Genomic DNA, 71,146 nt, shown 5'->3' on the forward strand with positions numbered 1-71,146 from the left:
TGTACATCACACCCTATCAACAGATGTGTATTAAAGTACTGTTTGATTTTTCAGATCTCCAGTACTGTTTTGGATCTTTGTTATTCCATATTTAACAGCATGCATACAAATGAGGTAAGGTGTAATTCTTTCTCTTACTTAACAGCATCCCCTCCTTAAACTTAGAAAACAGACCCTCAGAACCAACTTCCTAACATTTTTCTCAAAATGATAGAGTATAATTTAATACCACCATGGTTTAGAAAGCCTAGGAGGATAACCAGGAAGTATATGAAAGATTTATTCTCATTGGTAGTTTGCATGTTTGCATTAACACTATTACATTATATATCAAATTGCTGTTCTTGTATCATTTTTATTTCACCAATTCAGAGCTCAAGAAGCAGCGTATCCACTTACAGCTGGGGTCAGTATTTTAACCTAACCCTCACTTTTGAATAATGCCGGATTAAATATGCTAACAGTATACACAATATTGGTTCAACAGAGTACCTAAGATCATGCTGAACATAAAAGTATGCAAGTTGCTTTACTGGTTTTAGTACTCCATTCGTGCTTAGGTTCAGAACTAAAAGCTTAAGTCTGCAAGATATTGGAGACTCTTCCCCCTTCATCAGTCACATTAGGACCTGGGCTGATTTCAGTTTTGCTGTTCAGCACTTTCCTATCATCATCAGATAATCAAGAACCTTTCCAGTAAAAGGCACATTGATTTTCTTAGGTATGATTCTCCTTAGCTGAAAAGGCCAGTACAGTTGTAGAGCTTTTGAATCCTCTGTTTTCTCAAATCACAAGGAAAGCCTTCAAGACAATAATAGAAGCTATTTTGAAATGTATTTCATTATCTCTTCTTGCCAGTGTCTTTAGCTTGTTATAATTTCAAGCATATTTTGCTAAAATAGCTAGAAAACTCTACAGTACTGAAGTTCATTATACAAAAAATCCTAGCAGTTTAATCTCAAATATCTAGTAAGTGTGTTCAGTTCAATTTTGACCCCTCTGCTTCTACAGCTTAGCTAATTAGGGAACATCCAAAATCATCCAGTAACTTTGAGTGGAGCCTTATTCCTAGTCAGTAGTGTAGTTACTGATTTTGCCAAAAATTCACCCTGTGCTATGAGTCCTCCAGGTTGGGAGCTGGCTCTCATGAAGTATCCCTTCAAGAGACAAGACTAATATTTGCTGGATAGTCACTTATGGTAGGATTTCCAGGCGTGTTCTGATTAAATGGTAGATCAAATCTAAATGTGGGGTGTGGAAAAAGAGATATGCAAAAATGCTGATTTTTGCCCAGCTGTTCCAATCTGTTAGAACACAAAGTTACACTTCCTAAGCCCACAAGGAATCTTGGGAACACACTGCAAACATGAGTCTATATACATAGTGCTACCAACGAAACAGATATGATATACTACTGATTTCAGCTGGACTTGAGCTTTCTACATGATTCTGTATATGTGAATTCTTTTTTAAAAATTTTGATTGAATCAGAGTTACAAATTAGAGAAGGTAGATTGTGTTTCAATGAGGAGAATGATGCCTTAGCACCATGAAAGTCAAAGTCAACCAGAACTTTGGCATTAATAGGACTTGAACACCATCTGGAGAACGCCTTAATCTTTTGAGAGAACTAAATAGAATATTTATTTTCGATTTCTAATCTTTTGGTAAATCTTCTGGATGATGCTTTTAGAGGCATCAAAAGGAACTAAGTATCTAAATTCAGCTACATTACAATCACCTCTGTCTCATAACCTGAATCCTTACTCGCTCCTTCTTTCTTTTTGTATTCCTTCTCTCCAGCTTCCCATCCACATCCTTTGCCCATGTTCTGCCCCTCTGTCTTCACATCCTTGCTCATTACACGTACCAGTTTTCAAGCCCGTCCCAGATAAGGAAACCCATTTGCTGGTGTGCCTGCTGCGGCAGCTCCCGGGGCTCTCCTGCCAGGGCCAGGCCAGGTGCAGGCAGCACAGGGTAGCTGTGCCATGAGCCGAGGGGCTCCCGAGCCTTGCAGGAGCTGCTCGGGTGTATCGCACCGCAGGCTCAGGGCTTTCCTAGACACTGAGCTCGGCCTGCTCCCCGCGAATCATGGCGAAAGTTTCTGTTCCTGAGTAGGCAAATGAGCAATTCCCTGGAGAATGCACATGGCATGGGCAGAGCTTAGGAGCAGTGGTCATGACCGGTTTAAAATGCAAGGGCAATCTGAAAGGTGGGGAGCAGCCACGTTTTACCAAGAGAAGTGCCATCAGTATGACTCAGACCTGATGGATGATGCTTCTGTGCTCTCCTCAGCCTGAGCTCTGCTTCGTCCAGAGCACGACTGCGCATTGCTTTACGGCAATGAAAGCATGAGGAACGAGGAGCTAAGCTGGTTAAAGCAGGATTTAAAATAAGCCTTTAAACAGGTCCATTTGCTGCTGCTGTTCTCATAGTTGTCTGTGATATATATACTACTCTCTTTTCTTGCATGGATTAACCAGTGGTAGAGGAATATTGTAACAAACCAAAAAAAAATGACAGCATCTTGATTAATATACTCTGCCACCTTGCAGGAATCACAAATTGTTGCAGCAGAGTTTACAAAGAAGGTATGTGAATGTAATGCCAGGCAAGTGGCAGTGGGCAGAGGAGCATGGTCCTTCCCCTATTTTAGTCAGCTCCCTTTTTTGAAATGGTGGAGAAGAGAGCTGTACGGATCTTGCTTCTGCAAAGCAATCCGCCATGTGTAAAGCTTCCTTTTATACATTTTCTAAAGCCCATGAATCTTGAATTATGGAAATTTAGTATATTTACACTACATAGAAAGGATAGTTCTTGACAATCTTGACAATTGATACCTTTTGGGTATTGATTTTTAATCAGCATTCCAGATGAATGGGCATTGAGGACTAGCAACATCTAGTTGTTTGCATGCTGCCAAAAAGGCAATTACTAATATTCTTATGGAATGACACTGGAACTTGTCAACAGATCTATGCAATTGAGTTTAAAATATTTCATTAATGGTTTGTGTTTTGTTTTACAGGACAGTCATGGGATTCTGGGACGGCCCTTTTTCCTTTTCAGGGTATCTGAATCTTTTCCTTTCAAAATTCTGAATAACAGACAATATTATGTATCTGCATATGAACAACTGTTTACCTTTACAAGTAAGGCTGTGTCTTGCTGCCCCTGTTTTAAATAGATGCTAAACATCCCTCACTTGAAAGCATTGGGAGCCATTGCTTAGAAACCTCTGGTTCAAATAAAAGACCATGAGATAATGAGATGTGGAGTACTAATGGATTAAACATTTTTCTTTTGGAGAGATAACTCTGCAAATGTGGTATCTTGAGCCAGACCATTGAAAGATAGGAAGTAGCATGTGGCTTGTATCTCTGAGACTGTCAACATGCACAGGTATTAAATTCACCAGATAAAAAATATACATGAACTGAGTGTTAACATGGTCTGATAGGTCTGGTTAGTCAGAAACGATGCACTGTATAACAGGATAAATTTTGCCAAAGCAAAATTACGGACATCATCTTGGTTGAATTTTCACCCATTGGCTTGCTGAACTGTGGCAGGTTCTAATGCAGGATATGCCTGCATTGATGCAGTATATGATTAAGACCAAACTAATTTTTATTAACATCTTCAGCACATCAAAAAAAAATTTTTTTAAATGAGGTCCTGACAGATAACCAGAGTCCTAGCTCATCTGTCATTTAAATTTTAGTCCAATTTCAAACATGTCTGGGCAAGTACTTTCAGTCATGGCATTTATATGCTCTTTTTTAAGCTTCTGCTTAGGACTTTGATGAATTGGGATCAAGATCTTTAATAAGGATAATTAAAGTCAGATTGTTTAGCTATTAGGTCAGAGGTTGTGCAAAGATTTCCTAGATTCAAAAGCAAAACCCATCCTGCATGGATCCCCCTGGTGTTTAACATATTGTACCCTTGTTGGAAATCTTGCTGCATCCTTGTTATATCCGCTGTCTCCATGACAGGCGATATATTTTGGTGTGTTTATGAATCTAATGTCCAGTACCTCTGTATGACCATCTAATTATATTTTCCAGCCTCGAAATGGAAGAACTATCGAAGGCAGTGGTGAGTAGGGCATCCAAAAGAGGCAAGAATTTGTTTTGTTTTGACAGTAATAGTGATCCTTGGGACAGAAAGGGTGACAGAGCAGTATTATGTTACAAAGCTAGATTCCCTTATGGATATTTTATATGGTCACTGAGAGCAGTTTGGGCAAAGGTGCTGTCTTTCATGCTAGGAGGCTTACAGGGTACGTTTTCGGCAAAAGGCATGTCTATTATTTGTTCCTCCAAAGAGGTGCACTAAGGAAGAGCTTTCATCCTCTACAGAATGATGAAGATGGGCTAGAAATGGTAAAGTTTTAAAATAATCCTTTTTGCCAAAGTGTCTAAATTGTCCTTGGAGTACAAAAACTTACCAGACCCTTAACGGTGATAAGTATGTTATCTCATCTCTGTTCCTAGAGATGTACAGTCCCCTAATGCTGCATGAGAAGCCACTAACATAGATCTCTGCATGCAGATGGGAGTCATGGTCACATCAGGATTAAGACCTTGTTTTGCATAAATACTGACTATAAAGAGCAAGGGTGGAGGTGCAAGGAAGGAGGACAGTGAGTGCTGATAATAAGGATCTGTTTAAGGTCTTGGTGAACTTTAATGGGAAAACAGAGAAGACAGTCCATGCATGTGTCCCCTCTTTCAGTCTCTCTTCTTTCAGTTATTCAGAACTCTCAAAATAATAATAAAAAATATATCCTTTCCTATCTGCGGCATCAGAATTGCTTTGATGGCCAACTAGAAGGGTTGCTTTTTGGGAGAGGACAGAAGGATAGCAAAGAAGCTTTGTATGGAAAACTGACAAGTAAAGAACATATTTGCTGTATGTTCAAGATTAAACCATTTTAGAAGGAAAGCAACCAGAAACTGGGAGAGTAGTGTGGAGCAGCATCACAACGTGTTCGCCATGGTCTTAGGCTGTGCCTTGGGCATCCATCATTTCCCACTGCCAAAAGGAAGATGTGCAAGTATATGGATCTTTGGTCTGAGCCAGGATGTTATTTAGGCCCACATGTGTGTATGAAATGTTTCATAACTAGTATGAAAAGTGGTTGGGTGCTGCATGGGATGGTATACACAGAACAGATGAACCCACTGGTCCCTAATGTTACCAAATCTGTTACTCTGAGGAACCAGAAGCATGAGCTGACAGCCCCCAAAAGAAGCCAAACAGACAGAGTGTGCCTATAGCTTTTCAGCAAAACACTTCAGCAACAATTAGAGCAAACTCACACCCAAATGCTCTGTCTGAAGTACCCTGGTGACATCAGAATTACTATGTTAAATCTTGTTTAAGTGCTATCATGGAAACTATTAGCGTATAATGATGCTCGTCGTACATATAGCCATAAATTTTATCCACAGCTCAGTGCCCTAAGGTAACTGGGCTGCAAGGTGAAAACTGGGCCTTCAGCCCCCTAAAAAGAAGCACAGTGAGGCAGGGCATGGTGGAGAGAGGAGAGCTGTGTGAGGAGTAAGGATTCACGTGCGAGTACAAATAACAGATCTGGGCACTTACTCAAACTTTCAAAATTTCACCTATTTTAACCTGATGGAGCTAGAATTTCAAACTTCTGTTTCTACCTTTGGGAATGACCACACTGAATACAGCATCACATTCAGATCCAGACCTTTAACATAAAGTATGTCATTGCATCTGTTTGTTTCAGAATATCACAGAGTATGAAGTGCGTGGGTCCGCTTACCAGGCTGACGACTTGCTTCATACAAAGAAAAGAAATTTCCTGTTGGACAGTTTGTCTATTATGTGACTCGGTTGTCTGGAATTTACTGTTCCACGTAATAAATTTGCAATCATTAATTCTTTTTGTTGTCCTTTTTTGTTGTAGCAAGTACTAGATTTCATTGGGCTGTAATATACCAATGTCTGGTTCCAAATGTGTTCAAATGAAATCATTCAAATGAATATAGGTAACATTTTAGTACTTCCAATGGTGCATTTTCCATTTATGATTTCCTCTTTAATAGGGTCATGATAACAAGCCTGCCCATTTCACAAGATAATATCTTTTCCCGGGCTTTCAGAATATACATCTCAAATAGTGTGATAAGGTATTGAAATTATCATGGATATTTTAATGAATTCTTATTTTGAATAATTAATTTGAATAAAAAAGGCATTGAGTATGGTGAATCCAAAGAACTCTGAAGGGAGTGGATCAAGTACCTCTGTTACATACTGGCACTATTTGATGAGATGAAGTATTCTTTCAGCCTTGCCTTCCTGGATGTCATAAAGCAGAAATGAATCATGAGAGATGATCTGAGCATCTACACCTTCCACTGAAATGAATTTAAACCTGTGGTGCAGCCATTGGTATTTGCACCATAGGGAGTAGAGTGGTTTGTTTTCAGTAAGTGGAGACATTTATGGGGAGAAAACACAAGGCATTAAGCAGCTACTTTCTTAGGAAGAGGAAGGGCTATTATTACAGTAAAAACTCAGGTCTGGCATAGGAAGCCTGTCTGGTGGAGTCATGCCAGGTTGCAGTTCCCCAGTACTTGCTCAAGCCCTTCTTCGTATCCCACTTTCCTCCTTGGTTGCTCAGTCCTATACCGTGACTTGGCACATCTCAGTTACGCTGGCACTGATTTGCATGAAACAGAAGCAGGAACTCATCTGTCTTAAAAAAAAACAAAAAAAAATGACTGTCATTTTTGCATCATGCCATCATTCACCACCCTCTCAGCAGTGCCAGCACCATGCTGGTCATGCTGCAGGCACAGTTTCCTGATAAAACTAAGCAAAACCTGGGCTTAGAGCCTGGTGCAGGAAGCAAGCCTGCTTTTCCTTGTCCAGGGCCAGGCATTCCCCCCGCTCCCTTGGTGCTCAAGTCTGTCAGACTCCTGACATGACATTTACAAGGCTAAACTACCAAAAATGGTCCTCTTGGTGCGTGTGTGTGTGAAGTGGGGTTTAGGTTGGTGTCTGGGGTTTGTTCTCCTGCAGTGGCTGACTGGAACAAGAGGAGCACCTGTGCCAGCAGTGTCACTGCTGTTTGTCAGGGAGCAGCGCGAGTAGGGCTGCTCCACCAAGGGGGATGAGCTGTGAGTAACCCCAAGAGAAGCAGTGCCCATGCCAACCACAGCATAGTCCCACAGCATCTGAGCAGGGTCAGGCCATGGCTGATGGCCCAGGCTGGGGCTTGGTTGGAGCTCCTGGGCCATGGGCAGAGGGTGCATGGGTAGGGATCCCAGGGAGGCTGCTCAGGGCAGTTAAGACCTGTAAGTTAGCAGAGCCACATTGTTGCCATTGATCACTGCTGTAAAAGGTCAGTGGAAGTGATTAGTCAGTGGAAAAGCTACCAAAGAGAGGGCTGACTTCTCCATCACTTACTCAGTATTTGAAGCCAGCTGGGATGCCCTTCTGGAAGAAACAGCTACGCCAAACACAAGTAGTGGGGGTGCACTGTGGTAGTGCAAATAAATACAAGATAATGATACAAAAGCACAGCAATGTTGTCACATCAGAGGACACAGCAGGAAGTTTTGCTCGGGTCCACATGAGTACTGCACTGTGGGCAACTCCTGCTGTGCTCCCACAGTGGACAGTGGCTCTCTCCATCCACAACAGGTTTCAAGAACAATATTTATAGATTCCTTTTGGCCTCAAAATCTGTTAAATAAAACTGATGAACATGTGGTAATTATCAAGTGAGGAAATAACTCAGATTCTTCAGCTATGTTTCTGCAGTAATTGCAGCTTCTCTGGAAAATGCACAGGGCAGTTTTGTTCACTGCTCAGTGGAAACCTTTCCTCACTGGAGTAACAATCAAAACCAGAAATGTCACCTGAAGAACAGGAGAGAGTAATAATATTGAAATGTAAAGGTCATGCTTGACCTGAATCTTCTTCTGAACATCCCACTTCAAAATCCATAGCAAAAATCTGACAGGCGCCCACATACACGTGACAACAACAATTAGAAGTACAGAAAAACTTTCTACGAGAAAATGGATTGACAGCTCTGCTCCCAGTGCCAGCAAGAGGAGAGACAAATAAAAATGGACGTGACAGGGTATACAAAGTAATCAGTGTGCTTAGAAGAGTAAATCCAATGCTTACCCATTCGCTTGTAATGAAAAGGAGCAACGAGAGAGATTCAATTACACCGAGAGGCAATATATTTAAACCACAAAGGGGAATTTGTTTTTATAAGACTTATTCAACTCAAGGGACTAGTTGCCAGAGCTTAGAGTATCCATTCAGAGACAGTTCTGCCGGCTCTAGGGAAGGAAGGCATGCTGAAGAGCACACAACTTCATGCTGTGTAATTTACCTTGAAAATCACTTCCAACTGGCCCAGGACCTCCTGCGTTAAAAGCCTGGACTGTCAGAACCAGCCCCTTCTACAAAGCATTACTCAGCAGAGCATGAGGTGAAGAGCCTGGAGATGCATCCACTGGTGGGAGACACTGCCCACAAAGGAGCAGTGCATGGAGCAGAGAAGAAACCTGAGTGCCCTTTTCATGTGCAGGTGAATTACACCATACAGACCTACCTTGAGTCAGGTAGGACTTGCAGGCTAGGTGCACATTTTTTTTGCTGAAAGGATGCAGGATTGGCCCTTTAGCAGCAAAGAAGGACTTCGCTGAACTGAAGCTGTGAACTGGTTGGAGGAGAACTAAAGCAATCGATAGCATTAATTTTTTACTGGAATTTCCTTGGCAAAATTTACCGCGTGAGGTCCTGTCGGCTCTGCTAGCATTGGCTCCCACAGCAGGAACACCCGTACTAAACCTACAGGCAGCAGCAAGCTGAGTGGGACTGCAAGCACTGGAAGGCAAGGTCAGCATATAGAAGGGTCTGGGCAAAGATACATCTGGAAAAAATATGTACTTGTCACTAAGCACGGGGGTAAGATACTGAAGAGTAATCAACTGCAGCTTTGCAGAAGAGGGGCTGGGTAGCTGCAGATAGTCAAACAACATGGCATTGGGGAAAACAGAGAGATAATGGGAATGAATAAAAAGCTGTAAAGACTATGACATGGGAGGCACCACACTCTATTCATTACAGGGAAGACTTCACATACAGAGTAGCACTGAAGAAGAAAGAGAGGGACCTACAGGAGAGAGCCCAGCAGAAAGGAAAAGCAAAAGTTAAGGAAAGGTGGTAGACTGAATGAAGTGAGGTTGGTTAGCAAGGCAAGGAAGAGTTTGAAGAGAGGAATGATAAAATCCTTCATTTGTGTTTTAAAGGTTGGGGTGAAAAGGAGAGGAACAATGCCCATGGAAGTTGCTGCCCAGAAGCGATAAGCTTAAAATGAGGAAAGATTCACAGTATATCTGACACTAAGGAGAAAGAAGATTTATAGGCACAATTATCTTTTCTTGGTGATATAATTCTCAAGAAAGACAGAAACCGGGCTTGGACTCTAAGTTACAAAAGTCTGAAATAAGTACAAGCAGCATTTTTCTCTTCAGTGTCACATTATGGTGAAAGATTTATTCCTAATTATGTTTCATTTACAGAAAGAGTAATAGCATTATTTTCTTGAATAGCTAGTGTGTTTTGCTCTGGCTGCTTCTGGAGAAGTAGCTTTGATCTTAAAGAGCTCAGCACTTATACTTTACTTATTTTTATCTCATGTTACAAACAACTCTGACAAATGGTATCTCGCTAATGTTGTATTTCTCCAGAGCTACAGGGAAGCTCTGGGAAGGTCAGTGTCTTCTGGAACGCTTATGTATGATGAGAGAAAATACTCCAACACAGAAAAGGAAACATATGGGTTACAGAAAAAAAAAGGAAAAGCTGGTTTGTGATGTGTGGACTCGAACTATACACAAACCAGAGTCCTTTGACAACCCCAGAAAGGCACTCAGGTGAAGGGCAATGTGGACTAACCAATGGCCAGTGACATAATAGTCATGTATGCATGACACGAAATACCATCTGGGAACTAAAAACGCAGCAGCTGACTGCTTGTCTCATCTCCATGATCCTCAGCAGGTGATGTGACAGAAGTAGCTGCAGCAATTTAAATCTGCCTTCTGTAGATTTAAAGCCATTTGCTTAACACAGTCAATTCAGAAGAAGTTATGCAACTTCTTGACAGGCAGGCCAAAAGCTGCTGGTTTCCTCTTCCAGCTTTACCACTGCATGTGAGACTGCAGAGTGAACTCCTGCTACGAGATGGATATGCTCATTTTTCTAAATACTACAAGAAAATGTTGACTCCTTTGCTGGGGTGTTAGACTAAAACCATGACTGCAGAGTCTCTACTGGCAGCTGAGATAGATGCTCATATGTAGACTGCTCTAAAGACTTATCTTGCTTGCCCGTTTCAGGTAACTCATGCATTGCAATTGCAGCCTCTCATCTTATTAAATACGGCAAAAGCAAATGCTTGACGTGGCTGGACCACTGAGCATGTATAAACTGATCTTAATCCATACGTCTATCACTTTGATATCCATCAGTGACGGATATAAGTGGCACAATAGACATTCTACTGAACAGCTGAAAGCAGCCATCAACTCTGCTTCTGTAGCTGTTTCTGGATCTACTTTTTCCATAGTAAAGTGGTAAAAATATGACTGACTTCATAACTGTGACCAGTTATTAGTCATCACCTAAAAATTTAAAATTTTTCTAGGGGAAAGAACTTCATACACCAAATGCCATCTATCTACCACCCTTAAACCTGCTGAGAAATCAACAGTGAAAGTCTGAAGGAGAACAGACTGCAAACTTGAAAGAAAAACTTTTGAACATCTTTACCACAAAGCTTCTGTGCTCAGGTTTTTCTATACAGCAATTCAGATATTGCCTGTTAAATTACTACATGACAGGGAGGCACACACATAACTAAATGTCACTGGAGTACAGCTGCCTAATCTTACAACAGAAGAATATAACAAATCTAAATATAAACCATGATTTATTTTAAAAAAAATACAGAACATGCATGAGCTGGCATCACAGCACCAAGGATGTGTGAGCCATCACAAGAGTAACAAAATATATGAGTCTAATTCAGTGCAGGAGCCCAGTTCATGTTTGCTCTCATGACTCTGGAGTAAAAGGACTTTCTATAGCCAAACATCCTGATGGATAGTATGAAATGCCCATGGACTAGACCTCAGACTATGGTGTGTTGTGTAAACAAACACCAGAAAAAGAAGTTTAGCCTTTCTTTACAACTTTGTAGCCTTATATCACGTTTTCTCCTTAAGTTCCACAGCGACTTGACTATGTGTATTTAGCGAGCACAAAGATAACGAAAAGTCGTTACTTTTAGTAACTGCTGGAGCACCAAAACAGGGCACGCGTTTTGTCTTTCAGGAAAACGGGTTGGCTCTGCAGTACTGGGACTGCTCAGCAGAGGGCAATGCTGCTACCGGATTTGTGGTTACAAACCGGAGGCGCTCGGGAACCCGCCCGGCTCGCGGCGGGCGCCAGTGACACATCACCGCCGTGCGGTGGCCGCCGCCGCCGCCGCGCTGTGCTTGTTTTGCTCCTAACTCGAGTAACGAATGAGCTAAGACGTTATGCATCTTTTGTACTTGCCTGGATAGAGCTATGTGAGGCCAAAATACGGGACGTTTCTTTTCCTTAAAAAGAACGGGGGGATGCAGAAGGGCAAACTTAGAAACACACAAATCTCAGCGCAGACCGAGCTGCAGGCACTCTGCGAAACTGATACATCCATCACCAAGATCAGTCCTCTAGAGAGGTAAAAGGAAAAGAGCTTTTCCAGGCATCATTTCATTTCCATGCTTTCCAGCTGCCCACACCTTCACTGAATTGTGGAGTACTGTGTACACACATTTTCTAATGGGTGTTATTGAAAACATCTATTTTCCTTGACAGACAATTGTGCCATACCACAATTGAGTTAAGAAAGTAACGCTACATCAAGATAAACGTGTTCTGCAGCACCGGTGACAGGAGCGCTGCCAGAGGTGCTGTGTTTTGAAATTTTTCATTGCTCTGCTTTACAGCTAAGCCACGTACCAGCCTCAGCTACAGGTGCCTATACATGAGCTGAAATCTGTAACCTGGGATAGGAAAGAGCTAGTCACTTGCAAGACTACTGCCCAATTGATGTCTTATTTGAAAAAAAGGTAAATGAGCATGTATATTCATGTTCAGCAAGACCAGTGAAGTTCTTTCTTACAGATTTGTGCTTCAAGGAGGATCTCCTATATTGTGTTTAACAAAAGACAGTTTTTATTATCATTCCGTTAGCATATTTTCATGCTGTAGCTTTTCATACTGTGCTTCAGTCAGGGCACTCATAGGGTCCCTTTCTTTTACCCAGTTGCCTATTTCCCTGAAACTATACCACGAAATCATGGTTTCGACACTCCATCGTGTTTGCATAGAACTGGTCAGCAGATTCAGAAGTTAATAGATGAGGACATAAAAACAAGCAAGCAAGCAGCATGATGCCAGAAACTGTATTTTCTTAAGAGAACATCCAAAAAATGAAAGGAGTAAGGCACCTGAATAGTTAGTGAACAAAACTGGAAACTGGATGTTTGAGTGCTAGTTCTGGCCTTCGTGATTTATACCCATAACCTTGTTTCAGTGAACTGGTTAAGTGTATGACTTCCTTACTTACAAATGCTTTATTGGTCGGGGGTTTATGCACATGTGTAAAGCTAAGCATGACCACTGCAGATCAGCACCTACGGCCTGACTTATCTTCCCCATTTGTGAAAGAAGGGTATGGTTACTTACTAGTCTCAAAGGTCTGCTATAATACCCAGTTAATTTCTATTCAGAAATAACTTTGAAATCTTAAAGATTGACTATTAATCAATCTGATAAAAAAATAGTCCTCCTTCCTTCTTGGGGAAGCCAAAAGTTGGCGATCTGGGTATTTGTCTGAATGCATTCCCAATCACTATGTCTAGAATAAACAGCAATATTAATTATTTTAATGAAGTAGTGAGATTTTTCCATGAAGTTCTCCATAAGTGAGAGAATTAATCCTTAAATTTAAATTAACACTTAACTAAGAGAGTCTTTCCACCTTTTAAAACATATCCTTATTTATCAGTACAATTAGCCCTGCTCCAGTAAATCTTTAAGCATTCTTCAAGGCATACTTAAATGCTTTGTAAAACCAGGCTCTGCATTCCTTCTGTTCAGAGTAGTATCACTAGTCTAAACTGTTCAGACTAGTATCACTTGTAATGGAAAGACTTTTGTTACTGTTTTATCCCCATGTTTCTGAAAAGCTGTCATTTCTCTTCTGGTGTATTAGTGGTGGTGTAAAGACAGCAATAAAGGATCATAACTGTATTATTTGCTCTTCAGTTGCAGACATTATATCTGTTGGTGGCCCCTACTAGGGCTCGTACTAAACTTGATGAGCTACATTAACTTTTAGCAAGTACACTAGAAAGAAGAGTAAGTCTAGAAAAATACCAGTGGTCCTGTAGAGTAGATAATGGCACATGCAGGCGTAAATGCACAGCCCAAATGGCCAGAGACTGCCCTGATATTCATCTTGCTTGATAACCTTTCTGAGAGAAGCCAGAGAACATGAATCAGTAATTTCTGCCACAAGGGATATTATTCTTCATTTTATTTTATTTTATCATCAAATGCTGCTTCACACAATAAATTTTACTTTCATTCCCCTACTAACATTTATGCCACTCTTTCCTCCACCTTCTACTGCTCTCTTTCTATTTTTACACCACTATTGCCAGCCCCTTTCTCCTGTTTCACAGTTCTCCACCACCATTTCTCAAAACATCTGCTTTAGCCCTTCCTCCTCTATTTGCCCTGGCACTGGGGGCCTGATATAAGCAAGGGAAAGAACAGATCTGCCCTGGTGGATTACAAGGGATGGGAGGGAGAGCACTTACAGATCCCTCAATTTTTCTGAATAACTTATGCGTTCATTTCTGCCATGGTCCACTACAGAATTTGTAATCTCAATTAAAGTAGAAGGCAAGGTTTCAACATTTTCTGGATCTTTTGCCATGATTTCAGTGGAAGAAAGACTAAGCCTTTCTGAAGAGAGTACTCTTCACAGAGAAACAATTGGAAGATGGGAGTAGACCCAATGCATACATTTGATTTCTCAGAAGAATACTTTAATTTGCAGGATTAAATGCCAGTGAAGGACTCAGTTGTTTAAAAATATATTATTTTACAATAATATATGATTGTACCATTTGTTCCCTCACGAAAGACTCATTTATATCCATGAGGGAAACCAGAACTTAGGGCACAATGAAAGTGCTCAGCCATAATTTGTGTGTCAAGTTAGTTTCACACCAATGTATCTATCTCCACTGAACCAAAGATAATTACACCAAAGTCATAACGGTTTAGAGAGAGGAAAATCAGACCTATGCAGCCACATATACAAAGAAGTTGCCAGACTGGTAAATAGGAAGCTCTGAGGAAAGCTTCCTGGGTTTATTACTGAATTTTATCCCAGTGAGTGGGCTACATGTATGTATTACCCCAAAGAAGGAAGTGGGTTAGGTTCCAGGTGAGTTAACTGATGAGTTACAACAACCATGATAGAAGAGATCAGAAAAGGAAAACTAAATTTGAAATGAGGAGGGATGCTAAAACTTGGGGAGGGAAGAGGACTGGAATGCGTGACAGATGCTTAATGTTTTCTCCGCAGACGCATGGGCTGTGTTTGAATTCCCTTACAGCAGCATGTGCTTTCCTTTGTGAATTCAGCTAGCAAAGCGTTACTTAAGCCTCATCAAGTAACGGCATGATCTCATAAAAAAAGTCTGTTTCCCAGTTCAAGCAGCAATTTCTATGCATGTCTGAAAGACTCTTCAGTAGCTGAGTTTCAAAAAAAAAAGTCAGCCAAGTATTGCAACTGCTCGAATTGCAACAGTCCATCACTGCTTGCATACATAATTAATTCTAGTTTAAACAGTGCCCTGGACACAGTACATACTGCAAGGAGAAAAAGACAAGTTTTTCCTCTGATCTAGATGAAGAACAGCTATTTTCAGGTTACTAACTTGCACTTCTCTTATCTATATTCTGTACTGTGGAAAGTAGGCCTATTACTCTGCCATTTTTTCCACTATGTGGCACAGTACCTAGAAGCAGATCCACAAGCTGAGATCACATTGGGGTTGGACATAAAAGAAGTCAGCATCCCTGCTGACTTACCTAACCACTAACAAAGTCAGCTGCCTTTTCCCACTGCTGTGCTGGTTCTGCAGGGTACCTTCAGCTGCCATGAGTCCTCTGATGGCTGGATAGAGCCCTGGATTCGGGAGGAGGCATAAAGCAAAGGGCTGGGGTAAGGCTCCTTCCTGCTAAAAGAGCCTGCAGGCTCCAGGGGGTTGTTTTCTTGGAGCTACGAGCTCTGACTCCTTGGGCCGAGAGGGTGATGGCAGTGAGTCCAAAAGAAAGAACATCAGCCAAACCAAGCCTTAGAAGGCTTAGCTTCAGAAAACACCTACAGGTAGAGGTAGAAAGATGCCTAAATTCTGATGCCAAGGAGGCATGGAGGTACTCCCAAATCAGGAAACATCTGAGAACATGTATGCACCTTCCTTAGCATGTTCTCTTAGAGAGCATGCACTCTGGCAAAGGATGCTGCTTGCAAATCTATGCAATGAAGACTCTTTCGGGTCTCTCACTTGCACAAATGCATATAAATTTCATCTAAGTTTTCTGTTTTCTGAGTAGAACAATTAAGAAAATCCCGTCATGATATTGCTGACAAAAATATTCTCACAGATGCTATGCCCAACACCAAAAAGAGCACAACATAGTTTGATGAAGCAGGAGAGTAAACAATTTTCATTGCAGTCCTGGAAACAATTGTTCCATTCGCTCCCACACAGCTTCATTATATAACCCTTGTTTGGGAGTCTAATGAGCTTCTTGTATAAACAAAACAATAATTTTCCACATTTCTAACACTTAACAGTCTCAAAACATTCAATAAACATTAGTGTTTAATAAGCAGTTTGCCCCTGAGGTCAAGGAAGCAGGCAAGTTATGACACCAAGGAGAGCTGAGGAATAGACACCAAGAAAGAAGTCAAACTGCCAGCTGCTGGGGAACAAGGAGCAAGGTCTCACCTAGCTGCTAGTAAAGCCTTTGCAAACCATATGCTGCACATGTTTTCAAGGTACTTGTTTTAGGTACCTATTACACAACCTGGCAATGAACAGTGCTAGTGAGACGCTATAAAACAAAAATATATATTTTATTGCGTTTTTAAATTGAAATTTGAATTTTATCAAAGATAAGAAGTACCCAAGCACACAATATTGTAAGCACACATATCTTTAAAAGAAAAACAAAATAGTTGTTATAGCAGCAAGAAAAAGTACTGGAAGAATTAGCAAGAGTTTCCCCATATTAATATCTTAGCATCTGATATTGTCTTTGTAACTTTCTTGAGGCATCACAAAAATGCAGAAATGAATGCTCTGAGGGTTTTACACTTAAAAATACAACAGAAAAGCTATGCTAGTGAGCACGGAGAGAACAGGAGATGTTTTTTTAAGGAAGCATGGGTGTACATAGGTCAGCCATAACCACCATGGAGCTGTATGATAGTTGCTAGGGTCTCCTGCAGGCTCCAGGGATGCTCTTTCCCCAAGGCTCTTCCCAGACCTGTACTTGCCCCTTCCCCCTCTCAGCAGTCCCCAGGTTCATTCTTTTCTGTCCGCTCCTGCCAAAGGCCACTGGCATGTGATGAACAAAGACCATTTAACAGACAGAGAAATTAATTTAGCCATAAAACAGATTCCTGCTCCTGACTGCTGTAGGGTCTTAAGAAAGTTGCCCTGTCTGCCTGGAAGTCATCCTTGCAACAACTCTGGCTCATCTAAGGGCATGCTCCCCTCCCTCTGGGGTTTCAGATCCTTCCTCTCCATGCTGCCTCTTGCCAAAGCAGCACTGGTGAGTCTGTACCAAAGGTGATGTCTCTCCCTAGACAGCTCTTTGAATTACTGACCTCCAATTTGTCCCTCATAGGTTGGAAGATGTGAGCTACAGACCCCACAGTCCACAGTAGGCACTCAGCTCTGGTAGACCATGTCTTCCTGAGCTTGCTGCTCCTGGGGCAACAGGATGACTCAAATTTGCTGACTGCCCTTCAGTTATGCTTAAGCCTACATAAACTTGCTGGTAGAGCTAGATGAGCTTAATAAGATATATTGTATTGGTTATCTGACAATAAAGACAGAGAGACAGCACAGCACCACAGATGCTGGCTGCTCTTCTGACCTAGTCTCAGGCCAGTGCTCCAGGCAGGAGCATCCACTCACAGCCAGCTCATCCCAGCCAAGCTCACGCAGTTCCCTGAGCCAGGGGCAATCCCTCACATAAGCCAAGGCTAAGCTTTGCTCTCTCAGCAGCAGGGCTGCAGCTTGGGGTGAGCTCTCCCCTACTAACGCCCTTTTCAATAGCATTTCCATAGGAGGGTCCAGCAAATCTCCTCACCTACCTCAGCTAAGGCACTAGCTCACATCTCAACTCCAGTTATTTTAACATGTGTCAGTTTAGTAACTTGGCTCGCAGCAGGCCCCATGAGCAGCTGTGTTGATGCAGCAGAGTGATACAGTGTGGGAGCTGCATGACCCCGTGGGGCAGGTGGGGCACTTGTGCTATGGGATTACTGGCCCACAAGAGCCAGGAGGCTGTGAGCCAACACAGCACGAAACACAACCATCAGCCTGATGGGGAACAGGGAGCATTTTTTCTAAAACGCAATTCCCATTATTGATGTTGACTGAAACTACTGTAAAAAAACATCCAGCAGCCCCCTAAGGGGCTGGAGCTGCTGTTACTTTCCAAGACCGAGGGTTAGGTTCATGACACAGGTTAGCAACACTTCAGCCTGGAGATTCCTGGCCATGGCTGACAGGCTTACACAAACAAAAATGGCTGATCTTAAAGCTGCCCTCAAAACAATACTCATCTACTATCCACACTATAAACCACTCACCTCTAGCACTCACAGCAGCTGGTTACACTGAGACTTACCAACAGATTGACATCCATTTGCCTTTTCACACCCTCCCAGCTAGTAAGTGTTTGCAGCTTAAGCACGTTTGGGGTTTCACGTACAAAAAGTCCTCTAGCTGCAGTCCTGTGATTCCTCACTCCTGGCTTCTCCTCTTTCTGTTATATGCTCCCACTTGCCTTTACAAAGGCATGAATCCAGTCCCCACAAGTTCAGGAAACCAGGGGGACACCTATGAGCCACACTAGAAAAAGAAGTGGCACAAAAAGTCTGACCGGGAGGCAGATACTGGAAACAGAGGATCCCAAACCTTCTGCTGGCAGGGTCTGGCTTGAAATGATTCTCTAAGTAACTTTTTCACCTGGTTATATTAACATATCTGAACTTAGTAGATACTAGGCCCTCCTATTCTCTACTACATATGGAATAATTGAAACACCTACTATTACACTTACATTCTATTTCATTATTACAATAATATTCTCGAACTCAAGTAGTATTCTGCTGGTGAAACTGTTAAGGTCTTCTACAGGACAGCAAATCAATCCACACTAGTGTCTATCCCCAGCAGTGTTGCAATTCAGGGTGTAAAACCACTAGTGCTTAGACAGCTTTTCAAGCAGCCATAGATATAGGACCTAACAAGCTTTGGATCACACTGGGAAGGAGACTTTCTGGTTTGCCTTCTCAATGTGTAGCTTTGCTTGAGCTGGACCCTAATGAAACAAGTCCCAGAGAAACTAAGGAGGTTCTCATTGACAGACAGGTAGAAGTTAAACTGGGACTCATTTTTAATAAGAAAAGTTTCTAGAACCCGTTTAAGGCTCAGACACTGCTGAGGCGTGTGTGCTGTCTGTAGTCCTCAAATTGCCCTTCATGAGCATAGAAACACATAAAGCTGAGCCAGCACCATTCATGGCTCCATACACATCAGGTGTTCAAAGTTACAGCACAACCTCCCCTCCTCCCCCCACCCCCGCATCCAAACACAAGAGAAGATGATCTGTCAGCTTTACCACCATTACAAGGAAGGCCAGTCTGTTTCTCAGACACATCTGCTCATACTGGATAGCACACTGAAGACCTTGTCACAGGCACAAACATCAGATGAAGGAAACATTTACACAGACAGATCAAGGGGAACCCAGCTGTGCACACACAAACATAGATTTTTAAACAACTATAGACCAGGTTTCCTTAGATGACTGCATTGCTACAAAAAGCACATGCATATACACCCCACCCCACACAAACAACCCAACAGATATTTTAAAAAGGAGAAGATAGACAAGATCTTCCGCACATTTATTTAATCATAAGAGCACTCTGTTGGGCTTCCTTCCCCATTGTGCTTTTAAATGGCATGTATAGTAAAACCACACTAACAGCTCTTTGGCAACTTTTCAGGCATATACACAAATACACACACATGCATTCACACCAGAAATGCCAGCACATACAGACTGAGCTGTGGAGAAAACCAGTGCTGCCCCAGCACAGCATCAGCAGTCTGGCAGTGGCTAGAACTCCTGCGACTGGACACCTTTGTGGCGCGGTTTCAGTGATATGGTCCTCTTAGGAAGAAGCTGAGGAAGAACATAAGGCATAACCCCTCCCTGGGCAATAGTCACACAAGAGAAGAGTTTGTTCAGCTCTTCATCATTTCTCACAGCCAGCTGGATGTGTCGCGGCAGGATCCTGGCTTTCTTGTTCTCCTGCGCAGCGTTTCCCGCCAGCTCCAGGATCTCTGCACTCAGGTACTCCAGCACTGCAGCTAGGTAGATGGCAGCGCCGGGACCTATTCTCTCAGCATAGTTCCCTCTCTTAAGCAACCTGTAGACACGACCCACAGGAAACTGAAGACCAGCCTTGGCTGATTTTGTTTTCTTCACCGTGAGGAGCAGCTTCGCATTTTTCTTTCCACGTTCAGACATTCTAACATCAACCTAATATAAAAAATAAGAACTGAAAATAAGAATGACTGCTTTTATTACCTTAGGCTATAAAAGGGCAGGAATAAAAACTGCAGAGCATTTAAATGTCTTAACCATTTTCTCCTCACTCCACTGTGTTTTTCTAATTCTGATACGTCATTTTTCCTCTCAGAAATAGTTGTTCACTAGTTGTTTCATGCTTTTTTCCAAAGGAGAAATAAGTCAGGCTTCTGCACGAGGAAGGCCCAACAGATTTCCTGCTCTGCAAGAGTTATCTGTAAGCTCAGTTGGAGCAACATGACAGCCACCTGGCAGATTCCCATAACTTCTTGCTCCTGAGTTCTACCTCACTCCCTGGAGGTCTTCCAACCTCCATATCAAAGGGCAAACACCGTTAAGAAAAGGTTTCAGGATACCTACAACCATTCAGAAAGCCTCCTGAAAAGCTTCATTGAACTTACCCCAGGTAAGCAACTAGGTAGTTTCTGCAATTATGACCTTCAGAAAACCAGAGCTAGAAAAATCATATCTTTGTCTGGAATAATAGCAACAGAAATAAAGATTTCATCTGCTGGAAACCACTTCAACTGGTTCTTGTCTTCCAGAAGTGAGGGGACCTATTGCTGCAAGATAATAAGCCACCATCAGGAAAAAGGTTTATGGGAAGGGAAGAAGCTTTGTTTTGTACTAGATACCTAAACTAGTCTACTCAGTGCACTATGCATCAGGCTGCCACAAACACACAGCACTGTCCTTTTGCATGATATTGCATCCATCTTAGCACATCACCACCACTTATTGCTGACAGAAGATCTCTGTTATTTAATAGTATCAATTACTCTTCAAAATGTGTAACAAAGCAGCTGGAAGAGGAATATAAGAAGATTCTGCTGTTGTGTAAAACCTCTGAAGCTTTTATTTTAAATAGTAAGAGATGCTTTACCTAGAATCAAGGAGGAAATCAGATACTAATCTAAAAGCCACTTAGAAGTACAATAGAAGTTCTTCTAGGAAACTTCTGAGTATCTTAGCTTTTAGAGTTTAAGAGCAATTTAATTCTAAAAACAAACAAACAAACAAACAAGTATTAGAACCAAACTTACAAAAACCATTATCTTACTCAAGAGAATATCTAACATGAAGCAGGCATGCTTACCTTAAGAACAAACTTTTACCCTAACAAATTAAGCTTTTAGTCTCTTTTTGAATAATTTTGTTACCTTTTGTTACTCTTTTTGTAAGCAGTGCCTCCTTTTAAGCTCATACATAGCAGTAGCCATATGATTACCAGCCCTTACTGCATTTAATGCCACCTGGGTGATTGATGGTTCAGCCACTCAAAATTAAGGTCACAACACAGAAGTAACTCAGTAGAGTACCTGAGACCATGAGGATCTGTCCTCTTGTTCCTCTTAGAGCCATTTAGCACCTTGTTAGCCCATCTTCCACTCTGAAAACAAGGAGAATATCAACTGCCTCAAAGAATTGCACTACCTCTGATTGACAGTTAATTTATTACTGCTTTAGGCTCATCAGATAAAAAGTGTTAGGAGGAATTATTTCAAGGTGCTAAAATGTGTGCATTGGCTTCAACATTAGAAACATTTTTCTAATTCTTCTCACTAAGGTCAAATGCTAGAACGCCCTTCCAAAAAAAAAGGTGACCAAGTAATCAGAAGACACAAGGGAATGCTTATTAGAGGAATACTCTGCTTTCTCTACTTTCTTCTTCCTCCAGTATTTGCTTTCTGGGACTCAGCTGCAGGCTGCTCTGGTACATCTTCCTTGACCATCCTCACTTTGGGGATTAAAGTGTTGGAATCGGGTTTAGCCACAAGAGATGAGGGAAATGCACATCTGAAGGGATACTGGGAGGCAGTAAACGTCACCATGCAGTATTCATCAACAACTAAAAACAGTAACCTATAAATATCATGGTTCTTTGTGATGCCAGCAGTGGCTGAACTGTTTTATAACCACATTGTAGAGTCTGTGAAAGCTCAGGACATCTCACGTAAGATTCTCTCTCTTCTCTTGCATATCTCTATCTTTCTCCAGTCTCATTTCTTCTTCATTTCTTCTCCAGTTCATTTCTTTCTCCAGTCAAAAGCACGCACAGTTGTTTTTAGGGCATAATATATATTTTACAGGGCTGAGTGTGTGTTGATAGCTGAATCATTTCTTTCTTCAACGTGTAAGTGCTGAAAAGTTGAGCCTTGGCCCAAGGGAAACTTCCACAGAGCAGCTGGTTTAGGATCCATCTGCTTTATATTACTGTGCAGTCAGAGAGGTGATTTTCCAAATCAGTGCATTATCTAGTTAATTTAGAAACTGGTTAAGCTATTGATCAGAAGAAAGTGAAAATGGTTTTGACAAAAGCATACTTTTTAAAAAATGGATCTCTGACCTTTGAATTGGACCAGTACCTCATCCCAAGCACTTTATCTTTGGTTGTAAGTAAAGATAAGACTTCTCTGCTCCCCTAATATCTTTTATCATACAGAAATACCAGCCAAAGGCATTCCCTAGCAGCTACTTGAACACTGGCTATGCCTTGCAGGCTCTGTTTGTGTGGTGCAGAGCAGAGCCACGCAACAAGCTTGCATCCAGGAGCAGCTGGATGCAACACAGTTCTCTAGATTAGCAAAGGGTGCTGCAAGCACTGTGTTTAAAACAGCACATGAAGTACTTCACTTGAGTCTGTTACCACTGGTCTTTAGACTTTTGTTTGGTCAAAATGAATCATCATTCCCAAGCCTATTTTCCAGTGTTCTGGTTATACGGAGAAACTAGTTTTATTTTCATGTGCTTTCTCCTGTACCTCCTTTAAAACTTTTTTTCCCCAGTTACTGATGTAAACACTCAGCAAAAGCTAAAGTGCATACAGTTCATTTTTACTTTATGTACCAAGCATAAGACCTGCGCTCAGACATTTTTACTTCTCCTTACTTCATGATCTCCTAACTTTCCTCACTTCAGTAAGTTAGTTACAGGTCAGCCAAGACTCACCAAATTACTTTTGAAAAATGGACATGTGAAAACCTCTCTAACTACATACCACCTTAGAAATCAAGGCACTTGCTCAGCCTGGTGTCCTCCTCTCTTCCTAAACAGGCATTACTGCCTAATGCACATTTGAATGAACCATTTAGGTTGTATACCACTCTTGTGGGGAATCACAGAACTCAAACAGCAGATGGGGGCATAGGTCCAAACTCAACTTCATCAGACTAAAGGGCAGACCTTTGTTAAACACAGCATCCATGCTTCTGCTGCAGTTTAGGAAGCTGGTCCTAACCAGGTCTTAACTGTGCTAGATACTAGCACTGTTGTGGCAGTGATCTTAGTACACCTGCAGGTTACCATCCTTTCCAGCTCAACAGCAAGTTTCAGCACTTACTATGAGCTGAGACAAAGCCGTGGGCACTACCCGAGAGAAACCTTTCAATAGCTTGTTCAGTTTTGTTCAGCAAAAGCCTGAGGGCTTGTTTAGATCTGGAAAATTTTATCTTGTGTGACAGACAGAAGCAAGACCTCTAGTAACATTCACCTCTAGTAACAGCACGAACACCGCACCAGCTTTAAAATATACTGCCTATGGTTGGTATAGCAAAGTGGAAGAGCTAGAGATTTAGACTTGTCTTCAGACAAGTAGTTATTCACTGCTGATCTATGAGTAGTGACTTTAAAGCACAGGATTACTGACTTCTAAAACAAAGTTAGACTAGTTATGAAATATTGAACTAATTGTGCTATGAATCTGTGGTGGAGGAAGAGTTTACATGAGTGACTACGTATATCTGGTTGTTGCACAGTCTTTACCTCTAATACCTTTCATGGTAAATATATAATTCAGGTTTTTTTTTTTTAAAAAAAAAGGCAGCAGGGGAGACAAGCATAGGAAGAAGAGTAGTGCCTTAAGAACTTTATTACAAGCATTAAAAAAATACATTAAAAAATAGAGGAAAAATACTAGACAGTAAATACACACTTAGTGCTATCTGAGTACCATCATCCATAAGTGCACAAATCAGACCAGGAAAAGCAAGTTTCACTGGCTACCAGGTTGCTCCTGGGAAGGAGCACTTTCTTTGAGTGTTTTCTTGGGAAGGAGTTGGGAAAGGATATTTGGCATAACCCCTCCCTGGGCAATAGTCACACAAGAGAAGAGTTTGTTCAGCTCTTCATCATTTCTCACAGCCAGCTGGATGTGTCGCGGCAGGATCCTGGCTTTCTTGTTCTCCTGCGCAGCGTTTCCCGCCAGCTCCAGGATCTCTGCACTCAGGTACTCCAGCACTGCAGCTAGGTAGATGGCAGCGCCGGGACCTATTCTCTCAGCATAGTTCCCTCTCTTAAGCAACCTGTAGACACGACCCACAGGAAACTGAAGACCAGCCTTGGCTGATTTTGTTTTCTTTGGTAAAGCTCCAGGTCTTCCAGGCACCACATTTTTCTTTCCACGTCCAGACATCCTGATGATCACAAAGAGACACAAAGTAGAGGCCTTAAAATGACCTGGGTGCTTGGGCCACACCTAACTGATAGTAAGGGATGAAGTTGACAGTGAGCTGAGTTCTGCTTCCACACATCAGAAGTCTGTCTTGATTTCCTAGAAACTACATTAGGCTGTGGTGTAGGCACTTTAACAGCAGTGCTAAGATTTTAATTACTAGAGCTCTCAGTACAGCCTACCTTTTAGCAGACAGATGTAGGTGGAAAAAAAAAGTGATTTGATAACTTATCAAGAAGGACTTACTGGGGTAGACACATAGAACTGTTTCTCTAGTTCTCATTAGGTATTTGAGATTGAGGCAAAATGAGTTCTCAAACACCACAACCACCATCTCAGATTTTGCTTATTCTCTTCTTGGCAGAAGCAGCAGACTTGGTCTCAAGTTGTGTTCTACATTCTTTCATTGAAAGGTTGAAAAATTCCTATAGCTCGCAGCATCTTATCCTTACAATACTCCAAGCAGTTTTCATAGCAAATTTTAAGTTAACTTCCCCAACGATATTCTCCAGGTTCTAGGAGAATACTGATTCTGTTCTGCACATGGAAGAGGAATAACTGATTTGGATGAAGTACCAGACACCTAAGAATGTAAGTTATGGTTTATTTACCATAAACTCAACAAGGAAATCCATGTCTTTATGTATTAAAGCTACTTAGAATGTATTTACACTTAGAACAGAGGGATAGAGATTCTCAAGCAAGTAGTATTTCAAATCTATGAGTAAATAGAATAGTTAGCTTTCATTAGTTATTTAGAATACACAGGTTGACTGTCCATCACTAGATGGATGAAGTTTTTTTGCATAACTTTTCTAAAAGAAGTTGACTGTCTAGGGAAAATAATTAAAAAAAAAAGAAGTAAGATCTGGGAGAATACAGAAAACAAAACAGGAAAACTCTAAAACAAACAAAATCCAAGAAAGTTAAGCCATAACTCATTAGGTATACTAACAGAGAAATAAAAGAAGTTCCTATTCCAATCACTTATGTCAGATACAGACATATTCTGCTATAAACACAGCTACTTTAAAAACAGCCTAAAGAGAGCCTAAATTAACCCCAGACCTTTCACTAAGTAATTTAGATGAAAGAATTCAGCCTGTTACCTTCAAAAATTCTTCTTTTATCCCGGTCTGTGTTTTGGTACAGCAAACACCCAAAGGCAAACAAGCCATATAACACCATTTCCTCCTAGTCCTGGGACAGACTTTTATTAACAACTTTTTCTCCTCATTAGTGGTCACCTGGACAGCTAATGAGTCATGCCCACGTGGCTCACTTTGATCCTAACACCTGACTTGGGGGAAAGGAAAAACTACAGACACCCAGGAGGCAGAAGCCAGACTATCAGGACTCTAAGGGCCAACTACAGCTGTACTTCAGGCTTGCTGTAACATGTGCTCAGCTCTTAACTCCTCTGACTGCCGTATTCCTGCCCATACACCATGTGCAAAAACAGTCTCTCCACACATACAAAGAAAGTGCTCACACTTTTTCTGTGTTTGCTTTCTCAGGCTGAAGATAGGTCCCAACCAATGACATAGAAAAGCTGGAGGTGTGACTGGCATTTCAGCCACAGAAAATGAATGCTGAAACAGTAGGTCCTCCTGAGTGCCTAGGCTCTGACAGAGCATTTGTACAGGAACCAACAGCAAAGCCTGCATGCCTAGTACTGTGGGTCACATCTAGAAAGACTTTGGTGTTTGAAGAGGTCTTATAGAAGACTCCAAAGTTGTGACCCTGAAAAGCTTATCTCAGATGCTGCCTCACTAGAGGGTGCTTACATCCTGCAGCTCTTCACTTTCTAAACTGAAGTTGTCACATCATATGTAAGCACAGCCCAGATATCCTCCAGAATGACTAGGGTCCTCACCAAGCACAGCTGCAGCTACCATTTCTACTGATTCCTAGGTAGAAGGTGATTGTGCCTTCCCTTTAGTGCCTAGCACAGTTGCCTGCACAGGAGAAAGCTAAAACTCGGTCCCTCATTGCAGAGCTGAAAATTTAATCTCAGTGAAGAGTTAGTTCTGGAGGGTGGGAATCTTGCCTGCATCCTTTGAAACCCTGCTACTGTGCAGAAAAGCCCTCTGTGAGTAATCGGGCATAGCTCAGCAACCTGGTTGTTTGGGCATGTGAAAGCCAAGGAAAGGGAGGGAGCCCTGGTTTCAGATCCTAGGTCTCCAGCTGCATTTCACACCAGATGATTATTGCAGAAGACCAGTGGCTGAAAACGGCGATCATAAAACTTTGCTTCTCTGAACATGAGTTAAGTGTTCCAGCACCTTTCAGAATATCCTTTCAGTGAGTGTTGAAAGGATGTTCATGATGTTATGAGTATGTTATAATGAGATTTTGAAATTTCCATTTCAACCACCTGACAGAGCAGAGAAACAGTAGATCCTCTCCATCCCCCAAACCCAGTCTTAAGGCCTGTAGGTAGGCAGTGTTGGGACATTTTTCTGGGGCCTCAGGACTAGGTTTCATCCTTCCTAGATGAGTGTACTGAACATCAGGCAATTACATAAAAGCAGGAGAGGGAGAAGTCTTCTTGTCCCTTCTCCTCTCCTGTATGTTTTTAAGGAAAAGAAAAAAGCAAAAAAGAACAACAATAACAAAAAAGCATTAAATCTGCTCAGTTCTTTGGAAGGGCAGAGGTGCCTGCTTTTAGGGAATGGAGTGCTGATCCTAACTGTATGGGGGACATGTGCTTCCCTAAAAGCTTGTATGAGACTGAAGCTCTGAATGGGGCTAGGTCTCATACCCAACCCCTTCCTCAGTGCTTGCTGAGTGTTGATAGGCTGAGAAACAATTAAATAAAAAAAAATCTAGATTCAAATTTCTGCTCATGCTAATTGACAATGATCCCATCTGAACAATATAATACTGATAAACAGGTCTGCTAAGAATGGATAGTATACAGTGGGGTTTTTTGTGTTTATATATATATATATATATACATAGAACAAGGAAACCAGAATGATGAGAGAAGCTAGTGGAGAAACAAAACAAGATCAAAAATCCAGACGACAAACAAGAAGAGGAATGAGAAGAGTTATAGAGAAAAACTAAGGCAGAAGAGAGCCAGGATACTCAGCAAAGGTATTTAGATACTCCTGGGGAAATGTTTCCAAGGTCTGACAGTTTATCAGGGGTATTTGTGTCATGGTGCCTGGTTTGGTTTGTGCTTGTGGGTAGTCAGTCTCTGGCGGTGCTAGGAGGCTGGTTGAGGACCCGAGGCCATTTGCAGTGGAGTAGGACGCCCGTTTCAGTGTGCCGGTGCTGCTCGCGCACCCCCTGCAGCACCAGGCAAGGCCAGGCCAGTGCGGGGCTGGGCAGGAGAGGTGAGGCTCGCAGCTGAGTAGCCATGTCACAGGAGAGCCCTGAACTTCTGCCAGCAGGGAGCCTTTCTCGTGGTGTCAAAGTGCACAGAAAATGCTCTTTCTCTTGTTTGCTTCACAGATGAGAAAGGAATCCTAAAAAAAAAATGTATAGTGTTAAAAGCTAGTATTCTATCTCCTTGTAACTTGTGAAATAAGATTTCCAGACTATGTTACATATTTTTCAGTTCTGCTGCCCACTCTGTAACTCTTTTGCAAGGGTGTGTTCAGTTTGTGCTTTTAGAGAGCATAATTTTGTATAATTTGCTGCTGCTGCTGAAACAACCACAGAAGGTGCAAGGCAGCGCTTGCGCCAGAGCAGAGGCTGCCTGCAAAGTTGAGCCAGCTCCGAAGCGGGGCACACGATGGGCTTGGGGAAAAGTTTCTAGAACATGCAGGTTTTCACCTGGTGCCATCCAGAAATCGTGTAAGAATTCCTGTGCTCATAACTTACATACTCTGTTATTTGCAAGTTGCTGGTATGGGGAGAGGATGGGGACGTGTTTCCACACACGTATTACTTGGATTAAAGCCCTGGCGAGAAGGGCTTTGGGCAGGACGATTATTGCCGCCCATCAAAGGCAATGCAGTGCTGTCTCCTCTAATGCGGAGCGCAGGACCGAAAGGAAAGGAGAGACCTCCGTCCTCCTCAGCACTGGCCTCCTGCCGCTGACCCAGAGATGTGCTGGGGAGCCAAGGCTGAGAGGGAGTAGGGCTGCCCTGAAGTGTTCAAAGCAGTGAACTCAGTGAACAATGACATAAATGCCATTTGAGGAATTATCTTAGTTGCATATGGCAGATACCAAGGTGAGGGACACTTAGTATCTAAGTTGCAAAGGCATAGGGTTTTATTAACAAGAAAAGCCTGGTATTAGTCCCAAGAAAAGCTCATAAGGCTTTATCATTCCTATAACCTGGAAAGAATTTTATGTATTTTCATATATAAAGAGATTAAAGCCCTATGATGATGACTGGATGCAAACAGGAAGAAAAGAAGGCCTTTTTTTATCCCTAAAGACTTACAGTCTCCTCCTCTGGTCCTGCTAACATGCCACCGTTTCACCATACGTGTATGAACCTGGAAAGAATTTTATGTATTTTCATATAGCTCCACTGAAAAGTAGCATTCCTTGTAACACATTTTTTTAAATCCAAAATTTAATATTTTAAAATGGGCTTTTCAAAATTAAATATTGTCAGACTTTCAAAAATGCATTAAAGCAGTAGGCACCCTGATTACTGATTTTTTTTTGATATTAACAGGGATGTAGCAAGAGATGCTTGATAACAGGCCTATTCCTGTTTTATCCTGTTACAACTTTGGATTGCAACAGAGATTAAAGCCCTGTGATGATGACCGGATGCAAACAGAAAAAAAAAAAAGATGGCCGTTTTCTCCCTGAAGACTTACAGTCTCCTCCTCCGGTCCCGCTAACATGCCAGCGTTTCGCCGTACGCGTACGAAGGCGGACAGCGAGGCTCCCCGCTCGGGGAGCCAGGACGGGCAGGGACGGCGCCGCCGCCCCGCGCTGCTCGCGTGTGCACCCCGGGGCGGCTGCTCGGGCCTAGCGCCCGGGAAACCAAGCGAGCTTCCCCTCGGGAAGCCACGCAGATTTTTTAAGACATTGTAATCGCCATTAAAAACACTGACGGTTTGAGAGAAGGAGGGAAAAAAAGAAACATCAAGAATTGAAATACTTCTTTTTTTTTTAAAAAAAAAAAAAAAAAAAAGCAAACGACTCCTGAAACAGGATTTTTTTTTTTTTTTTTTTTTTTTTTTTTTTTTTTCCCCTCTCTCTCTCCCTTGCAGTTCCTGTCGAAAACCCACCTCCTTTCAGCGCTTCCGTGAGAGCCCTTAATTCCCCTTGCCTCGGGGCCGGCCTTATTCGGCAGCGCAGGAAGCGGCGGCTGTGCCCGCCCCGCTCCCGGCCCAGGCCCCGGCCCCGGCCCCGCTCCCGGCCCCGGCCCGCTCCGCGCCTCCCGGGAGCGCCGCGCCCCGCTCCCGGCCCCGGCTCGCTCCGCGCCTCCCGGGAGCGCCGCGCCCCGGCCCCGGCCCGCAGGCAGGATGCAGGTGAGGAGCGGGGCTAGCGCCGGAGCGGGGCTGCCGCTCTGCTGTCGCTGGGATTTGATCCCTGCCCCGGGTGGGTTGGGGGGGTACTGGTCTCGTTTCTGGGTTGTGGCGGTTTTCGCCACGAGCAGCGTAACTATAAAAAGCAGAGAGTGTGCGATGTTTATTTGGCCGTTTCCATAAACAGGCGAGCTGGTGGATATCTTAAGCACTTGATCAATAGGCTGAGGAGCAATAATAAGCACTTAAGAAATGCACCGGGAGAGAAAAAAAAAAAATGACTGCAGTCGGTGTGTGTAAGACCCTGCCTTTTTATTTTCTTTCTTTCTTTTCTTTTTTCTTTTAGTCTGTAAGTACTGTTTGGTCTAGAAAAAATAGCCTTGAATGAATTTAATGGAAGTTATATTGGCATAAGGGCACTGCAAAGCTATAGTCAGGCATTCTTGTTCTGATTTCAAAGGGGCTTGTGGGCTAAGGCCAAGCCTGTGTGGTACCAACATTGAAAGGAGTGTTTACTGCTACATTTTCAAATAAAAATCAACAACAACAAAAACTATTGCTATATAACTTTATTGAAACAGTTTTAGGGAGCTTTTCAGCAGTGCTTGAATGCCTGTTGGCCTTGCATGTGCTTCAACACATACAGCAACTATTTGGCAGTGGAGACTTCTAACGTTCGGGAACGGTCTGGATATAGACTTAGATCTCATTTGCTAGCAGTGGCCTTACCTGGCAGGGACTGAAGCGTGCTTCTCCATAAGCACGGGTGTAGTCACACCGGCCCGCCTCCACCGATGAGATTCTGTTTAAGTTCAGCGTTACGGCAGCAGTGCTGGAGCCCATGTGTTTTCTAACTAGCCCTTCCCAGTGTAATAACTGTTAATCTGGTGACCTGTTGTTCTGCTGAGGCATGGTACATGAGTGCTGTAGCCGGCCTGCTTTTCTTCTCCTTTCCTTTCAGCTTGCGGGAACTGCGATGATGATTGCAATGCTTCTGATTTTTTTTGTCTTGGTGAGACCTCCTGTACATGCTCTGAGTAGGCTGGAGTAAATTAAAATCACTTTTCTGAGTACCGGTTTGGGGCCATAAGGAAGACTCTATGTCTTTCTGATGCAGTCCTGAAAATTACCGCTCTAGCAGCACGTTATTTCTCTTGAAAAGCTTGCTTGTGTCCATTTCTAGGTGTGACATAGTTCTCCTTAAATGCACATCACTGTTTCTTGTTTCCTTCTAGGACCCAAATGAAGACACGGAGTGGAATGACATCTTGCGCAAAAAAGGTATCCTTCCTCCAAAGAAAGACCTAAAAGAACGAGAGCAGGCGAAGGAAGACGAGCAGCTTCGGATCCTGCAGCAGAAGTCTCTGGGTGAGTGAACATGCGCATTCGGGCGGCAGCAGGGTAAATGGCTCCTGTAGGAAGCTTGAGCGAAGAAGCGGCCAGCAATAATGTTTAGTACGCCTGTAAAGTAGTATCTCCTTTCTTAAAGCTATAAGGGATGGCAAAGCTAATTCTTGCATAGTGTCACCATCTATTACAGTGTTGGACAAATATGTTCCTATATACTTGGAATCACTTCAGTACATGAAAGTTTTGTTCTAGATGTCAGCCCTGTGGTTTGTGCATGTAAAAATCTTTGAAAACTGAAACAAGCACAGTTTGAAGGGAGTCGGAATGAATGTGCCAGTAAAGGTATCTCATCATGGTTGCCTTTTGTATGTATCCTCCTTTCTCCATTGGTCATTATCTGCACTCTATTGTATCTGTGTTAGGTACGTCTCTGCTGTAGTCACAGAACTTGAAAGCTACCTCAGGTGCTCAGATGCTAGCTGTAGCCACCCTTTGGCTCCAAGTCCTTTACATCACTATCTTTCCAGCTATATGTCTGAAGTGCGTAATAATATTTTAGAAAAATCCACTCACGATAATCTTGCAGAAAACCTCTGTTTCCGATAGTGAGTCCATCCTTAAAGTAAATAAATTCTACTGGACTGATAAAAATTGATCAGCTTTATTCCTGAAACAAGGGTTTTGCTGATTTGGTATTTTTTCCATTCTAGTGAAAACTTACGAGGACATGACTCTGGAAGAGCTAGAAGAAAATGAAGATGAATTTAATGAGGAAGATGAAAAAGCTATTGAAATGTACAGGTTAGAGCAGCGAGGAGAACTTGGAGGGTGGCTGTTTTCAAATGCCATTAGATATGCTTGAAGAGAAGGGAGGAAGGATGTTCTTGGGCCTGGTACTAGAAAATCTGGATTGTGCTTCTGGTCTCACACAGAACTTCTAGGTATCTTCATTAAGGTACTTGGGTTCCATTTTTGTTCCTTTTCTACAACCTAGTTTTGCAGAGATACTGTGGACCCACTGCTTAGTGGGAATAGTGAATAGTAGGGGATTTTGAGAGCTTTGACAATCACCTCCAAGCAGTCTTAATTTTTGCCTGAATGAAGTTATGGTACTGGAGGTTTACATAATTATCTGAGCGCTCTCTCATGTTTTTGTAGAATAAATGTCTGCTCAGGAGAGAAAGGACAAAAAAAAATACATCCTGTGAAGCACAGTTGTGCTTCTTTGCATTATGAATGTTTTAACTTGTGATTCAAATGTAAGAACATCTATTTTGGCCTATGCTAACTTGCATTTGTTGTTCTGGGGGTTTGGAGAAGTTTGTAGTTTACCTCCGAACACAAGGCTTTAACAAGCTACTTTAAATGTTGTTCTATCAAAAATACATCTTTCTCAAGATTTCTTTCCCATTCCTTGCTGTTCAGACAGCAAAGGTTAGCAGAAATGAAAGCAGCTCAAGTGAAGAATAAATTTGGGGAAGTTTTGGAGATTTCAGGAAAAGATTACGTTCAAGAGATTACCAAAGCTGGAAAAGGCATCTGGGTAGTCCTGCACCTCTACAAACAAGGGTAAGTGTGTGTGTGTGTGTGTGTGTGTGTGTGTGTGTGTGTGTGTGTGTGTGTTTGTTTTTTTAAAAAAACTTAAACCTTTCACTGTCAATAGCTGGAAATGCTCCAGATAAATTTGTAGTTATTGTGGAAATTAAGGAAGTGATTCTGGAGTTCTAAGAAGTGAATTGGTCATTTCATTACTGTTGACTGAAGACTGCTTAACTTTATTTGAACGGATGCTATCGCAAGGTGCTATTATTTTATGTATACTGCAGTGTGTGATTTGTCTTCCCTTCTAGCTAGCTGCTGCCACTGAAATACTGAGCTTTGAAAGTTATTCTAGTTAAAAAAAAGTACTAGGAACTACGCATTTTGAAGGATCGCTGTTTGTGTCCTCTACTATGTTTTTCTTCATGCATAGAAATGGCATGAAAAAGGTTTTTGGTCCTGCCAGCATGACAGGAAATCTTCTCAAAGAGGTCTAATAAGCTGCTAGAATTTTCTAGAAGAGGTTAGAAGTATTTGAGTTTATTCATCATCTAATTGCATCACAGGTATACTTTGTGTTTTGCTTCTCTTTTCCAGGAGCTATTTATCTTTCTATTTTGTGCATACTCATGCAATATTCAAACGTTATACTCTATCTCTCTGTATGATAGAGGGGGAAGTTGTATTGCTAATACCTTGTTTAAAACAAACAAAAACAAAAGGAAAAAGAAAAACAAACCCTAATTCCCTTTGAACACTGACATTCTGGAGAACAAAAATATTCAGAAATTGCTTCTGGTACATTTGTCTTTCCATAAATACTGTTCACAGAGCTGGTATTTCTGCACTTTCTTCTAGAGTCGGTTACTCTGATTTGTCCTTTTTTTCTTATCTGTGTTGCTGTTCTTTACAGAATTCCACTCTGTGCCTTAATAAATCAACATATGAGTGGGCTTGCAAAGAAGTTCAGGGATGTGAAATTTGTCAAAGCAATCTCTACCACCTGCATACCCAACTACCCAGATAAGAATCTGCCTACGATATTCGTCTACCTCGAGGGAGACATCAAAGCCCAGTTCATCGGGCCTTTGGTGTTTGGCGGCATGAACTTGACAAGAGATGGTGAGCGTCTGCCTCTTAGGTCTCGAAAAGGAAAAACAAAACTTGAGCAAACAGCTTTGCTGGGAATGGAAGAAGTGAAGTGAGGTTTAGAAGGAGAGGGAGCTAATTCAAATCATATGATGAGCTGTTGTTTCTTTTACTTTCCCCCCCACACCCACTAGTCCTTTTGGCTCAACGTTTGTTGCTCAACATAAAGCTGTCTTGTAATGGCAGCGTGTTGTTGAATAGGCAGATGTATTTTAGGTGTGTGCAGTATTTGCACCCTGTGCCCCATAAAACAGATTCTCCTGAATATCAAAACCAAAAATAGTAACCATGCATGTTCCTCAGAATTTTCTCTAACTAAGTGATATTGCTCCCGGATGGCTGACTACCTGTACAACACTGGTGCTGGTTTATTGTATTGTAGGGCTTTTTGTTTCATTTCAAAGCTGACGACATATTACTTGTCTGTTCTACCTTCCTGATGCACAGGCTCCATTCCTTATTCACCTTTAAAGACAGCCTTTCTCTTTGTCCGCGTGGGACTGTGAGCCTGAAATTGGGCTCTTTCCTTTTCCTCTTGCCACCTCTCAAGAGATGGTGGTATTTTAAGCTTCTGCCTTGCATGGTTCAGGGGGCCCAGGGCCCCGTAGGGCAGAGACCATCACCTTTCCCAGAGGCCACAGTTCTGGCTAGCCCATTTCCTCCCTGCTCATTTTTGCAGTCTCCTGGGGTTATGTTGTACCACCTCGTTGTTATGATGTGCTTCCATCGCCCAGGGGATGGGAGGTGAGGGGGCATTGCCGGTCCCGTGGAGCACCATGGTGCTCTGTGCTGAGACTCTTCCCTAGAAGCTGTCATTTGAGGGTGGTTGGGCAGGGAATGATATCCTAAAGCAGTGCTGGGAGGCAGAGGTCAGCAGTTGAAAGGACTCTCTCTGTCTTCTTCCTTTTGGAAAGTAAATGCAACTCTGAGATGTGACTTAAAGGATTTTACTTGAGTTAAAAGGATACTCTCCAGCTTTCTGGGTAGATATATATTGGTCCAGATACCTTTGAGCTTTTTTTAAAGGTGAAACTTTAAGTGCATTTTTTTTTCTGAAGTGAACTACAAGTAAGTAGCATTTCAAGGCCTCTGCTGAATGATGTCACTTTGCTATGCTGGAATAGGATGTAAAGTTTTCTCTACAACCGTGGAGTTCACGAGTTATCTTGAGTGTGTGCTGTAGCAAATGATCCTCTGCCTGGACTATAAGAAGAGGAAAAAGCTCACCAATGAGATAGTTCTCAAATTAACAATCTCTAAATATAGAGGTGCCTAATTATAAACTGAAGCAAGTGATAGCTGCAGAACCTTCAGTTATCTTTCTCCCATCTTTAGCACTTAATTGACTTATTTATTTTTTTTTTCTGGGGGGGGGGGGGGGGAAAGAAGGGGTTGTTCAAAGGTAACCGAGCTGGCTTAACTCAGTCCTCAGGAAGCTGTGCACTGAAATTGTGCATTTTCTTTTTTTCTTCCTTCCTTCTCCCCTAAGTTGGTGAAACCAGATGACTTCCATTGGAGATTAAAGACAGCGTGAAGTTATATTCATTAAACTGCATTGTCCGAAGGAAATTGGATTTAATGATAGGATTGCCAGCAGGAGTAGGAGAAAAGTTTCAACTGAATGTGTTGTATTGACTTTCTATCACTTCTGGGAAGTAAACCAATTTAGGCCTATACAGTAATAGGCCTACCACTGATGCAGGCGTTTCTTTTACCCTCTTGCTAAGGAACTAATAATCAATGCATATGGCGGTGGGAAAGGAGTGAATTGCATTTTTACAATACATTCCTGAAAATACCTATGATTCAGATGTGTAAATGGAGTTACTGCAACTTCTTCCCCCTGACCCAGAAACGATTTATTCCTAGTTTCTTCTGACTGTACAAACTCAGTGTATGATTTCAAATAGCTTTAATGTCAGGATTTTTTTTTACCAGCAATAGATGTGCAAACTTGGTTTCCGTACTCACTTGAATACAGGGTGATGGGCTGCTTCTTCAGCAAGAAAAATGTCTTATCTACAGAGGCTGCTTGTATCAATCACTTCTTTACATTCAGTGTCAGGAAGCAGCAGTCTCATATGGAGGCACAGGGGATGCAGCCGGGTGTGCTGCAGAGCTGTAACCAGAGCCTCTATGTTAGCAGCTCCGTGCCATGGCTGAAATTTGTGCTGGTGCTAGTGGGCCTGGAGCTGGTGCAGCTGGAGCAGATGTGGGAGATGGGCAGGGGCTGGGACCGGGGTGGTGGAAGATGGTGAGGAATGGAGCAAGGCCCTAGTTTTGGAGGTGATGGTGGCTGGAGAAATCATTTGGGGAAGCAGTGGGGTGGGAAAGGACGAAGGAGAAATGTGGAGATCTGGGGGACCCCTTTTTCCCCTTTGGGAAATCACCCAGAAAGGCAGGATGCTGTATGTTGAGGTAAATAATCTAGGATATGTCAAAAGGAGTCAGAGTTTGAAAGAGTCCAGTTTGATCCCTTGGATTAAAGTCACTCTATCCTTTTCCATGCAGAGTTGGAGTGGAAGATCTCAGAGTCGGGTGCCATCAAGACAGACCTTGAGGAAAATCCTAGGAAGCAGATCCAGGACCAGCTCATGTCCTCAATCCGGATATGTGCCCCGAGCAGGGGGGAGAGTGACTCAGAAGATGATTAACTCCTACATCAGCATCAAGATGACACTGTACGCTTGCAGCTGACATTCCCACCTAAAGCCCTGGAGAAGCTCATGGAGATCTTGCTGAGGCACAGAAGGGTAGTATTTAAAGATTACAATTTAACTAGTAATTAAGTTTTTTTTTTCTTTTTAAATTTCTTGTAATTTCACTGAAGATACTGAAAGATATTTTATATTATAAAGCCTGAGTAAATTACACAAAGATTTAAAATATAGACATCAGTAAAAATAGATGTCTCTTGTCATTTTTGTCTTAGTAAATCACTGACCTTTTTAAAATATGAAATATGAAGTGGCCTAGAGAGGTTGTGGAGTCTCCTTCTCTGGAGATACTCAAGGCCCACCTGGATGCAACCCTGGATGCAATCTCTGTGCAGAGTTTTGTCTTGAGGTCTTGATTCTGATTTAAGTGTCACTTAAATTTTTCTTTGTCTCTCTTTTGTATTTGTAACAAATTGCTCTGTTCAGTGAGTTACTCACACTGCCTGTTTCCTTATAGAGGAGAGGACAGGAAAGGGTGAGAAATGGGGGGGGGGAGGGGCGGGCCTTGTACTTTTTTAACTTTTAAGCTTGTGTTTAAGCCCTTTGTGTGATATGAGCAGGTGTGAGTAAAAAATTCCTAGTTGTTTGTTAGGTGGCTTTAAATCCCTCCGTGCAAGTGAGCCAAATGCAGCAGGATACAAACTGATGAATACTGAGTATTAAAAGTTGTACACATCAACTTCTGTCGACACTGGATTATCCAAAACAATATCAGACTGCACCTTTCTGTATTTTACCTGCGTCATCTTACAATCTAGAATGAGGACTGCTTCCTCCTTTTAAGCCTAGAAGTGATTTTATTTTATTTATTTTTTGGTAGAGGATTACTCTAATTTACATTAAACAGGCAATGGTAGAAGACTACATCTTTTCCCTATCCTCAGTTTGTCCTTGTTTAACTGTGCTTTGACACACATGTTGGAGTAACCTCCCGGTACGTGGACCAGCTTCCTTTTGGAGGACATGTGCCCGTTATCAACAGGCATTCAGCCAGAAGGGGTGGGCTAGGGCTAGTCTGAAATGAGTGCAGAGTGGATGCTGCATCCTCAGCCTGCCTCTTTTTAGGTCTGTGCCTATTAAGCCATACTACTTGCTAAAGCAGACCCAACCACGCTCTTCTCAAATTCTGTTTTTAACTGAAAGTTTATCAGACCTTCAAGGAAGGTGGGGAAGAATCTATAATCTTTCTTGTATCATTGCTGCAATACTTCCATTTGAAAGGCAATGAAAAGCTGGCAAGGCTTTGAATGCTTTGTTACTTCTACCATTGCCTCATTTATTTACTCCTACTTGTGTATCTTGAGGAGGTGGGATAGCAAAAACTTTGCAGGTACCCTTTTGCTGTCTTCTAAATAATCAATAATTTACAGGCCACAGCTGGAGAAATCAGTTTTGTATTCTGTTCCTCATCTGGTGGTTTCTGCTGACCTTCAGCTGATTCCTATGTGCCTCAGTTTTCACATCTTTATCTTAGAGACATTTCCACAACTGAGATCTATTAATGGGAAGAGCTGGGTATTTTAATAAGACTTGTCTAATCTATTCTCTTTTCTTTCACAAGCTAAAAGAATACAGAAATCAAAGACACCACCTCAATTAAATCCCTATCACTACCCCAAATGTATTTAAAAGAGCTTTTAAAAGGCAGCATCAGTCCTGAGTTATTCTTTTATAGTTTACCTAATGCAGAGCTCAACCTAGGTCCAGGAAGGACTTTGTCTTACTCCTCTGATAGACAATCTAATCACTACTTCAGTTTGATCAGTTGTTGAAAGCACATCACTTTGGTAAAAGGACCATTGCTGCCTGTGTTAGTAACAGTGCAGGGAAATGATGACACTGTGAGTGGGCCAAGCACCTTCTCCTGTACTATTGATGTCCAGCCTCTCCTCAGCATCTAGTATACATCTGCCACCACCACGAGGCTGCCTTCTGCCATCCTCTGATTTCTGATAGAACATCTGCAGACTTGCCATGAGCATTGCGGAGCTAGGTAGCTTGGAAGGGACCTCAGGAAGTCTCTGGCCTAACCTCCTGCTCAAAGCAGAGTTAACACTGAATTTGGACTGGGTTGCTCAGGGCTTTGTTCTAAGAGGTCTTTGAACCCTCCGGGGCATGGATACCTCCACAACTGTCCTTGTGCTTGACGGTTCATAGGCAGCCCTCTCTTCTTCATGTCCTGCATGGGACAGTGGAGGGAATAAGACCTTGAGCCAGAACAGAAAAACACAAAGGTGCCTGGTCCTCAGAGCACAATCCAAAACTTTCATATTCTTGTTCATATTCATGAACAATAAACAGACGAACGTTCAAATATGACAGAGGCATTCAAATAGACAGACGAACCACCACCCTAGGATAATAACATAGACCTGTTAGACTAATCGGCAGAGAAAGCTGAAGAACAGGGTGCATCTTGTGACCAGACCTCACTAGCTTGCAAGCACCTAGTGGTTCCCAGCTTGAGTTAGTGGCCTGAATCCTCCTCTGCAAGGGTGGTGCTGGAGTCCTTTTTTTCAGAAATTGCAGATCTTCTTTGGAAGCTTCCTGCTTGCTCTTGTCCTCTCAGATGCAGTGATACATGTCCACTTATCTGCAAAGTAAACCAGTTTACACAAGATGGTGTCCCCTTACCAGAATAGCCTAATGCCTGAGAAATGAGGCAGTGCTCTGGGTATGGGTTTGAGCCCTTCAGGCTGAAGTGAGAACTGAACTAGGTTGCTGACACTGATGGTGTGCCATGCAATGTAAATCACTGGATAAATAAAAGAGGGCTCTTTGCATCACAGTCTTCTCTTCCACCAAGATCTTTAAAGAAAAGGGCAGGTACCCTTCCATTTTGTACTAAGTCCAATATGTTGTACTGGTGCTGGGAATGCCTGCACTGAGCTCCTGAGGGAAACTGGGCTTGTGCAGGGGCATCTCATTGGCCCCAAGCTACTCAGCTGTGGTGCAGCAGATGCTTCATGACTGTGAGTGATGCTTATGTGAACTCCCTTGCCCCCAGGGTGAGCACAGCTGGGTGAAGGTTTTTAAGCAAGCAGCCCCTGGCCTTTACAGAGTCCAAGGCAGCTGCCAGAGATGCCTAGCTTGGTTGTTGTCACTCCTACGGAGTAGCAAGAACCAGATCCTGGCTGTCACTAAACCTGCACTAGGCACACCACCTAGGACAGGGGCAGGGTCATCATTTTGTTGCACCGTTACTAGCACAGGCAGCTGGAGCCTGACAGCTCTTTGTAGTGGCCTGAGTTGTTCACAGCCATTCTCAACAAAAATGGAGCCACAACCTCCATATTCAGCATTGATTTGGGTGGTCTAAATACAGCTCATGATCCGTTTGGGTCTGGCCTTGGCACCCCATTAGTGGATAATCACTTTGGGTTTTTTTTTTTTTTTTTTGTGTGAAATATAAGTGAACCACTGGTAATAAAAAATGTTCTCTTCCCAGCATAAGCCCACCATTGTTGGTGGACCTGCACACAGGCAGAAGTGTCAGGAGGACTGCAATCTCAGGAGGTGAAATGGAGGAGTCTCCTTTGAATATCTGTGTGGTAATGGACCTGGGAAGGTCCCTTTCCCAGTGCTTGGGACACCTGCAGCCACATCTGCAGGCTGTTTAGGTCTAGGCTGTCTCCTCATTCCCAAACACACTCAGATGAGTGGGTGGTTAGCCTTACTGCCAGGAGTAGTCTAATTAAAGTGAGATGGTTCACACCAGGAAACTAGATGTGTGCTTGCATGCCTGCAACATTGGGGTATGGAATAAACACCTGATGTTGAGGTCGTAAGTTAGCATAATATCTCAATGTGAATATTTCACTTTAGAGGGTTCATGAAGAAAGTAGCTCTGAGCTACAGTGACTTCCATGAAAGTAGAGATGTACTTTTTATTCCTATGTTGTAAGTTCAAGTTCACAAGAATTCATTGTTCTCTGGAAATCTAGGAAAAGTTCTGTTTTTCACAAGCTGTGTATTTCAATAAGAAATTAGATTTCTAATGCAAACCTCAGTAATTTAGATTGGACTTCTCACAAATATCAAAGGAGAGTGTTTTTGCTTCTCTATAGTCCAGTCACTCTCTTTTAATTAACTACATTGCTAAAACTTACCTATTCCCTGACAATTTCTTGGAATGCAGTACATATCCAGTTGAACTCACCTCTCACTACAGGCCATTTTAAATCACTCCTCATTTAGCTAATTTAATCATCACAGGATTATGAGAGGCATAAAGTATTTTATTAATTTATTTAATTCATCATAGAATCATAGAAAATATTGAACTTCCTAGACCTATTTGCAGATGGCTCTTGTGATGCAAGGAAAGGCTTTATTCCCTCCCTTGGAAGACAGTTCTGGACTTCAGATGAGAACAATCAAAAAAGGAACCCAAGCAGTGAGATAATCCCTAGACTTGTGTGGGAATTGAGGAACAATCAGATCTGATCATAAATGGTAGGAAAAACATCAAGCACTTCTGAAATAATTTCCATTTAACATGTAAAGTGTTAAAACAGACCCATCTAGCAGGAGTTAACTGACAATTAATGAGATGAATGTTATTATGTGCATTTGTAAGCCTTTTAATCAATACATCTACTATAAAAAGTCATATTTTTTCAGTATATTGAACAGTTTAAACACAAATCTCCTTACAGAGATACTTCTCCTGGAGGCAACTGTTACAACATCTGTAGTGAGAAGAAGTCTTGGTTTTCCAAATAGCTGTTGTCTGCCTCCAAAGTAACACTGACTCCTGCTGTGGCATGTGTGATCCTGATACCGCTCCCTTAGATACCTATGGGAATACTGTCATTTACAAGAAGGACAGCAGAACCAGCTGCAAAACTTTTCTGTTTGCCTCACTGCAGTTTATCCATCTGTGAAGTAGTACAGTCCTTCTGGGCGTGTTGGGAAATGTGATTAATTTTTTACTCGCATGCAGATAATTTATGTTATATAAAGCTGAAGGTAGAGGATGTGCTGGATCCCTCAGGTTAACTTACTGTGGCTTATAGTGTTTGGCCCAGGCAATTAAAGGAGCCACTGCGAGGGCTACTGCCACAGTAGGAGAAGACCAGCAACAGACACTCGGAAAGACTGATCTCTGCCATAGCACTAAAGCATTAACAATTTTCTTTAGTAATAAAGTGCTGATGCTAAAAGGGTGCAGAATTTGGTGAGATGAAGCAAAAATAGGAAAATATGCAAAATGTGGACTGGATTTTCTACCCTGTGATGTTCCCAAACCTTTTCAGCTGAAGTGCATTCCCTCTGGCTACATCTCTACTAGCAATGTAATAGTGCTGGGGAACAGGAAGACTACAGAAAGAAGGAATAATCCTTGGTGAACATTTGGTTGGTGCCAGCTAGCTAGCTTCTGTCCAAACTGAAGAGCTGATCCTGGAAATATAGAAGCTCGAAGAAATTTCTTGTCCTCTTTCTCCCCATGGGAAAAGAGAGAGAGAGAAAGCCCTTGAGACAGTGGAAGAGATGAAGGATGAAAGGCCCAAGTGAATACAAGGGGCTCAGATGGGAGGCTTGTATGAGAAGTCTTTCCAGCCCTAGAGAAGGATAGTGAAGGTGAAACAAAATCATAAAAATAAGTTTGACTGGTAATAAGAGAAAGATTCAAGGATAACTAGTGCTAGGATACACTGGTAGAAACACCGTTTTTCTCAAAGGGTGAGCTTTCCCTGTGTGCCTGAAGACACGGTGCTGAGGCAGGTACAGTGGGTGAGAGCAAAAACAGGCCAAGGGGAGGATTTTGGTGCAGACTTATGTAATTTTCACATTTGCTGGTTTCAGCATACAAGAAGAGAAAAGTTAGGTGAATATGGATGCACTGATCCGCAGAGAAGTGCCAGTGGGGAGACATCAAGTAAGTACTGCTATTTTTGAGAGCAGCAGTCAGGCAGGTTTTCAATAAGTAAAATTGATCAGTTAAAAATCACACTTAATTCAAGCCAGAAAAAGAGACTGTTGAAGTATTTGCATACCAGTAATTTTATTTTTTTAAACTTGCCTCAAGTTCAGTGAAAACTGGTACCTTTCAGTGGCAGAAGCTGCTTATACTCAGTTTTACAAGACATTAAGCATTGGTGGCATCTTGTTATCTAGGGTATGCCAAAAACTGGGTGTTCCCTCTATCAAGATCTGAAATGTTACTTTCCCTTTAATAGCACTCTACTGACATTTTCAAACTTAGCTACTGCTTTGTGTGTTTGTATTGTATGATAAAAGAGAGATTAGGGCAATTTAAAAAAATTGTTCAGCAACAATGCCATCTCCTGGTTCTCTGTAGCAGTCCCCCTCTGAAACATGCAGATACAGAAAAGAGAGTAAGAGAAAGAGAGAGCAAGAGAGCGAGAGAGAACATTTCTTCTTCCTTTTGCTAAATAATAGTTGATATTTCATGCCTTAAAACCTTTGGGTGCTCCTGATGAGAAAATGGTGATTAAAAGTCAAAATGAGCTTTGGGGGCATCTCTGCAAAACACACTCGTACACATTTATACATACAGACACACTGTTCTCCTCCTCTCCCACCGCTAAGATAGCCAGCAAGCATGTAGATATCCTTCTGGCTAAAATACTGGCATATTTTCGTTGCTCCAGAAATTCAGCCAAGAGGAAATCTTTAGCATTAGATCCACTTCACCATACCTGCCACTCCAAGTCTGCATGGTACACCTGTGGTTACCTTAGGAGGTCATGCAAGAAACTGGGCCCTGCCATATCCCCTGGTTTGTGTCCTATAGACCTTGTTCTGAAAAGCAGAGAGTCCTATAAATGCAGGTGCTACTCTGAATACAGACGTTCTTGGTTAGAAAGTGGGGAGAAAGAAACCAGGAGTGCACTCTGGACTCAATTTGCCTCCACACAGAGCTTCAAAAATGCCAATTAATTCTCTCCACAGTGCAAAGGACCTCTTGGTTCAGTGACACAAAAGTCATGTTCTCATTCTAGTGCTGTTATATTTTACTCCATTGCGCCATCAAACTGGGAATGTTTGCAAACCGGAGAACAACACGTCCCTGGTGATGGTGTAGAAGTTGGTGCAGATTTGCTCCTGACTGTGGCTGAGCAGCTGATGAAGAGCCAGGCAAGATGGGTTCTCAGACCCGCTAAGTTCCAGTGAATGATCAAAGCCACATGCTCACCACTCTGCTTAACCGTGAGATGAAAACTTACTGATGTGGAGTTGCCCAAGGAGATGCAGATGATTGTTAAAAAAATACAGTGAGGCAGGATGATGTGAAAACCCTGGAAAGAGTGTGTTTTATGGGTTACGGAGCCCCAGATCTTTCACAGGAAGGCTCCCAGAGCATTCAGAGCAATTATATATTACTCTGTGCTTTTAGGGAGGACATGTTCATGGGCAAGACATGGAACTGGACTCTGCCACTGTCGCTAGGACAACTTTTCCTGTCTAGCTTTACACAGCAACACGGCTTCACTGGGCCTCACGTTCCTTTCCAGTGAAATCAAGTTTGTTTGCTGCCCTCATATTGCTATTTCAAGTTTTTAATCATTTGTATTTGTAGCGTGCTATGAAACACTAGGAGGGCAATTGCTACCCTGGGATATAGTGTTAGTCATTCTGTTTATCCATCTATGCCAGACTTTCCTACAAAGGAATTCTCTGCTTTGTCATATTTATTATGATACATCTGCATTGGTGTTAACATTTGCATATAGTCCGTGAATAAATAATGTTATTCCGTTTGTTATAGAACAGTAGGCTTTTGTAGAACTTTGTTAGCCCTGATTTTTCACTATTTTATTCATTTCATTGTGATACAGCTGGGTTTTTTTTTTACATTAATTATACTTAATAAAGCACTTTGCAAGATAAAAAGGAAACATTTGCTAGCACTGAAAGCAGTTCAGATCCTGCTCTTGTTGTTTAAAGACTGGAACAAGCTAATCCTATTTCGAGAGATTTCTCCATTCCGTGGCTCAAACTCTGCTTCAGGCATCTTAGAGTTTTCAGGAAATGAAGGAAGGATGAGTAACTTCCACTGTATCACCTCTCATAAGTGCACCAGGCACAAAGTAACTGCAACTGTGCACAAGATGGCGATGTTCTCCATGAAAAGTACCTTTACTTCCTTCCTTGGCTGTGCTATATTCTGTCTGTGTGCTATTAGACGTGATGCCGGTTTCAGTGAAGTATCAGTGGCAGTACTTGGGATGCTCAATTCTGCTGTATGCAGGATTGCACTCTCTGGATACATACACCCAAGAAAAGCATGGGCAGCTCTATGTTTGAATACATCCCACTGCAGTCTTGTAAGGAAGTGTGGGTTAGACAAGTGGACAGTGAGGTGGATTGAGAACTGGCTGAAAGGCAGAGCTCAGAGGATCATCATCAGTGGTGCGGAGTCTAACTGGAGGCCTGTGGCTAGTGGCGTCCCCCAGGGCTCAGTCCTGGGTCCCATCCTGTTCAACTTCTTCATCAATGACCTGGATGAGGGGACAGAGTGCCTCCTCTGCAAGTTTGCTGATGATACCAAGCTGGGAGGAGTGGCTGATACACCTGAGGGCTGTGCTGCCATTCAGAGAAACCTGGACAGGCTGGAGAGCTGGGCGGAGAGGAACCTCGTGAGGTTCCACAAGGGCAAGTGCAGAGTGCTGCACCTAAGGACAAATAACCCTAGGCACCAGTCCAAGGTGGGGGCTGACCTTGTGGAGAGCAGCTCTGCAGAGAAGGACCTGGGAGTGTTGCTGGATGACAGATTGACCATGAGCCAGCAATGTGCCCTTGTGGCCAAGAAGGCCAGTGGTCTGCTGGGGTGCATTGGGAAGAGTGTTGCCAGGAGGTGGAGGGAGGTGATCCTGCCCCTCTCCTCAGCCCTGCTGAGGCCTCATCTGGAGTACTGTGTGCAGTTGTGGGCTCCCCAGTCCAAGAGAGACATGGAGCTACTGGAGAGAGTCCAGCATAGGGCTACGAAGATGATCCGAGGGCTGGAGCACCTGCCCTATGAGGAACCGCTGCGAGAGCTGGGCCTGTTTAGCCTGGGGAAGAGAAGACTGGGGGGGGGGGGTCTTATCCATGTGTATAAGTACCTGAAGGGAGGGTATCAAGGGGATGGGGACAAACTCTTTTCAGTTGTCCCATGTGACAGGGGACCAGAGGCAATGGGCAGAAATTGAAGCACAGGCAGTTCCGCCTGAGCGTGAGGGGGAATTTCTTCCCTGTGAGAGTGACGGAGCCCTGGCGCAGGTTGCCCAGAGAGGTTGTGGAGTCTCCTTCTCTGGAGATCTTCAAGGCCCGCCTGGATGCAACCCTGTCTAACATGGTCTAGGTGACCCTGCTGAGCAGGGAGGTTGGACTAGATGATCTCCAGAGGTCTCTTACAACCTTACTGATCCTATGATTCTATAATTCCCTGTGTAAATCTGATGCACAGGTTTCTAATAGCTCTAGCTAATGTACCAGTCATCAGCTTGGTTTTCCTGCATTCTGATCTGACTCTATTCCTGTACATGAGCTTAGGTACCTATAGCATTAACTCTAGTCAGGAATAACTGATCATGTACGTTTCTGATTCACTCATTACCATGGCTCTAGGCATCTTTTCCTGAAAAATGTCACATCTAAATCAGTCTTCAGAAAAGACTTGGATCTGAATCCAGTAAAGCCTGAGCAATAGGTTTAGCCTACCTCTACCAGAGCAGTCCCATCCCAGCACATGAGATAAGCATGTGAACAACTTCATAGGACTGACTTGTGCCAGATCCTCATCATATTGCCTGTTCGAGGTATGATAATTTCCATGCATTTCTCTAGGATATTGTACTTCTGTTTGGAGAAACTCCTACATAAATAGATGGCTCTTACCGGGTGAACTACAAAGCGTTAAACTCCTTTTGATTTATAAAGTAAAGAGTACCCTAACCCAGAAGCAGGCACTTCTAGATTGAGAAAACTGTACCGTGAGTGAGGAAGCCAAGGGCTAATATCTGTCTGTGGTGTTAAAAAATACCCGGCAACTTGAAAACCAAAAAGTTCATATTAGACATGACATTGTTTTGAAATAAGAATAACAATATATTGATAAAATACTAATCCAAGTTGATTACGCTAATATGAGTGAGTATCTTCACAGTTCTTTGACTTTCTGATCACCCAGAGGAAAGTCCCTGGCTTGGCAGTATGGATACTTGGTTAGCCAGATGGCTCCCACACCAAGAGACAAATAGACTGGTAAAGGACGTGAGAGCCTCTTCGTGGTCCCTACAGACCTCTGCGGCCTTGGCAGACTGTACTGCAGGGCAGCAGCTCTCAGGCTCCTGGGAGCTGAATCCCACTCAAGGATGTTGCCACATGGCTGCTGTCACTCTCTTCTCACCCCTGCAGCTCCACTCCCTGATTTAGTAGTGCAGACACACTGCAGCTGGAACACAGCAGAACCTATCCACTGTCTCTGCTAGCTAAAACTAATTTCTAGAGCTGTTCAGGGCACACTGAGGCACACCTCCATGGCTTGCTCGCTAATTGGGAGTCAGATGGTTGTTCCCACTGGACTGTGCCAAAGTTTCTGATGGCTGTAAGCAAGGATACAGTCCTATTGTGGCAGAGCTTAGGGGACTAGGTGGTAGTCTTGCATCTCTCACCTGAACAAACAGTGGTGTGCTACACACTGCGAAATCCATGAAGGAGCTTTTCAGCAGCTATCACCCATTGAGCAGACTAGGAGAGATCTTGGCCCCAACATAATACATCTTATAAGACTCTTGTCCTAAATTCCTGCTAAAGGTGGTTATCCAACTCATCTTCACAGATGCACCTTCCTTTTCTTGAAGAAATATTTGTGGAGGAATAAGTATTTCTTTGATATTTTATTTACAGAGAAAGGAACTATCTGTGTTGGCTCCCAGGTTTTTATGGCCAAAACCAGATATGATGAACAGGAAAGCAATATCAGTCCAGACACCTTTCCAAATTAGTGCTGGACTCTGGAAGGGCTAGCTGTGAAATGGCCAAATATTATTAATAATGTGAGTGGATGGACCTGTCTCCTTACATTTAGTATGTGGTCTCTGAAGTCTCAGGCTCTAATGCTGTGTTTTACAAAGCTGTAGTGCTAGTCTTGTGGAAATCCTGTGTCTTGGTGGACTTGTTGTTGCATGGAACATGCATAATCACTGAGAACAGAACAGGAAGTTATTTTATCGGACAATATGTGAAGTTTGCTGAGATGGTCCAGCCCTTGGGCAGTCTGTCCTTTCCTTCAGAATCCAACCCATTTGGGAATCTGCAGGTGAGTCCCAGCTGAGTTTGAAAACAAAGCTGCAGTAGGCATAAGCCACAATTTAAATTTTTCGTGCAGGGCAGAAGGCCTCTCCAAGGGCAGGTGCACTGCATGTGTGGGCACTGTGCACCAGGGAATCTCTGTGACCAGGTACATATGATGCCCATTCCACATCACTGCATGTGCCCATGGACAACACACCCTGTATACCTCTATTCCCATAACATGAATAACTTGCTGTTATTAGAACCTCCATGGAGCTTTTCAAACCTTAAATAACCTGTCTTCATAATAACTCTGGAAGGCAAATAAGCAGCCCGGCTATCAACAGTGTTACTGAATTGTGGAGCTGGGATCTTGAATTTGGATGAGAAAGCCTTTTCTTTTGCAGGCTAAGTCATGAAACATTAATGTAAGTAAGTAAGTGGTTTGAACAAGGATTTCTGCTTCAGACACACCACCGCATTTATACTTAAGTTAGATTTTTAGGATGGTCCAGTTTCCCAGTACTGTTCTTAGAACATCTTCCCTTAAGACAGAATCCCAACATACCTTGTTAGAAAAATGAAAAGAATAGGAAGTTTTTTAAAAGCTAACGTGTACCTAGAGCATGATAAGTTGGAGAACATCACACATGTTTCTGTGTCTCAGTGCAGTGCTAGTGTCTCTCTTTGTATCAGGTTTTAGCCTAATCTGTGATGGACTGAACTTTTTTTTTCTTTTTGCCATGACAACCTCACTATGGTGATTTCAGGGCTACGAAGCTTTATATTTATCTTGACCAGCATGAAGAAGTCTGAGCCTCATTAGCTGAGGAAGGTGGATGGATAGCATATGGAACACACTGCACATGAGACAGCACTTCCCTTCCCAGGGCAACTGGGTCATTCATATTATCTACACTAGCCGCAAGTTTCCTTTTTGAAATACTGAGTTGCTAACTGCTCTCTCTGTCCCAGGCGAAGAAAATTCAGACAGATGGCTTCAGAGAAACCTTGCATCTTTAAGGCAAGATATCCTCCTGGAACAATAATTAATGCTGGTGGGATCTTTTTTTTTATTATTTTTTTCAAGAAGCTTGGAAAGAATTCAGTATCACCAGAGGGCATTAACACAGAAGCCTAGCAGAGGACAGAGAAAGATAAAGAGGGGAAAAATAGCTATCACAAAACAGTGATCCTATTAAAATGACATTGAAGAATTCTATTAGTGCTCTTTGCCCCCCCCGTCCGCCTGCCTTCGAAGATTTGAAGCAAAACACAAGTGCTTGTCAGTCAGACAAAGCCTACTAATAATCTCTGCCAAAAGGTGACATTCACACATTGCAGCCAGAGCCACACCAGCCCAGGCTCTGAGCTGACCGCATCAGGAGGCTTCCTGCAGAAAAGCTGTCCCAGGGTGCCAGCATGCATGCTCCAAGCCCCAGGGAGCCTCCATCGGAGAAGAAGATGCCAGGGACGGACGTAGGCAGGGTCCATTCATCCACCCGAAGCTCGAACTGGCTCTGCCTGCATGGAGCTGCAGGCAGGGAGGCACCAATCCAATGTCAGGGTGGCCTCCATGTGAAAGGAGGCTGGTTGTCACTTCCACAACCCCTCTGCTTACATTGGGGCGTGCAAGCACTGTGCGAACAGAGTGGCTTTCATCCTCACTCCATCCCGACTGAAACATCTTCCTGTCTAGGGTTGCAGGTAAAACCCAATGCACATTAAAATGCCATTGCTTGAGCTTTGGATGTACTCATTCTTATTGTTGATGACAGTCAGAAACATACAATTGTATGGGAAGAAAGGCTAGATCCTAAAATACTCTTTCTAATGAAAAAGTAAGCACTTTCTCAAGCATGCTGCTTATAGATAGATGCTGTGCACTGCATTCCAGTGTTGCACACTGGGGTTTTTGGGAACCATGAAAACTGAGACCAAAGATTGCTCTCTATCCAAGATCACTGGCAAATTTTCCCTGCTATCAGCTAAGCCTTCTTAATTTTAATTCCAGAACTTGTTCTGCCAGTATGTCCCAGCAAATGTCTATTTACGCAGGAGTATCTGGTGCACCATGCACAGGCTTAAGAATGTACTCTTAAATACATTCAAAAGAAGTTTTGAATTCTATTAACATAATTTTCTCCTAGATTTCTTGTAGGAAAACCTATCGGATCATGATCACAGGTAGAGTTTATTGCTCTTTGTAGAAGAACAGATTCTCTCTTACCTTTGGAAATTACTAGATGTAGTGCAGACAACACATACACCGTCTAGAACAAATATCTGTCTGCTCTACTCTGCACAGATAATGTTTTAGCTGGAATTTGTTTAGCATTGGGTACTGCATTTCTGGAGAGATATGATCCCAGTGGAGAGTACCCAGAGGAGAGCCATAGGAATTATCTGAGGGCTAGAAATCAGGATCAGGAAGGATGACTGCATTGGAGGTTGCTTTACTTAAAGGAAAGAAGATTAATGGTAGGGAAGTGAGAATGAAAATATTCCTCAAATATGCAAAAGACTGCTGAGAGAAGACAAGTATATTTTCCCTGGTGGAAGGAAAAAGAAATAATAGATTCAAATGACAGCAAGGATGACTTAAGCTAGGTATCAGGAAAAAGCTTTTTAACAGAAAGAAACGTGGAGTACTGGAGAGGTTAGTCTAAAGAGACACATTACTGACTCCACTGCTAGAGACTTTTAAAGTCAAGTTGAGTAACTTTTCCTCTTGGGTAGAAGAAAGGAATAGATGACCTTCAGAGGATCACCCTAGCCCTCCAGTTTAAGAGACTATTATGACATTTTAGAAGAAAATGTGGAAGAGGGGACAGGCTACTTGGGAGAATTATAGGAATGCACTCAGAGTATGTAGAGATGCAGCGAGGAAGGCTAAGGCCCATTTGGAATTGAGTCTGGCAAGGGATGTCAAGGACAACTGGAAGGGCTTCTTCAAATACATCAGCAGCAAGAGAAGAACTAGGGAAAATGTGGGCCCGCTACTGAATGGGGCGGGGGCCCTGGTGACAAGGAATACAGAGAAGGCAGAATTACTGAATGCCTTCTTCGCTTCAGTCTTCCCTGCTAAGGGCAGCCCTCAGGAATCCTGCAGCCTGGATGTGAGGGAGAAAGTCTGAAGAAGGAAAGACTTTTCTTTGGTTGAGGAGGATAGGATTAGAGACCTTCTGGGCAGGCTAGACATCCACAAATCCATGGGCCCTGACGGGATGCACCCTAAGGTACTGAGGGAGCTGGCGGATGTTGTTGCCAGGCCGCTCTCCATCATCTTTGAAAAGTCCTGGAGAACTAGAGAGGTGTCTGAGGACTGGAAGAAAGCCAGTGTCACTCCAGTCTTCAAAAAGAGCAAGAAGGAGGACCCAGGCAACTCTAGGCCAGTCGGCCTCACCTCCATCCCTGGAAAGGTGATGGAACAGTTCATCCTGGATGTCATCTCCAGATACATGGAAGAAAACAAGGTGATCAGGAGTAGCCAGCATGGCTTCACCAAGAGGAAATCCTACTTAAGCAATCTGATAGTCTTCTGTGGTGGAATGACTGGCTGGGTAAATGAGGGGAGAACAGTGGACGTTGTGTGCCTTGGCTTCAGCAAGGCTTTTGACACTGTCTCCCATAACATCCTCCTGGATAACCTAAGGAAGTGTGGGTTAGACGAGTAGACAGTGAGGTGGATTGAGAACTGGCTGAAAGGCAGAGCTCAGAGGATCATCATCAGTGGCATGGAGTCTAGTTGGAGGCCTATGGCTAGTGGTGTCCCCCAGGACTCAGTCCTGGGTCCCATCCTGTTCAACTTCTTCATCAGTGACCTGGATGAGGGGACAGAGTGCCTCCTCTGCAAGTTTGCTGATGATACAACTGAGGGCTGTGCTGCCATTCAGAGAAACCTGGACAGGCTGGAGAGCTGGGCGGAGAGGAACCTCGTGAGGTTCCACAAGGGCAAGTGCAGAGTGCTGCACCTAAGGACAAATAACCCTAGGCACCAGTCCAAGGTGGGGGCTGACCTTGTGGAGAGCAGCTCTGCAGAGAAGGACCTGGGAGTGTTGCTGGATGACAGATTGACCATGAGCCAGCAATGTGCCCTTGTGGCCAAGAAGGCCAGTGGTCTGCTGGGGTGCATTGGGAAGAGTGTTGCCAGGAGGTGGAGGGAGGTGATCCTGCCCCTCTCCTCAGCCCTGCTGAGGCCTCATCTGGAGTACTGTGTGCAGTTGTGGGCTCCCCAGTCCAAGAGAGACATGGAGCTACTGGAGAGAGTCCAGCATAGGGCTACGAAGATGATCCGAGGGCTGGAGCACCTGCCCTATGAGGAACCGCTGCGAGAGCTGGGCCTGTTTAGCCTGGGGAAGAGAAGACTGGGGGGGGGGGTCTTATCCATGTGTATAAGTACCTGAAGGGAGGGTATCAAGGGGATGGGGACAAACTCTTTTCAGTTGTCCCATGTGACAGGGGACCAGAGGCAAAGGGCAAAAATTGAAGCACAGGCAGTTCCGCCTGAATTTATTCCCTGTGAGAATGACAGAGCCCTGGCGCAGGTTGCCCAGAAAGGTTGTGCAGTCTCCTTCTCTGGAGGCATTCAAGACCTGCCTGGATGCAATCCTGTCTAACATGGTCTAGGTGACCCTGCTGAGCAGGGAGGTTGGACTAGATGATCTCCAGAGGTCCCTTCCAACCCTACTGATTCTATGATTCTAAAATAATTCACCTGGGGGAAAAAATCAGCTATTGTCAAAGAGATAAGTTGAAAAATTGAAATTAAGTTTTTATTAATGATTCTCTACTTCTTAAAACCTTTTCTAAGTGTCTAATCAAGGCTCCTCAGGTTTATTTGGTATGTCAGTATTAAAACATTAAAAGATGATGCAAAATTAACAAAATGTAAAGAGAAGATAGGTTTCAGTACTGGCCTGCACTTGGCAGCTCTGAGCCACTGAGTTATATAGGGACATTCGGAGCAGCATCACTCCCTAGACAGCTCGTATCTATCCATATCATTTAAGTAAGGAAGGCAGATTTCCCTCCAATATTCTTTAGAGGGCCCTGTGCTTTCGAAGGTGCTTGAGAGAGCATTTTCAGGGTAGTACAAGAACAGGAATTACACTGGCTCTGAATGGGGGCTGAAACCTGTAAGGGGATGGGAATGAGTAGAGAGAATAAGTCAGCTGTCAAGTTGGCCACTATACCCTAACACATCATTGGCAAACTTCCTTCTCCATTTCTCTACAGTGACCTCTCCAATACCCTTTATACAGCCCTTGTAATGCTGCCAAATAGGATTACATTCTGCAAAGGAAGAATTTACACATTCCGTAGGACCTGTTGAAATAACAGCTGGTGAGAACACATCACAGTATTAAATGGAAAAAATATATAAATGTTTTTGCTGGGGTGGGGGAGGGGGAAGGCAGCAGGGAGAGAAGAGGAGAGTTAGACCCCTTGTTGTGATTGGTTTGAAGCCCTAGCAACAAGTGCCTGTGTGCAAGAAGTCCTTTCATAAGTCTCGTGCTTGTTAGAATTTAATTGCTTGCTGACTGTGCTGCTGGTGAACTGGTGCAAATAGAGATGATCCCTCATTAATTTGCAGAAGCGTACATGAGACCAGCTCAATGGAATATTTTCAGTAGTGTCTAAATGTTCTCTGGTCCAAGATTCCTTTCACTAGAAAGCTGGTTTATTAACAAATCAGACCAAAAAATTGAGCAAGTGGTTTATTTGGGAACTGTGTCGCCCCCCACCCTCAAGGTGTTTTTTAAAGTAGATCTGTGAGTTTGCCTGAGAAGGTAGTTCTGGTCTGGAGCTGCGTGGAAATGCATTTGGAGCCACATAACCAGTCGTGAGGTCAGAGGGCCAATGGCCAGTATTAATTAACTTCTATCTAGGCAGGAGCTGAAACTCTACCCTTCAGCCTTGCTCAACCAGAGAGAGAACAGGACAACTGAAAAAAAGCTGTAAAGAGCCGTCAGGAAAGGAGAAAGCTGCACCTACCTTTTGCTTTTTGCCTTGTGTGGAAAAAAAGAAGAGGAAAAATCAAATCAGAGTCAGCTGCGCATGGACTATTCCTCGTCATCTTCGGAGGCCAAAGACATCAATCTTCTCTCACACAGGATGCGAGTTGCTTATTGAGATACCTTGTGATTATAAACTCTGCTCAACCAAATTACTGAGGGTAAAAGAATTTGGAGGTTTGTGGAATGATCTGATTGGCAGGACAATTATGTACGCACTGCATTCTTTCATTTCCGCTGGAAATTTCATGTAATTACAGCTCCTGTCTCTGCCCTGTGTTATAGCGAAGGTCAGATGAGGCGATCAGAATACTCCCTCTGGCTTTAAAAAATCTATTAACCTTGCTTAGCACTGTGCATGGCTCTGACACACAGAAATTCAATACCTGTCCACCAGCTGAAAGCTCTCTTGTCAAGGAGGAAGAAATAGAAATACTAAGGTGAGCAGGGTTTCTCTCCAATTTTTCTGTTGAAATTGCTGGAGGGAAGTTCCCAGGCAAACAGTTTGGCTTCCAGGTTTGGCTGGATTTTGGAGGCTCTGCAGAACTAAGTGGGGACTTTTGCAAGAGTGACCCCCACAGCTACAATATACTGCAGAGGTGATCAGCAGGTGGTGGACTGCAGTGAAAGAGGCAGACCACAATGATCCCCATGCTCACTGACAGCACTACTTTCTCTGTTTAAGGGGGATGGAAGAGAAAAATCTGATGGAGACTCGCTACCCTTTCTTATAAAAGGAAAGTTCTTGAGCACAGGAAATTAGGCTGCCCCAGAAACAGTCCAGAAACCCACCATACTCCAGAGACTGCAATCTTTATTTTTGCACATATAGGACATAAGGATTTTCTGAGTAAGTATCCTACTTATTTATCTGCTTTTTCAAGAGGACACATCTGGAGAAAGGGGCTACCGAGTGCTTCTCATTAGTCTAGTAGGTTGCCTTACCGAGCAAGAGATTCATCTACCTGAACTTAGGTAACTGAAGATAGAGATCTTCAATCCTGAGCTTGTCATCCTTTTACTCCCTTTGTAGTTGGTAGAAAGAACAAGAGAGATGGCTAAGGCCAATCAGACAACTCACTCTACAGAAATAGTCATTTCCCTACATCATCTATAAAGTGAATCTCAGATGACCAGTTCAAGTTTCAACAACTAACAGAAATCCAAAGTTAGGTGAGATTCCCAGCAGTCATCAGGGCAAAGCCAAAACCCTTCTCACCAATGATATAAATGGCACTAGAGAAAAAAAAATAATGCTATCTAATAATCAATCATTAGCTTAATTAGCTTCAATCTATTAAGTCAGACAATTCTGCCTGGAGGCCAAGTGCAGTCTCTGGGCTGATTCCATCTGGCTTAGCTCTGCTTCTGCTGGGGCTGTGTGGTGGGGTTGGAGGCGATGGAGAACAGCTGTGAGCACACTGGAGAAAGTCCAGCTGTTCCTAATGCCTCCTACCATGCCTGTGCACAGCCAAGCACTCAACCCTGGGAGGTGCTGCTTCCACATGGCTCATGAGAAGAGTCTCAAAGCTGGCATCTGGGCTCCAGGCACACAGAACAAAGCTTGGACCACCCTGGGAATTAAGTCATTCTTATTGGCCAGAAAGATACTCAAGAAAGTAAACATCTTGAAGTTTGTACTGTGCAACCCTGCTTTCAAAAGCCCAAATTAAGTGCTCTCTGTGTTGAGAGGGAGTGTTTGTGCAATTGGGGTACATGTGATTCCCTTTGGAGGAACTTTTATAAAAAACAAACAAACAAACAAACAACAACAACAACAATAAAAAACCCAAACCAGAACCTTGTGTTTTCTGACATTTTCCTAGACTAAAAGGCATTGTGAGAACTTTTATAGAATACCAATTAGACTCACAGGTTAGCAAGCGAGAACTGTTGTTCGCTATGTACTTCATGTTGGCAGAGGTCACTGTACTGCAGAAAAAAAGTCAGAAGTATTCACAAACAGCCTGTGCCAGAGCTGCAAAGTCAGAGTCCTCTCCTTCAGCCAGGTGAGGGCTGTTAGGCAAAGTAACATCTTTCCTTAAGCCCGTTGATGCAGACAGAAAAAAAAAAATAGCTTTTGGGCTGTGAGCAAGGTCTGAAGCAGAACCCAATGAACGAGCAGCCAGAAGAAGGGCTTGTGCTCCCAGGGGCTCATCTGAGCTTTTCTCATGGCTAAATCTGCCAGTCCAGGGAGAAATATCTCCTCACTGTCTAAACGATGCTTTGCGTATATCTCTGACGATCACAACTTCTGTAACATTGCTATTAAACAGTTACATAGCTTAGATCTCTCTTAAAGCATCCCCCTGAATTTCAGTGTTTGTTTGTTTGTAAACAGCTTTGTCATATTAAGCTTTGCATGTGCTGCCTGTTAGCACTGAGGTCAATAATGCCACAGACAGGTTGTGCTCTTGGGTCATCACGGAAAACCTGGACATCCTGTGCTAGGCTCAGGAAGAGCTGGGCCCTTAAACGTGCCCATAGGTGATATATTACATTTCTCTGACTTGAATAAGTCTTGGAGAAAATCATCCTCTATGAGCTAAAGGCTCCTTCTCCCCATTGCTACTGCACAGAAAATGTAACTGCTTAGGTATGACCCTCATGGCACCAAGCAGGAAGACACAAGAGGGTCCTTGAGGCAGAGTCTGGCCCTGCTGAGGGTCAAACACCAGCACTTTGGGCTGCAGAAAGAACAGGCCATCTCCTAACATTCCTGCTCCTGCCTGTATGTGGCTTCTCCGTTGGCTAACTGCCCCAGGGGGCACCCTTTTCTGGCCAAATGCAAAGTTGACACTCAAGAGCTGGAAGGAAGGCCTGCTTGAGCCATCTGTTCTCCCAGGCAGGACAGAGCAGTGAGGAGTGCTGGACTGCTCTCAAGTCCCTTAAAGCACAGCTCAACGGCCCCAGAAGCACACCCTCCTTGTGGCCTAGGCCCAGGCCATGAGCAGGGTGCTCATGTCAGCAAAGATGTGTGCAACAAGGAGTACACATCAATACTATGGCACATTTTCTGGTGATGAGGAGCATGAAAAACCTACTTATCACACGGCAGCCATGTGTGGTGTTCAACAAAAGTGTGTAAAATAAAATGAAAGTAAATTGAAACTACTTACTTTCCATTTCTACTCACACTACCTCTAATTCAGCAGGCAGGTTTACTTGCTATCTGTCTCTGGTACAAAACAAAGCGAGTATCTCTAATAGTGATACAGACATACACAACAAAATTCAGCCACCTACACAACTTTAATCAGAACATCTCTCAGTGCTCACAGGGGGGATTTTTCCAAGTAACAGCTTTTAAATTGACCTTGCTAGCATTTCTGGGATAAGATCTCCGTCATTTCTCTACATTTATCTCCATCTGTTACATTAACCTTCCTACGATTTATCTGCCCTAAACAGTGGCTAACCAGGGTCAGGTGCAGCCACAAGGGGAGCAAGAAGGCTTTGAGGTAGCTCATCTCTTTGCTCATTACCTGGCTCAGCGTATGTGTGCACCCACCCGGCAGTGCTAATGCGGCAGCTGGGACTGAAGTCCTTGGAGATTCCCCAATTAATCTGCCCTTTGAACAGAGGAACTGTGGAAAATGTCATTCTTCTTGACAGACGTAGTCTTGTTGTAGCTGATCTAGGCCTTGGTCCTGTAACTCCTTGCCTGTGCATTATCATCACTTTACTTTTTTGTTGCTGTACTAGCTCTAATCATGTAGACAATGTCTATATTACAAAATCAGAGAGGGTCGGGTTATGAATGCCTAACCCCAAAGCCAAGTGGCATTTTGGATATAGATCCTATCCACAGAGGTCCAATCCTGACAGCCTACTTACCTTCAACTCATACAAGCAGGAGGAGGAGAGGATGGTTGCTGTTCTTTCTAAATTTTAATCCACTTAGTTGTCAGTCAAAGCAAACTGTTTGCAGAAGCAGTTGCTAACTCAGGTTGATATGAAGCATAGTATATGGTTATAACATACAGCATTCAGCTTCTCACTGAACTCATTTAAAAACAGCTTTCAATGCTAGGAAGAGTTCTTTGTCAAGTAATGATTATATTGTCCCAAAACAATTTTCAGAAAGTATGTGCAGTCTCACACATTTGCATGCACACATACACCGCTTGATTCATGACCCACTCTTTCTTAAGTTTTCAGGTCACTACATGCAAAGTGGAATCCTTATTTCTTTAAATAACTCATTTCTTGCTTTTTCAATGAACTTACTCATGCTCTTTGAACTTCAAGGTAGAAAAATCAAAGGCAGTCACTGTGTCTCTTAGGAGTTCTTGACCTACTTTGTACTGATCAGTTCTCATCTCCTACTGAAATGTGGAAACTGTGTCAGAAGGATTCACACAATAAGCTGTCAAGAATGTTTCTTCCTTTAACTTTATGCATTTCAAGGAAAGGAACCTGAAAGGAATATGCACAAACTTTAGGTACAATTGTAGCAAAAGTGTCTGTGACAACAGATAATGTAAAAGATATCTCTGAGGGCTCAAGCGGCTACTTGAATGAGTTGTCAAGCATAACTCAGAAAAGTGTCTCTGAATTCTGTCATGTTGGCAACAAAGTAAAAACTATTGCAGAATGAATTTTGTTGGTAGAGAAAAGGGAAATTTGAAAACTTTTAGTGAGAGGAGAAAAATATTTTCCCATTTGAGGAAAAAATGCTACTCATCAGACATTGCTCGATGGCATGAGATAAAGACTAACAATAAAAAGTAATAATAGAATATGAATGTATGACCCTTCATATTTAAAAAATTTTGGCACATAATTAAATATCTGATCCTCAAGCCACTGATAACAAAAGATATCTCCTCGATAGCCTCAACCCTGCTCTGAAAGCCCAGTTGCCGGTGTGCTTGTGAGAGTGGTGTATTCTCCTTGCTGCTCACCCCACGTTTTGTTCAGTGTCTTTAGGAGCAAACCTCTGCTGTTGTCTAAGTGCACCCAGACACAAACAGACTGCTGGTCACACCAGACAGAGCTGATCACATCTGCAAGGCTTGGCCAGTTCTGCGCTAAAGCATATAGTGAACAACGTGCCTAGCATTTTGTTGCTTGGAATTGTTTCTGGCAGCAAACATTTCTCTACTGGATATCAATGTGAGTCTATTAAATACTGCCATTAAAAATACTATTGGCTCTTAGGAGTACAAAGAATTTCTTTTTTGAGTTGTCCGTTAAGGGGTTTGATATTTTTTCGTGCCCGTAGCTGTGTGGGAGGGTGCGTGTGTGAGTATGTAGGTATGCAGATGAGCGTGTCTGCTACTTCACAAGCCGTTAATGTGGAAACTGGGTGCCTATATCTGTGTCTTTATGCTTAACTTAAGCTCTTTGTGGGGACAAAAGGAAGGCAAACCTGCATCATTATTGTAATCCATCCAGTACTTTTCCACTGAACACTGCCAGAGAAATGCCTTGAGTTCAAGGGCAGAGCTTTTCTGAGACAGTATAGGAGAAAGTCTGCCTGTAAGAGAAAAAAATTGATGTAAAGGGTGTTGGTTCCTTCTACAACAATCGACTTAAAACTACAGCAGCAGCTTTGTTGTCGGATGGGTAAGCAGCACCGAATGCAACACTGTTCTCCTGCTGCTCCTTTAAAGGAACAGCGACCTGTCTTCACTGCAGAAGGACTTAATTGTCCCCCTTCCCCTGCGCCATTTGGTAGTATGTTGGTAGGTTCTCTGCACACCAATTTTTAGCACTATAGTACAGGGCTAACTCGGTTTGGGGCTGTCTCCTTTCTGCAATATTTTTCTCCAACATGGAGGTGACATGCAGGGACAAGAGACCCTATCCAGGGTCTCCTGAGGCTGTTTGCCATCTCTGGTGTTGGGAAAGGAGGTGCGTGACCCAAACTGGTCATCCGTCCTGCTGGCGCTCAGCCCTCTCCCTCCCACACGGTGCTCCTTGATGTGTCCTGCCAAGACCTCGGGCTGCTTCTCCAGAGGAAAAATGGATGTGATTGAGAATTCCCAATGAAAGCCCGCTTTTGGGATCCCTTCTCGTGCCACTGTAAATACAAATGGACGTATTCCCACTCATGCATCCCAGCGCTGTGCGTTGTTCCGGGCTCCCCTGTGGGGCGACTGGATGTGTATTCACCACCGCACGTTAAACCTACAGCACGCTGAAGCCATCTCCTCTCCATTTTGGGCATGCAACAGCAGTAACCAGGTAACAGTAAACTAATTTACATTCCAGAGCGATTATCCGCAGCGATGCGCTCCACTAAATGGGCGGAAGGTGGCTTACTTTTCATAATCCATGTTGACATACTGGAAATGAAAGTGACAAAAATTATAGATAGCTCTTGGGCTGAATACACAAAAGAAAAGCCATGGAGGAAAGATAGAGACCTGAGGGCTTAATCCTGCAAAAAAGTGAAGCCAGGCTTTGATGTGCTCAGTGCCCCCATTCCCACTTGAGGTCAGGGAGAAGAGGACACTTAGCCCTTCGGAGGAATGGCGGATGGAGCTCCCATTCGGGAAGTAACCAACACTCATTTCTTCACAAATATCATTGTCTATAGTTCAAAGCACATTAAAACAAGCGTAACCTTTGAATTTACTATTCTTCAAATGTTTTTTTGTTTTTTATGAAGGAAAGTCTACATGTATGCCAGTGTGTATGTGAGGATTTAGGTCAGCAAGGATTTGGTTTATAAACAAGGCATTACCGACCCAAAGATCATGAAAGCAAGTATGGAGACTGAGAGGGATGGGATGGGTAGAAACTGCTGAACAGAGTCTCAGATGCCTGAAATTTTTATTGGGCTGTGATCCCTTAAGCCATAGGACACTTAGAATAAATACAGATGAGCTCTCAAACGGGGTCAGCCCACAAGCACTCGACAATTCAACGTCTTTCCTCAGCGGCTGCTTCTTGGGTCCCAAAATCCAGTGCTGCACAGTTAAATAAATAAATTCGGCCATCATTTGTGCCCACTAACATGTCATGCCTCAATATTTCTGAGTTCAACTGTGGGCACTCAAGGGCTTTCTGAGTTTCTGAAAGAGCCATAGATACTTCAAAAATGTTTCTACTTAAAATTAGTGCCTTAAAAAAAACTGAAATCAGCCTTCAAAACCAGAGCCTTCAAAGCCTTCAAAACCAGAAGCATAGGAATAAACCCCTATAGACTTGCCTTCAAAGGTAGCCCCAAACTCAACAGCTGTGAAGCCAAAGAAGTGCAGGGTAAACATTTTTGAGCAAAACATGCTAGTGAAAAGGATGTTTATTGTGTTACAAAAATCTATGCAATGTGCAGGAACTGAATCAAACAGCTACGCAGTCTACTCCGTGATTCATTTTGCTTTTGTGAGTAAGGGATGCAGGATGCAGTGGAATATACATGTAGCTAGAATGGTTGGACTCTACATGATGAGAAAATATAATCACTTTTTCAGCCTGAAATCTGACAGTGATGTATGTTTTTCATTGCTTTCATTAGTATATCAAAATGTTTCTGTCACATGATGAAAAACACTAATTCATGACAATCCAGATTAGATGCTGCAACCTCTAAACTAAGGGAAAATCTTTCATTTAGGTATAATTCTGAAATACTACCATCAGCCAGTGTTCTGCTAGCATACAGGATTTGCTATCACCATTCACACATATATTTTTGTGTGAGTTAGACTTGCAGCTCATATTTTCAAAGTATCTGTGTCAGTCTCTAGGCTTCTTCGCTTTAAATTAAATACATAACTACATGGAAAAAAATGGCAGTGTCACTGGCAGCAACTCTTTAAACTGTAGATGAGTCAAGCAGAAATTAAATTATAATCAAGTCATATCTGTCTTACGTGCAACTACCAGTCCGTCTACCCACCAGGACTGAGATAAATGATTTTTTTCTTTAGTAAGCTTTGAATGTTGACTGTTTAAGTTCACAGTATGTGCAATTAGCCCACTGAGTTTTGTGGGGGACACCTCTATCCCCCGAAAGGCCAGTCTTAGTCCCAAGTGCTATATTATTGCAAAGAATATGTCAATAGGAGAAAGCAAGTCCTGATGGTGCTCTGAGCCCCCTTGGAGCTGCGTGAGCTCAGAGCTCGGTTTAATAGACCCCATGGCATGGCAGATCTTAGTGGTTGATACCTGGTGCCAGGCTGACCGTGGCTGCCCTGTCTTTGGGTGAGAATGACTCACATCTTGCTGTTTGGGAGCACAAGCAGGGCAAGATTGCTCCTGCCTGCAGTAAGTTGTATGAATGTATCCTGGTCAACATCTCACAGCTCTGAAACAGATGAAGTGGCTGATGGAGACAGGGGGTGGGAGGCTTGTGGTTATAGCACTGGACTGAATCACAGGTGATCCAGGTTTCACCTTTTACATTTTTTCTTGGCCTGATCATTCCATCTCCTTCTGTCTTAATTCCTTGTCTGTGACATGGGGATGAAGTACCGCTTTTAATTATTGTGGAGATGACTTTATCAACAGTCATGACAGGTTTGCATACTAGGGTGACGAGGGGCTATCTAAGTGATAAGTTATAGGAACCACATAGAAAGATTGAAATGTGAAATAAAATATTGCAATAACTGTGTTTTTTATTGATCCTTTTAACTACCAGAATTTATAAAAGGACAGTAAGAGATGACAACCAGCTCATTCCATGACAGCCCATCATGGTCCTCCTTCTCTCCTGTGCTGTCACCGTGTACCCACTGAATGAATAGGCAAAACCAGCTTCATTTCAGCTTTGGACGCAGGCTGTCAGTCACTTCTGACAACAAGCATTTGGTGCCCATTTTTAGCAGAATTTTAACAGATCAGTTTTTATCTGGTGGTTCAAAGAAGCCGTTCCATCTGCGTGCAGCTCGGTACTTACACACACTGCACTCGCTCTTCAAACGGATCATTGTTCTGAGTCACTGGCTTGCTCTGTTTTAATGTAGGTGATCTGATTCACCAAAGTGAGTTAATAATATAACGGGGGAAAATTAAGTTCCTATTTCTATGAAAGCATAAATGTTATCTGAGATGGTGACATTTACGATTCACTGGAAAATATGATTTGTTTTATATGCAGTTGTTGAGCTGCCAAGGAGCTTTTTTATTTCTAGCAATTTAAGCTTCTCTGTAAAGTAGATGATTTAAGACAGGCAGAAGATGCCTTTTCCTCACTGATCCATTATGCCTGCCTTTTCCCTTTACTCTTGGTCTGTAGCAGGCGAAGAAGCAGCACTGGTTAGAAATCTCTGGGTAAAGGTACACAGCTCATTTTTCTTTTTCATTTGAGGGAGGGAGAAGAAAACCTTATAAAACACACTGCCATAAAAAAGAAACAGACAATTCTATCATGATGGATAACGCTTACACAATTAAATAAAAAATACACTTGTGATACCAAAGAGCACGGCACATTTCATTTTTATCTGCAGTGTCACTCTCCTAATGGTTTCTGTCACAAAATCTAAACAAAACAAATCTCTGAAGCCAGACAAAGTCTCGAGTTTCCGGGCTGCAGAGTTCTGCCAGGTAGATCAGAAAAGTAGGTCAGTGGGTCATTAATGCAGACCTGACATGAAAGAAACTCTGACCTGCTGAAAAGGGAGAAGTTTAACACATTCTCTACATCTGACACGGTATGTGCATGTCAGTTCCTCTACATAGGCATTGCAGTTGAAGTACCGCAAGCCAAAAAGCAGGTCTGAGGGAATCTCAGAAACTGAAATGCCTTCGTTCTTGCATGTTGTGTGGGCCTCACAAATTGCACACAAAAAAGCAACATATATTACAATTCCCTGTGCCTAAGTACAGTGTAAATCATTCTCAGAAGCCTATGCACCCTATTTCAATTACTGAGCAAGTAATTGACCCTAAAATATTTGCCAACTTTCCTATTTCCTCCTAAAAGCCCAAAACATTTCTGACATTTTGTTTTCCACGAAGACAGGATAAACGCAAATTGGAAATTTCCATTTGAAGTCTTGTATCTTCAGGTACTTTGCAGCTTCTTTCACCCTACCCATGGTGAGGGATATATTGCAGAGAGGGAAGACAATGCCCGTGCCCCTCTGGCATGGGGCCGTGCTCCCTGGGGTCCCGTGTCGCCACCCACCACGCCGTGGGCTGGGCTGCCGTTCTCACGCTGCAGTCAAGGTCAGCGCTGGTGAGAGCCACCCAGGCAGAGTCACTTTCTTGTTTTCTAGAAGCTGAACCTCTCGTTTTGCTCTGAGTTTGCTTCTCTTGCTACAAGACCTTGTTTCATGTTTTTATTCTTGTGAGACTAAAACAAGCACCCAGGGCTTTCTGAGCACTTTTCTCCTCCGACCAAGCAAACAAGCGCTTTCGCTTCCTTTTCAGTTTGTTTAACCTAGTCGGAGGTTCTTGTCTTTTAATTTGGCACCAAGTTTTTCCACCTCTCTGTTCGTGTCGCGGTTTTGGGTCCCCACTCCCCTGAAAAAGCCAGTCGCAGGAAACCCAGAGTCAGCAGTTCAGAATTTGGTTGCAGCTTGGAAATCTTTCATGATATGCTCATCATACTGACAAATGCTGTAGAATCACAGACTGGTAAGGTTGGAAGGGACCTCTAGAGATCATCTGGTCCAACCCTCAGCATAGCTCGTACAGGAATTGAACCCGTGACCGTGGCATTAGCAGCACCACGCTCTAACCAACTGAGCTAAACCTGCCCACCTCTAACAAGCCACACAAAAAATACACATAAGCCACCCTGGGAAACTGGGAGTTAAGATTTCGAGTGTCTCTTCTCTACAATAGTTTATTTGCACTTGTTTCACTTCTCATTTTGCTGGCTTTTTGTCTTTCACGGGCCACTTGGAGAACCTGGAAACACAGACAGCATCACAAAAAAACCCAAGACAGACAGACCCCATTTGCTGTATTATGCGGTTTGGCTCACGCTTTTGTGAAATGACGAGCAATATAATCAGCTAAATGGTGCATGCAGCATTGGCAGAAAACCGCGTGAGGAAAACCGCGCGCATTAATGCGATGTAGAGCAACTCTGCTCTCTACTGAGGTACTTCTGGAGGCCCGCTCAAGGTCATGGGCCCTAATGACTTGTCCTGGCCAAGACAACTTGTAGTCGACTGAAGGGTGAAATGATTTGTCTGGCGCAGACAGCGATCCTGCATGGACTCCAAGCCTGCCGCTTCCCACGCACGGCCCTCGCCGCCGCATTACACAGAGTAGTAATATTTTTGTGTCTTCAGAGAGCTCTATTATAAACGAATGGATACCTACAGGTAGTACTCATTTAAATCGAAGTGATTTAAGCAACTGTTTTTAATTACAATTTCAATCATTAACAGGGGATGGTGAAGCCTTGTTTGTAGTTTGTTTTGAATTTGTAGTTTTAAAATAATTCTCCATACAAAGGCAGATTCTCAATAACTGATATGCATTTACATTTATCTTTGCAAGACTAAAAGGTAAACAAAATCTACACAGGTTTTATTTATGGAGTTGTGGTTTACATATATTTATTCAGATCCCTGATTTTTAAGTTACTTACTTTTTTGTCAGATAAAGCATTTCTTTTTTGTTAGATGATACTTCTTTCTCATGATTTGAATGAAAACAATTATTTAAACTACACAAATTCAACATTTTGATATTATTTTAATTATCTCAGTAATGCTAATTTAGATGTGCTGTACATGTAGGAAAAAGTAAATCTGTCATAGCACATTAAGCATTTTAACAGACTTATTAATCAAAAGACATACCACTTCTGTCTGGCGAATTAAATTGGTTATGTATGGTCACCAGTCTTTTAGTTATGTTAGAACTAGTAAATTTCCTTCTTTCACATTTTTTTTTTATTCCTAGATTAGGGAATGAGAACAAGTTTTCTTGCTTTTTCAATGAGTGCCCGCTTTTCAATTTAAATGATCTAGTCCTTGACCTGAGCTACTTGAATAATATGTAAGGCAGAAAATGTTATTTCAATATTTGCAGTAGAAGTTAGCTCTGACCAAAAAAAAAAAAAAAAAAAAAAAAAAAAAAAAAAGTTTATCACTGTAGCAAACCCTTCTTCCAAATGCTTAGTGAATAACTTCCATTAGTTGTGGGATATGACTTTAAAAACGTGGCTGAAAACATATACTACTTGATCACTGTATTTAAGTTAATTCATATTATTCTAATGTATGATAATAAATACAGATCTTCCCATATATTGCTATATTTTACTTGTTAACTTTAAGCAACTATTGTTTTAAAGAGAAAAATAAGTCAAAATTTCAACTGTAATGAATCCATATTTTTAATGAAAAGATTAACTGACTTTGCTCCAATCAGAAGAGAAAGGTAGCAAGGTGTTTATACCAGCAAAACAAATTTAGTCATTAAATAACATTAATGTTGCCATACATGTCAACTTATTATACACGACAACAACTTGAAAGCCTGATTTTATTAATTATCTCTATAGCAGTTGAAAAGGCTTCGGGTATATTCTGAAGGGATGAAGGGACATACTTTGAGTGCAGTCTAGTTTCTACCAAAACTATGTATTTAAGTCCTTAGGGAAATCAAATAAAATGAGGTATTTGCTGAATTTTTTGTTAAATTGAAAGCCAAAGAGCGAAGCCTACCGACTGTAAGAGGTGAAAGATCACTCCAGATAGTCTAAGTACTTATTTGACGTCTCCAAGGAACATGATAATAGAAGTTGGGTGAACAGTCAAACAAAAATTAAAACTCGGTTTTAACTGGCAGGTCACAATCCAGAGCAATAGCTGTGTGAGGACGGTTTGCACTGAAGTGCTGCTTTTGAAGTCATCACGTCTCCTTTCGAGGTCATCCTGGACTACAGATGCGGATTTGCTCTTTTCATGCCAAGTGCAGGTAGCCAGGAGCTGTAAGGTGTTCCCACAGCATATAGGATGCAGTTTGTCACCCGGTTTGCGGGTGCCCACCGCGGTAGCTCTTCCCTTTTTGTCCCCCCTTTGGGGACAGCCGGGGCAGACCCTCACGTGGTGTGAGCTGCCCAGTGCCACCGGAGCCAACAGCAGCTTGCACCAGCTGAGTGCGGCTCTGCCCCTTATGTCAGCACGCAGCACCCTCAGGAGTCAGGACGTATACGCTCTGCACGGAGAATTATCTTTGAAATAGAATTCTAAAACAATGCGTTTAACATATGAAAGACTGGGAATCCGAAATGAAAGTTTTTACATACTTGGCATTCATTTGTAAGTTGGCAGTGACAGCTTTCATCCTACAGAAAACATTTTTTATCTCATGAAAGTTGAAAATAGCTTTGTGCAGTACTGGTGCCTCTCGCTAAGATGGGGCTTTTCATCCGTGACCTACTTTGCTTTCTGCACAATATACCTAATGAGTAATAATGACTTCGGAAAGGGCAGCTCTCGAGAAGAAGTCGAAGTAACGCCTTAAGATGCTGTCTGCAAAAACATCAAAGGGAATATTTTCCAGCAAGCTGAATAAAAAGAATCTGGTTAAAGTACACACGAGTTTAAGAATTAAACAGCGCTCGGCTGATGGGTGCACGCTCGCCGCGCGACGTGGCAAGCGCGGCGTGGGGCCGGTGGTCGTGCTGCGGCGGCGCCGAGGAAGCGCTGTCACCGCGCCGGGGGGTCGCGGCGGGAGCCGCTGCCGCTGGCGCGCCGGCGATGCCCCGACGCCTGCCGTGCGGCGGGCGCTGATCAGGCGGGGAGGGAGCGAGGGCGGAAGATGGAGCAGGGTGTCGCAGGGGGTCCGGGTACAGAGGTCCGTCCCTGCTGCCAGAGCTTGACCTCTTATTTTTATAATAATACTTACGTATTATTTTTATAATATAATCTATATTATTTTATAATAATAATATAGATTGTTTTTATAATGATACTTTTATTATTATTACTGTTATCGTTCTCCTTGTCCTTTTAGACCAGAATACTTTTATTTTGTTGGAAGGGAAGACATGTCGTGCTTTTCTCTTCCTGGGTGACTGAAACTTTGTTCCACTGCAAAGATAATTTATTTTGCTCTTCTCAGGTGAAAGTGGCATTTCTGGCTGCAAGAGTATTCCCTGTGAAACTGTGCAGAAGAAAAAGGGTTTTATACATCAAAAATCCATGCCAGTCTCAATTTCCCAGAACGTTACATCATTTTTCTTTCTTTCTTTCACCAGATGCCTGTGAGTTTTCATACCAACCCAACTTTGAATTGTATTTTGCTGCTTTGCCTGCTGAGAATAATCAGAAACCTGGGGACTGATTTCATGAAAAGCACAAAATGCCTCCCTGAACAACAACGAGTAAATAAAGCAGGCCAAATGCCAGGGAGTAAAGAGCGGAGATGAGCTGCAGAAGGAAGATAAATTGTGAGTTTGCTGTTGGCAGGCAAGGAGAGGATGTGGAAGTGAGTTGCGGCCTGTCTCAGCCTGGCTTCTGAAAGAGCTTTCTGTTCCAGGCTCAACTGAAGCTGAAGGTCGATCTGAAGGATTTAAGGTTGATCTAGAGGTGAAGAGCAGGTCCAGACGTGAGGATAAATTCAACCCTCTGCTAATTAACATTAAGATACCCTGGGGAAAATTGAAATCCATGAAAGCCACAGGAAGCGTAGAGCAACAGAGCAACAGTTGACTTCCTCCACAACATGCGCAGCAATATAAAGGACTATTGCAACAGCAATATTCCCAACGTTCACGGTAGCTGCAAAGGCCCCTTAAAATACTGACATGACGCGAAGGGGTGTTTGTTTAAGTGAAAGCCGTATCCAGCGTTTTAAGTAGGTCGAGTTCAAAGCCTAGTCAATATTTGAGAAATCTGTGCAAGTTAAAGAGGCAATGAGAAAAATTAGCATGTGAGCCCACTGGAGCTTTTCTTCCCATTTGTACTTTGCATGGGGAAAATGAGGACAGTACACAATGAATTGGTATGTGTGTCCCAAATACCCAACGCCTTCTCTGACTTGCCATAGGAAAAAAAAAAAAAAAGAATTCAGCATCCCTTAGAATCCTTTTTCTGAGCTCTTTCTTGCTCAGCCCTTTTTCTAAATTGGGAAATGGAAAATTTGATTTCCTATTACATCTTTGCCAGAAAAATCAAGAGCTAAAAGTGAGTTTTATTTAACCTAAATCCCAACTATACATCCTCATTATGATATCTCACTGTGGTATGGAAAAGCTGGATAACCGGATATATGCTCTGCAAAATGTAGATTACAGAAGATAGAAGAAGCCTTTTAAGTCAATAACTAGAACTGTTTCTTGATGTAGAAAAAGCTGAAATGGAACAATTATCTGAACAGCTAGGGGAATGGCAGGGCAGGGCAGGAAAGGAAGGGAAGAGAGGAAGGATGGCTTGTGCCAGCTCACGCCAGTGACATTTAGGCTCCATTTCCCTTACGTATCCCTTCAGCCGGTGGACTTCAGAGAATGGGTCAGCACAGATGCCATGACTCACTTTTTGGCAGAGCCTCTGGATGAACTGCATCGGTGTTTCGGTTCAGGTCAGGAGCACGCTTTTGGAGTGAATACCCAGATCATCCCCACTTCCAGCACCGTGGTTTTCATCGCAGAGCTGCCTTGGGGCATGCCAGCTGGATCCCCTAAGGATGAAACCAAGCTGGAAGAGGTGAGCTCCCGGCACATTCCCTCCATTAGTGCATGAGTGCTTCACATACAGGACCCAATCAGATCTAGTCTGAATAAAATATGTGCTCTGGTAAATCAGCACTGATTTTTTTTTTTTTTTTTTTTTTTTTTTTTTTTTTTTTTTTTTTTTGCTCTGCAGATCCATGCTCCCAGGGCTGAACGACTTTTTATTGCAGTTGTGGCTTCTGCCTCGTGACATCTAGGGAGCCTAAGGAGCCTTGTTATCCAGCCCTGGGTTCGATGCTCAGGGGTAGCTAGTGTGAACATCCCTTAAGGCCACTCACAGCGGCACCTCCTACAGAAGCCAGTGCTGTGCTACTGGTGCTGGAGCGGGTGCCCTCCGGACTCCGCACTGCTGAAGGTGCCTGCATTCCTGGAATAGCAAGCCAAGGACTTTTTATCTGTATTTAATTCAACTAAACTCTCAGACTGAGAACTTGAACCAAACTGCAGTAGAATCTTACATTTCTGCAAGCAACGAGCCCCTCCAATGAAAAAAATCAAATATTTATTTCTTTCAGATTATTTTATTCTTACAAGAACGTAAGACTTAGCTAGGCATTTCTGTGTTCAGATATAATTCTGGTTGTGATACCCATTTCCTACCCGGGGGGTAGCTGACATAATTAACCAACTACAAATTCTAACAGCAGTGTTAGGCTAATGTTATCGATTATGTTTCTAAAAATACTTTGAATATAAGACATATTAAATAGTACTTTGCTGATACCTTTTTTTTCAATACTAAAGAGAAAACAAAACAGAGATATAAATCATTTCTCTTATATTTTATATTAACTTCAGGAACATAAGGCTTTTGTCAGTGCCAAAATACAAATGGTAAATTAAAGCAGGGGGTAAGGGTGACCGTCTTTATAAAAATCTGAGACACATTTACATCTTTCAAAAAAAAATCATAGTGTCAGTAGAGTTAAATAACTGCTGTTTTTAGAACTTTATTGGAGCCCCCCATACAGAAATTCTGTAAGAAAAGACATGTATACTAACAAATTGCCTCAGCTGCCTCATACTAATTCCCAGGCAGTATTAATGTGCTTCAGTTTTACACATCACTAAGGAAAAACAATGTGGCAAAATGTTAAAAGCTACGCAAACATGATTTTAGGATCTCATCTATGAGATCCTTTTGAAAACATTTTTTTTTCTTACCTAACGAGAGTATGCTTCTCATTACATTTAAACCTACCAATTGCAGATCTGGTCGAGTGAGGAATAAGGAATAATATTCCAACAGTTGAAAAAAAGGAATATATTATAAATGTGCCAAGCGACACAACATGAGGCAAAGGCCACAAAGTGGAACACAGGAAATTCCAGCTGAATATGAGCAAAAACTTCTTCCCTGTGAGAGTGACGGAGCACTGGCACAGGTTGCCCAGAGAGGTTGTGGAGTCTCCTTTTCTGGAGATATACAAGGCCCGCCTGGATGCAACCCTGTCTAACATGCTCTAGGTGACCCTGCTGAGCAGGGAGGTTGGACTAGATGATCTCCAGAGGTCCCTTCCAACCTTACTGATTCTATGATTCTATGTGAGTGCTTGAGCTGCCTATCACCCAGAAGACTACAGTGCTT

At 42.8% G+C, this 71,146-nt stretch overlaps 4 protein-coding genes and 1 long non-coding RNA gene across 6 annotated transcripts in view; 2 read left to right on the forward strand and 3 right to left on the reverse strand.

Annotated features, from left to right (window-relative positions):
* Positions 1-4,109, forward strand: part of NMS (neuromedin S) — a gene marked incomplete at its 5' end in the record, with an annotated part of 6,148 nt that extends 2,039 nt beyond the window's left edge. The window contains 4 exons of the mRNA XM_062578569.1: positions 55-114; positions 2,556-2,591; positions 3,029-3,070; positions 4,071-4,109. Coding sequence (XP_062434553.1) covers positions 55-114; positions 2,556-2,591; positions 3,029-3,070; positions 4,071-4,109 — 177 coding nt within the window. The remainder of the gene's footprint in view (positions 1-54; positions 115-2,555; positions 2,592-3,028; positions 3,071-4,070) is intronic.
* Positions 4,110-19,569: 15,460 nt separating this feature from the next.
* On the reverse strand, positions 19,570-19,983 carry LOC134141988 (histone H2A-beta, sperm-like). The gene has a single exon (XM_062578693.1). The coding sequence runs from the start codon at positions 19,981-19,983 to the stop codon at positions 19,570-19,572; it is 414 nt and encodes a 137-aa protein (XP_062434677.1).
* Positions 19,984-24,012: 4,029 nt separating this feature from the next.
* On the reverse strand, positions 24,013-24,670 carry LOC134154948 (histone H2A, sperm-like). The gene has a single exon (XM_062601599.1). The coding sequence runs from the start codon at positions 24,452-24,454 to the stop codon at positions 24,035-24,037; it is 420 nt and encodes a 139-aa protein (XP_062457583.1). The 5' UTR covers positions 24,455-24,670; the 3' UTR covers positions 24,013-24,034.
* Positions 24,671-27,474: 2,804 nt separating this feature from the next.
* Positions 27,475-29,739, reverse strand: LOC134140219 (uncharacterized). Of its 2 annotated transcripts, none has more exons than XR_009958362.1 (3): positions 29,702-29,739; positions 28,897-28,951; positions 27,475-27,969 (listed from the first exon to the last, which is right to left on the reverse strand). It is a non-coding gene; the product is annotated as an uncharacterized LOC134140219 (long non-coding RNA). The 2 variants fall into 2 exon arrangements; XR_009958355.1 differs by lacking the exon at positions 29,702-29,739 and adding an exon at positions 29,285-29,423.
* A 99-nt stretch (positions 29,740-29,838) lies between these two features.
* On the forward strand, positions 29,839-36,885 carry PDCL3 (phosducin like 3). The gene is made up of 6 exons (XM_062575111.1): positions 29,839-29,944; positions 31,177-31,309; positions 32,002-32,092; positions 32,717-32,860; positions 33,744-33,952; positions 36,491-36,885. Exons 1-6 carry the CDS (start codon positions 29,939-29,941, stop codon positions 36,631-36,633), a joined length of 726 nt encoding a protein of 241 aa, XP_062431095.1. The 5' UTR covers positions 29,839-29,938; the 3' UTR covers positions 36,634-36,885.
* Positions 36,886-71,146: the final 34,261 nt, after the last annotated feature.

Source organism: Rhea pennata, chromosome 1 (assembly GCF_028389875.1).
Source record: "Rhea pennata isolate bPtePen1 chromosome 1, bPtePen1.pri, whole genome shotgun sequence".
In the NCBI taxonomy this organism is placed as follows: Eukaryota; Metazoa; Chordata; class Aves; order Rheiformes; family Rheidae; genus Rhea; species Rhea pennata.

Excerpts from the sequence above, each read along its gene's own strand:
- LOC134141988 (XM_062578693.1), bottom strand. The coding sequence starts at position 19,983 with ATGTCTGAACGTGGAAAGAAAAATGCGAAGCTGCTCCTCACGGTGAAG.
- LOC134154948 (XM_062601599.1), bottom strand. The coding sequence starts at position 24,454 with ATGTCTGGACGTGGAAAGAAAAATGTGGTGCCTGGAAGACCTGGAGCT.
- PDCL3 (XM_062575111.1), top strand. Across the intron at positions 31,310-32,001 it reads CCTGCAGCAGAAGTCTCTGG|TGAAAACTTACGAGGACATG; the intron begins GTGAGTGAACAT and ends TTTCCATTCTAG. Across the intron at positions 32,861-33,743 it reads CTGCACCTCTACAAACAAGG|AATTCCACTCTGTGCCTTAA; the intron begins GTAAGTGTGTGT and ends TGTTCTTTACAG.